Here is a 68917-nt window from a genome sequence, read left to right on the forward strand (position 1 = left end):
CCGATGTCGATGGTACTCTTGATCTGGATCTAAAGATTTTGAGATTTTCTCATCAAGTGACTATGGAACATGCTCCAAAATTCTATTGGGGAAATATTTATAATTTTTTATAATTTTGTCAAAATTATTATTTAAAATTTATATTTATTGTATATTATTAATTTTTATTTTATAGTTCCATTTTTTTTTTTTTGCAACAATTATAACTTAAAAAGTTACAATACCTCGATCCCAAATACAACATATGCAAGGTGCTCTGAAATCCCATTAAGGAAGTATTTAAATTAATTTTTGAAACATCAATTTTAATGGATAATAGTGAATGAGAAATGACATTAAGATGGGAAAAGGAGCATAATCCCTGCAAAACTTCTTTCATGTTTTAAGATAAGTCTACACCCTGCGGTTATAAGTTATAATCGTGTTAATTTTATTTTTTTTGAGCATTTTACTATTTACCCTGATTAAATTAAAATATAAGTTATAAAAGAAAAAGTTACAATTGGGGAAAATTTCCTAAATATTGCATGCAAAATATTCGTTAAAAACTCCAATATGTCACATTTGGTCACATTTGACTATGGGAGCACCAGCATAAATTCTAGCACTAGACAAGAGAGAGGCAAATGCATGTTCGTATTAAAAATTGTCACATTTTCTCTGTACAAATACAAACAAAGCAATGAATTTTTTTTTTTAATTTTATCATGAGTATTATATTATCTTCAGATCTATTTTAATGCTTTGCAAAAAAATTTCATAATTTACGATTTATTATCACATAAATTAATTCTTGAGGCTGCATAAGTTATTTACTTCATTTAGTTTCCAAACAAGACGGTAGATTGGGCCAGGTTAAGTTTGAGGACCGAGCCCACGGATTAGAAAGCAAACCCAAAGGATTGAGTTCAGTTACGTTACTTGTCAGTCTCAGTCCAATTTGACCCAATTAAAAGTGTTCACGTCTCTTCTCTGTTGGCTTCACCACATCCTCGATCGTGAATTCTGAAGTTTTCATCATTGTAATTAAAATTAAACTCCGTCGGTTCATGAGTTTTAATCGGGTGGGTGATGATGGAGGTCAATTAGTGATACTTTTTGTCTATTCATTAAATCATTAAGACACTTGGTGGGTCCATATTATTAGCACAAGAGTGCCAAATCCCAACCACAAGTAGCTGCCCGTAGTGGGTCTAACGTATGCCATTCAATTATTCTAATTATCCTAAAAATAATTCAATAACACCCTTTTAAGTTTAGATTCGGTATTGATTCTAATTCTGTAATTGTGTTGTTCTTTTATTAATTTTATACAAGGTAGGTATTTATATCTATGTCTAATGATTAAGATATAGTTATTTGAATATATTCTTCTCCGATGACTATGTTGTCTTGAAAGAGATCATTACGAAAATTATAGCAATACTCAATCTAAATCCACATATATATTCGGGTAAATACAAAGTTTTCTTCCAGTAACACTGCATGTCACCGCGCCTATGTGTGATGCATAATTTTCTAGGCGGCATATCATCTGGCAAAGAAAAATAATACACAAAGTTATTTCTGTAGGGCACCTGCCGCCACTTCTACTTTCATGGAAATAACAGAGAATGAAAACCAATTGACCGAAATTATCCGCATCCAGATTCGCTTCATTGAATCTTTTTGTTTGGGGTCAACTCCAATATCCAGGTTCAATTAAGCATTCATAGATGACGACCAATTTGAATATTTTATTAGTTGCCTTTTAAATGTGCCAAAAAGTGAACAAGCCCCGCTCTTTCGCTAATTGGAATGGTTCGTCCGTAAAACCATCTAATCCTAGCAATCCACAAATGGCTGCAATAATTTAGTCAAGTGGGGTTCTTCACATAAAAGATTTTATAAAAAATTGTGTGAGCATGATTGGTGGATCAAAATCTATTAAGTGGACCCAAATCCTCACATTGTTGCATCATCGCAGATATGGGGCCCGATTGGGAAATCTGATCAAATCTGAACCGAAACTCAACCCAATATAAAAATGCAGCCGAAAGCCTGCAGAGAATCGGTTTGTATTGTAGCAAATGTGAAATCAACGAAGGCCAGTTCATGAGGGGTCAAAAATCAAATATGGCTGGCAAGTGGTACTGGGTCACCACTTAGAACCTCTGAAGCTCACATGAGCCGATGCGTAAGCCATTTTTCGGGGCGGGACCCCCAAAAGAAATGGCTGCGTGCGGGTTTAATTCCTTCGTGCGGTGGGTTTCATTTGGACTTTGATGGCTTGCTGCTACTGCTAGCCAGTAGCCACTACTTTGATTTTGAACCGTCAAGCAATTGACCACACACGGTGCTTCACCCCTGGCCTTACCCGAAAGGCTTCTCTGTTCACTCTTCAGTGCGTAGTCTAATGCATGAACCGACACCTCCTTTTTCTTTTTTTTCTCTCCCTATAATTTGGGTGACAAATTGACGATTTGACGGCAAGTTACCAGATTTTTTGGTTCCTAACGTATGCATGATTTGCCGTCTCCAAGCATCTTATCATACTCATACTTTAATATTTTAAGCAAATTAAGGCCAAACTTGAATCTTATCTCTACCAGTACTAGTAGTTCTCCCTTCTCTTCATACCTACCTTCAGAGAAATTCCAAGATGCGATTAATTAGCGATATATGTTATTTAAAATAGAAAAAAAAAAGTGATATATTTTAAGTCATACCACTAATTAAGATAAACAGGACGAAAATCTCTTTATACCCACGTGTAAAATCATAATTTAAATGGCTTGTAATAAATAATAGTGGCTGCTATAAATTATATATATAATAGAGATGGGGTTAACAGAAAGTGCTAAATTCTATCAACGTCAAACGAATTAAACACTTACATATGTTACAGACGAGACCCGAAATCTAATTCCACGTGACCCATGTTTGGAGGAGTGCAGCATATTCCTTACAGATCCAGCCACCCCTAAATCAACAAGCTAACCTAACACTTCTACGAAAAGAAATTGCAAAAAATAATTGAAAGGGCTTGATTATTACACTACTCCACGATGTCTTTTCTTGATCAACTGGTGCTATTTACAAGTTGCTGTGCGGCTAGACTTTTCAGGGACGCAATTTGCTCTGCCTCTTACATTACATCAACTGAAAAGTTAGTGAATAAGTAAAGATAGTGAGAAATAACTACCCTTAGCACGTGAATCAAGCTTTTTTGGTACTTGGAATTCAACTCCCCTAACGTCCTCAAGTATGAGATTTTTGTCGCCCATAATATAAATTTTGTTGTCTAGTAAGCCCTTGTAGCCCCGCTTCACTTGTACGTATCTTATTTTCTTTAATTTGCTCACTCACAGATATTTTACAGCATAAAATACTAAAATTTATTATTTATGGGTTAAATTTTGAAATCCAAAGCATAAAATTTGTGATGAAAACGTCTTCATACGCAGACCAATTAAATTAATGTCATGTGACATGCACTAGAGCGAACTAAGTCAATGCGAATGTCCAAATTTTAGTTTGGAACATTTGAACATAATTATTAACTTCTAATATGTGAACTTAATTGTTTAAATGATGAGTTTTACTTTGACTACAAAAATCTCATACCCTATTGTTGATGCGAGATTCCGGTTCTCCTCGTTCTACGACCAGGATCCCTGCTCGATCAACTCTACCACGACCAGGAGGTCTCCTAGTAATGCTTCTTCTCCGGATGTCCCTGCACACACAGACAAGTCAGAGTACGCCGGTTGTTCTCCCGGCGCAAACCCTCCGACGCTCAAGTCAGATATGAAGGTTCGGGGAACGCTTGCCACAGGTCTTATGGCTTTTTTGTGGTTTTCTCTTTTATCTTAAAAATGCTAACCCTTTTACCTTCGTTGGCTACCTTTTTATAGGCTTCCTCTGAATCTCAGTCTTCCGCTCTTTTCGAGACGGTATGGGACTCCAACTGCTGCGTTATGGGCAAAACATGGGATCTAGCGTGTTACGCCACGGTTCAGGGGAAAGCGTGGCTGCCACGGCTCTGTGAGACCTTGCGTGTTACGCCACGGTTCTGGGGAAAGTGTGGCTGTCATGGCTCCGTGAGATCTTGCGTGTTACGTCGCGGTTCTGGGGAAAGCGTGGCTGTTGTGCCTAGGTTCTCGTGCTGGAGAGCGCGTCTTGCCAACTGCCGTCGACCGGGTCTCCTCGCCTCTCGGTCTCTAGCCGGAATGGCCTCATGCCTTTTATAGGAATTGGCCTCGCGGACGACAACATCGTGGACGAGCAGGATGTTTCTGCTCCTGTTCTTCCACGCGCCAGGCTTTAACGGAAAACACCGGTGCGCAGAACTCCGCCATCAGATGTCTGCTCGTCATTCCTGGTCCCTTCGACGCATTTGTCCCAAACAGTATCCCTCCCAAACACCGGTCCCCCAGTTTCTGGTGTTGGGTAATGTAGTGGACCAGCAGTAGAAACTCGATAGTACTCGCTCGCGTGGGTTTGGAAAAGGCTGCCAGGAGTCATGTCGCATTTAATTGCGGACGAGGTGACGTGGCAGAAATCCCCCCCTCCATTTGAATTTCAAACCGACGGTTACGGGATTCTCGGAATATGCGTCATTAAATGCTGGCAGCCCAAGAGTTTGCTTCTCAGTAAGGAAACCCAAAATCTTCAAACACGAACTCGTCATTTTCTCCATTCTTGTCTCTCCGGCGAATGAACCTCGGCGCCAAAGCTGTCATCCCTGTCTCTCTCTGACCGAGTCCCTGCTTCAGGTATTTTTTCTATTTTTTTTTTTTTTTTGGTATCGGTTAGTTGTAGGTAATCTCCTTTCTCTCTGCTTTGCTTGAGGTTGTAGTTGGCGGTGGTGTTTTGGTTAGAACTTAGGATATGTCGAAGGGTAAGGAGAAGGTCGTTGAGGTTGGTGACGACGAACTAGGTTTTTTGCCTAGTCTGCCCGCTGATTTTGCTTTTGATCCCGGGATCCCCTTAGAGCCCATTAGGTCTAGTGTTGGTACTAGCGCTAGGAGGATGTCTCCCCAAACAACCTCCTCGAGCGACAGTAGCGATGAAGAAGGGTCTTTTGGATCGGAGAACACTTTGAGTGAGGGTCAAGGGGATGATTCTAGTGAGGCGTCCCCATCAGGAGCATCACGGCCAGAAGAACGGGGTACAGTAGGGGGTAGAGCCTTGTCGCGTGATTATGCCATTGACTACATGTCGTGTACGACCACGTTTGACGAGCTCAATGACCTCCGACTTAGGTATAGTATTCCTGGTGAGATACCTCTTAGGATCCCAGGAAAAAAGGATACACCTAGCCGGCCTCCCAGGGGATACGTTACCCTGTATCTGGAGAGCTTTAAGTATGGGCTGAGGTGTCCTTTGCAGCCTTACTTTGCCCGGATACTTAACGGGCTAAATCTGGCTCCTGGTCAGCTGAACCCCAACGGGTGGAGAGTGCTCTCTGGTCTGTTCATATTGTGGGACAGATGTTGCCAAAGCGAGCCCACGGTTGATGAGGTGAAGCATCTGTACCAGCTGAAGAGCAGCCCTAAAGATGCCGGCTGGTACTACTTCCAATCTGGTACCAAGAGCAGGAAACCCATAACTGATCTTCCAACTGGTGGTGGTGGGACTTGGAAGAGGAAATTCTTTTTTGCTGGGGGTCCCTGGGGTCAAGTTGCACAAATAGACGGGAAGGATTGTCGCGTCCCACCCCGTTTCACGGTCCCAGGTTGCCTGCTCGCTTTAGATGTCTTGTATCCATAATTGTTCCTGCTGTATTGGTTTGTCTCTAACCAAGTGTCTGTTTGTGCTGTAGTTTCCTGGGGTGTTCACTTCCCGCTCCGACCTGGTCTGCTTAAACGGGTCGAGGCTGTATTGGCCAATTCCTGCTCGAGCCGAGAACTGCTATCTACATACAACTTCCTCGAGTCTCGGTTGATACTTCCTGGCCATAAGATGGAGGACGCAGTGATTGGAGCTCTGACCAGGAAACGCTCTCGGCCTCCAACAACCGATAGGGACCAGGACAAAGATGCTCCCGCTGCGAAGCGAAAGAACATCGTGCAGCAGGTTCCTCCCTTGCAGGCTCTCCCTCTTGCCTCTGCTAGAGTCGGGGAATCCAGTAGAGCGGCCACTGATCCTGCTTCCTCTTCTCCACCTGTTGTGCCTCGGTCCCGCTTACCCGACAGCCGACCAGAACACTTGGTTCCCTATCTCAATGAGTTGTCTAAACTCGTGAGCAAGAAGGACCTGGAGGGCTTTGACGGTTGTACCCTGGGCGAGCTGGTGGGAGCCATGCAGTACAGTGCTTTCCATCTCAGCTGCATGGCCACCTACTATAAGGCCAAGGTTGGCCGTTACGACAGGAAGATGAAGGAGGACATTCAATCGGCGACGACCAGAGCTGACGTTGCCGAGAAAAAGGCGGGGGAGCTAAACGTTGAGAACCTCAAGCTGATAGAGCAAGAGTCCCTTGCTCAAGCAAAAGCCATTACACTCGAGGAGGAGCTGACCAAGGTTAAGGAGGACCTCCAAGGGCAGAGGGCTATGTATGAGGCTCAGCTCGAATCTCTCCGCGATTCCCACCGAGCTCATGTAGAGAACTTGGAGAGGGAGGCCGACAACCAGTACGACCAGGGACTTCGGCATTCGTATCGTTGTATCATGGCCGTCCTCGGGAAGCAACACCCTGATCTGAAGATGGATGACCTTGCAGCTGGTGTTGCTCAACATATGGACGAGGAGGCGGCCAAGGAAGATGCCGAGGGGTTAGAGCCGATCGTGATTGAGGAGGGTAACTCTCCTCCTCGTGCAGTCCCTGCTGATGTTGGCGAGGCGAGCACCCCCCCGGACGCAACTGGTGATACCCCTCCCGCACCCGAGGAGGTCCAGCCAACCGATGCTGCTCGGCTCACTGACCCACCATCTTTTTGATATATTTCTTCTTGTATTGTAATGAACAACGTTTATGAAATTTATCCCCTCTGTTAGCCATTAATAAAAATGTTGTTGATTACTATCTCGTGTCGTACTCATGAATTAATTTTCGTCTGAAACGCTGATCGCTTCTGTCTCGCCGTAAGACAGGCTTTGAGACTTGGTGAGGCCTTTGCGTGCCGTAGAAAACTTTCCAAATGCTTTGGAGCCTGCTCGCCTTCTCGCGAGCGAGCAGATCCTTGCATGCTGGGCTTTTGTCTGGCCCTAAGACAGGCTTTGAGACTTTGTCGAGCCTTCGCATGCCTTAGGATTTTCTTCAAACGATTTGGATTCTGCTGCCTTCTCGTGGCCGAGCAGATCCTGGCATGCTTGGCTTCTGTCTCGCCATAAGACAGGCTCTGAGACTTGGCGAGCCTTTGCATGCCTTAGGATTTTCTTCAAACGATTTGGATTCTGCTGCCTTCTCGTGGCCGAGCAGATCCTGGCATGCTTGGCTTCTGTCTCGCCATAAGACAGGCTCCGAGACTTGGCGAGCCTTTGCATGCCTCAGGATTTTCTTCAAACGATTTGGATTCTGCTGCCTTCTCGTGGCCGAGCAGATCCTGGCATGCTTGGCTTCTGTCTCGCCGTAAGACAGGCTCTGAGACTTGGCGAGCCTTTGCATGCCTTAGGATTTTCTTCAAACGATTTGGATTCTGCTGCCTTCTCGTGGCCGAGCAGATCCTGGCATGCTTGGCTTCTGTCTCGCCGTAAGACAGGCTCTGAGACTTGGCGAGCCTTTGCATGCCTTAGGATTTTCTTCAAACGATTTGGATTCTGCTGCCTTCTCGTGGCCGAGCAGATCCTGGCATGCTTGGCTTCTGTCTCGCCGTAAGACAGGCTCTGAGACTTGGCGAGCCTTTGCATGCCTTAGGATTTTCTTCAAACGATTTGGATTCTGCTGCCTTCTCGTGGCCGAGCAGATCCTGGCATGCTTGGCTTCTGTCTCGCCGTAAGACAGGCTCTGAGACTTGGCGAGCCTTTGCATGCCTTAGGATTTTCTTCAAACGATTTGGATTCTGCTGCCTTCTCGTGGCCGAGCAGATCCTGGCATGCTTGGCTTCTGTCTCGCCATAAGACAGGCTCTGAGACTTGGCGAGCCTTTGCATGCCTCAGGATTTTTTTTTTTTTTTTTTTTTCAAGCGAAATAAATTCGTCGACGTTACATTAATGGCAGGATTTGACTTACATGAAATTGTTCGGACATAAAACATAAAAATAAAAGATAGACAGCATGAGCAGAAATTGCTTTAAAATGTGAGCAAGTCTTACTGGAAGTATTTTCGGAGGTGTGCTGCGTTCCATGGGCGTTTCACTTCGTGGCCGTCCGCGCGAACCAGCTTGTAAGCTCCGGGCCCCGCTATCTGCTTGACTCTATACGGCCCTTCCCAATTCGGTCCCAGCACTCCTTGAGTCGAATCTTTGGTGCTCTGATTCACTCTTCTCAGTACCCAGTCTCCGACCCTGAATTGCCGTATGTTCACCTTCTGGTTATAATACCGAGCAACCCTCTGTTGGTAAGTGACTGATCGCTCGGCTGCTTGTTCCCTCCTCTCCATTAGCAGATCAAGATTCAAACATATCTGCTCGTCGTTCTCCTGCTCATTGAAATGGTCTGTCCGGTGTGTGGTCGTTCCTACCTCAGCCGGCACGACCGCTTCATGTCCGAAAGCCAAAGCGAACGGTGTCTCCCCCGTTGCGGTTTTGTGGGTTGTTCTGTATGCCCATAGCACACCTGACAGCTCGTCAACCCACGCACCCTTTTTTGCTCCGAGCCTGGTTTTCAGAAGCCTCTTGACTGTCTTGTTGGCTGCTTCTACTTGTCCATTCGATTGGGGGTGAGCAGGCGAGCAATACTTCAGCTCTATCCCGAGGTTCTGGCAGAAATCCCTGAAGCTGTGATTATCGAACTGCCTGCCATTATCCGTTACCAAGGCATATGGGATCCCGTATCGACAGACCAGGTTTCTCCACACGAAGTCTGTTGTTTTCTTCTCTGTGATCCTGCTAAGGGCTTCTACCTCTATCCACTTCGTGAAGTAATCTATAGCGACTATCGCATGTGTTGCTGCTCCTCGTCCCTTTGGCAATGGGCCGATCAGATCAATTCCCCATTGAGCGAATGGCCAAGGGGAGGCCATGGAGGTGAGCTTCTCTGGTGGTTGGTTAGAAAAATTTGCAAAACTCTGGCAGCTTGCACAGCTCCTGGTCTTCCTTTGCGCATCCTGGTGCATCGTCGGCCAGAAATATCCCTGCCTTAAGACCTTGTGGGCCAGGGACCTCCCGCCAGAATGATTTCCGCAAATTCCTTCATGCACTTCCCTCAGCACGTAATCCGCGTCGTCATCGTCCAAACACCGAAGGAACGGTAATGTATATCCTCGTCGATACAGTACCCCATCGATCATCGTGTATCTCGAGGCCTGAGCTCTAATCTTCCGAGCCCGTAGCTTATCTGGTGGTAAGACCCCGTCTCTAAGGTACGAAACTATCGGGTCCCTCCACGAGCTTTTTTGTTCTATCCGCAACACCCCCAAATTTTGCTCGATACTCGGGCGAGACTTTACTTCTAGGGGGACCGACTTTGGCATTTTTGGGTCGGCGACGGCTGCCATCCTAGCCAAAATGTCTGCTCGACTATTCTGCTCCCTGGGGATTTGTATCACCTCCACTGCTTCGAACTTCCCCATCATCTGCCTGACTATCCTTAGGTACTGTTCCATCTTCTCCTCTCTTGGTTGGAATCTTTCACTGACATGATTCGCAACCAGCTGGGAATCGGTTCTGATCTTAACTCTGTCCGCTTTCACGGCCCTAGCCAATTCCAGCCCTGCTATCAAGGCTTCATATTCTGCCTGGTTATTTGTGGCTGCAAATTCCAACTTTACAGCATAAGAGATCTCCTCCCCCTCTGGGCCTTCCAGGACAATCCCTGCTCCTGAACCCCGCTCTCCTGATGACCCATCCACAGATATCTGCCATACTTGAGTTTCGTCGTTGCCTATATCTGCATCTTGCTGATCCAAGCATACTTCAGGCTCCGCGAACTCAGCTACGAAATCGGCCATTGCCTGGGCCTTTATCGCCGCGCGGGGTTTATAGTCTAAGTCGAATTCGCTCAGTTCTACAGCCCATTTGACGAGCCGACCAGAGGCATCCGGCTTGTGCAGAATTTGACGCAATGGCTGGTTGGTGATTACCGAGACCGGGAATGCTTGAAAGTACGGCCTCAACTTCCGAGCAGCAACCACAAGGGCCAGTGCCCATTTCTCCATCGTTGGGTATCTGGTCTCAGCGTCGAGCAGGGCCTTGCTGGTGTAGTATATCGGATACTGAATTCCTTCTTCCTCTCTCACCAGAACGGAACTGGCGGCCCGATCAGATACCGCCAAATACAGATTCAACTTGTCCCCATCCCTCGGTGTGGACAGTAGCGGAGCTTGCTGCAAGTAATGCTTCAAGTTCCGGAAGGCTTCCTCGCATTCTGGGGTCCATTCCGTTTTCTTTCCCCTCCTTATCACTTGAAAGAATGGCTGACACTTATCTGTAGCCTTGGATATGAATCTGCTCAACGCCGCCAACCTCCCCGTGAGGCTCTGCATCTCCTTCAGGTTTCGAGGAGACGTCATTTGCACAATCGCCTGGATCTTCTCGGGATTTGCTTCAATCCCCCTATGGCTCACCATGAATCCCAGGAATTTCCCGGACTCGACCCCGAAAGCACACTTCTCCGGGTTGAGCTTCATCTTATACTTCCTCAAAAGCTCGAACGTCTCCTCGAGATGTCTGACATGTTCCTTCGGGACTTTGGACTTGGTGATCATGTCGTCCACGTACACCTCCATGGTTTTCCCGATCAAGGGCTTAAAGACTTTATTCACCAGCCTTTGATAGGTGGCCCCAGCATTCTTGAGACCGAATGGCATCACCCTGTAACAGAACAGACCTTGGTTAGTGATGAAAGCCGTGCTCTCCTCATCCGGCTCGTACATGGGGATCTGGTTGTATCCCGAGAATGCGTCCATGAAGCTAAGCAGACCATGTCCAGCCGTTGAATCTACTAGCTGATCGATCTTTGGTAAAGGGAAGCTGTCTTTTGGGCACGCCTTATTGAGGTCTGTGAAATCCACACACATCCTCCAACCAGGGGCTCTGTTCCTCCCTTGCATGTCATCAATTATTTGCGCTAGCCTTCGCACTTCCTCCTCCAGCTGTCCTGCGCGACCAGGGTCGCGCGCTGCAGCTTGATCCCGCTCTCGCTCTGCATCATGTAAGTGTTGCCTCAGTTCTGTTTCCTCTGCGTTCACCACCCCGTCGCCCCCGTCACAAGTCTGTCTTACCGGGGACTGCTCTCTTTCTCTATGAAATTCTCCCCGCAGAGGTACGTTACCTCTCTCACCGCCAAATCTCCCAGCGGTTCGACTTCTCTCCGCACTATCGGTACCTGGTGCCGCTCCACCGCCTCTCACCCTTCCCTCTTGGGTTACCCTTCGCTCGTTCCGCAGCTCATGCAGGATGGTTGTCAAGGTTTCCATCTGCTTTTCCATTCGCTCCATCCGGTCGAACATGACTTTTTCCCGTGCTTCGCTGATCACCTCCCTCAGCGTCACGGAATCGTTAAGCCTTATGTCACCCCCTTGTGCGCTACTTCCTCCTATCTCCATTGACTTTCGCTTACTCCACCCCTCTTCTTGCTACCGACAGAAGCTTTTTGCTCTGGATCCCCACAGACGGCGCCAAAATGTTGATGCGAGATTCCGGTTCTCCTCGTTCTACGACCAGGATCCCTGCTCGATCAACTCTACCACGACCAGGAGGTCTCCTAGTAATGCTTCTTCTCCGGATGTCCCTGCACACACAGACAAGTCAGAGTACGCCGGTTGTTCTCCCGGCGCAAACCCTCCGACGCTCAAGTCAGATATGAAGGTTCGGGGAACGCTTGCCACAGGTCTTATGGCTTTTTTGTGGTTTTCTCTTTTATCTTAAAAATGCTAACCCTTTTACCTTCGTTGGCTACCTTTTTATAGGCTTCCTCTGAATCTCAGTCTTCCGCTCTTTTCGAGACGGTATGGGACTCCAACTGCTGCGTTATGGGCAAAACATGGGATCTAGCGTGTTACGCCACGGTTCAGGGGAAAGCGTGGCTGCCACGGCTCTGTGAGACCTTGCGTGTTACGCCACGGTTCTGGGGAAAGTGTGGCTGTCATGGCTCCGTGAGATCTTGCGTGTTACGTCGCGGTTCTGGGGAAAGCGTGGCTGTTGTGCCTAGGTTCTCGTGCTGGAGAGCGCGTCTTGCCAACTGCCGTCGACCGGGTCTCCTCGCCTCTCGGTCTCTAGCCGGAATGGCCTCATGCCTTTTATAGGAATTGGCCTCGCGGACGACAACATCGTGGACGAGCAGGATGTTTCTGCTCCTGTTCTTCCACGCGCCAGGCTTTAACGGAAAACACCGGTGCGCAGAACTCCGCCATCAGATGTCTGCTCGTCATTCCTGGTCCCTTCGACGCATTTGTCCCAAACAGTATCCCTCCCAAACACCTGATGGTTCCCCAAATGTATGATAACAAAATCAAATAATCGAATAAAACTGGGATAGGGAGAGAGAGATGATGAGATAACGTAGTGAGTGGTAAACATGGTTGGGTCCCAAGGCTGAAAATATGGTGCCAGCAACACAACAGATAATTAAATAAATAAATAAATAAATTATACGATCTCTCTGACTCTAGTGGAAAACGTGCAAGAGGCTGGGGGCAGCAGAGCCAGAAAAATTATGTACTTATCTTTGATTCGTATGTACAGAGTGATTGCTGGTGGATTGATGACCGCAATTTTGCAAGTTGAGGTACTCTGATTACTGAATGAATTATAGAAAGTTGCAAAGCCATGCTGAATAAAATTTGCAGCAGAGGATGAACTGAACCAACTCCCACCACGCCCACTTTATTTGCTCACGACAGTTACAAGCATTAACACCAGTTCAATGATTCTGCTTCCTGCATGTGCTGCCGTCTTTTTGCTTTATCCACCCACATATATATATATATATATATTTTTTTTTTAATTTTTGATCCTGTTCAGTATTAAAGTTCTGTAATTTAAAAAAAGTTATAACTGTTTAAAAAATATATAATTATTAAATAAAAATTAATAATTTGTAATATATATAAATTTTAAATAATAATTTTGATAATATTATTAAAGTATAATAAATTTTACATGATATAAGTAAAAAAATTATATAAATATAATTTTTAAATTATAACAATTAATGTTTACCAAATATTTTACAGTTATAATTTTTAAGTTATAACTATCCCAATATAAATTTCAAACACACCCTCCTTATACACGATAAACAATTATTATCAAACAAAATTCTTTATTCTTTTCCCATTCATTAAGTTTTAGGTTCTGACCTGCAAAGCCTATTGACGGGGGGATTCTTCTTTCTTTAACGTAACAAACCGAAAAAAAAAAAAACAAACGGCCTGCATAAAGAAAAGAAAGAAAGAAAGAAGGGAAAAGATTTTTTATGCATAGCCACATTGGTCACTGTTTGCTAAAAGTTTGGGGGCATGTAATTTTCCTAGCCGATAAAACGTAAGATCGATTTCGATTTACATGCACACCACTAAACGTAAATTCGGATTTCTGTGGGATATGCATATCTTTTCAGCCCTTTTTTTTTTTTTGCCTCTCTATATTCTTCCACGATAGGGCCGGCAATGTTATACAGATAGATTAATTATTTGAATATTATATATATATAATTCACATAATCTGCCTAATACGTGGTAAAGGAGATTGTCTAATCATATATATTTAAACGAAAATAAAATCTAAGAGGGCCGTTTCAAAAAAACAAAAAAAATCTAAGAGGCAGAACTTTCGAAGTGATGGGTCACTGTAATGCGCACATGAGACACGATTGCAGGGATTTGGTGTCTAAAGACAGCTGCATGGATTTGCGTTTATTGAAAGAAACAAAAGCATAAGAAAAAGAGAATCATATGCTAAAAGTTTCCACGGACACGGCCTCTGATGTTGTTATTCTAAAGAGTTGGCGAAGAAATATTTACTGGATCTCTTTTTCTTCAAGTGACAATCAAAAAGGTGTCAAACTCGTTGGAAAATGATAAAAGATTAAAGAAAGAGAGAGAGGGAGGTGGCCATGTAATTAAAAAGGTGTACATATTATTGCACATATTTTTGTTCACATATCAATTATCGTGCAAAATGCAAGATTTTGGGGTGTCGGTGGGCATTTTGTGAATTCACTTGCAAATATGTGTGTCTGATTTTTTTATGTCTCGAGTAGAAGTTAATGTGAATTTACCATTTTTTTCTTTTGCCTTTTTTTTTTTCCCTTGCAGCACTAAGTGGAAAAAGATATTACAGAGTTATAGATTGAAAGCTATAAAACTAAGGGTCTATTTGAAATTAAGCTTAGGTAGCTGTAATTTAAAAATTACAACACTAAACTAATTATTATAGTTTGAAAGTTATGTTAATATGATTTTTTATTTATATAATAAATAATCTATTACTTTTTTAATAATTTTATCAAAATTATTATTTAAAATTTATATTTACTACATACTATTAACTTTTTATTTCATGGTTACAATTTTTGTTTTACAACACTTTAATCCCAAACAAGATATAAAGTGTTTAGTAAACATTTATTTATGCGATTTATAAATTAGGTTGATTTTATACTATACTGATATAACAAAAAATCTATGACATATTTATTATTTTTTTTCAAAATTATTTTTATAATAGCTACAACTTTTTCCATAGCAACTGCAATTAAGCAGCCACTACACCATAATACGAACTAGGCCTATAATTATTTACTATAATTTCATGAATTCATTTAGACTTTTGTAGGGTATGTTTGGCAACTTTTAAAGATTTAATTAAAATACAGTTTTAAAAGATTAGAAAAATGAGAAACTGAATAATAATTTTTTTTAAAAAAAAAAACTTTGTCGCTACTAGGTACAGTCAATTGTGGAAAACCGCTCCTTCAAGCTAATTTGTGAAAAAGTAATTCTAAAAGCAAATCAATTGAAAATATATGTACACCATAATGCTAGCATTTTTCAAAACGACATAGAGGAGGTTCACCGTTCATGTATGGTGTCGGTCTTATTTTTTAAAATGGGGAAATAATAAGAAGTATCTTCGTCATCTATGAAACATTTTCTTTAACGTGAATTTATATGAGTAAGTATTAAATAAAATTTCATGTTATCTCTTGAGAGTTAGCGAGTAATTTTTAAGTAGGTTTATTTAACTAGTTACAAGTAATATTTTAGTAGATGCAAGGTAGAAAATAAAAATATATAAATTTATATTATTTAAAGTTTATCATAGTTTAGTGAGTTTGGTATTTTTAGTGCGAATAAAAAAGGTCTTCACCCAATGATGAAAGAGAAATTTCTTTAATTTGTGATTGTTATGAAGTGCAGGATGAATAAACTGTGCAATAAATAAATAAAATTAGTGAGTTTAGTATTTTTCGTAAGAACAAAAAAGTGTTGACCCAATGTTGAAAGGGAAATTTCTTTATTTTGTGCTTGTTCATGAAGTGCAGGCTGAATAAAGTGTGTGCAATAAATAAATAAATAAATAACGATGAGTTTTTTCATGTGACATATTACCTATAACCAATTAAAGAATAAAATTAAGTTTAAAGGCTGAACTAGTCAATTTAGTTCAACTAATTTTAGATGAACCTTTCCACGAAAAATGAAATTCGCAACAATCATCGAATGTTGACAAAGGGTGCGTTTGGGATTGAGGTGCTGTAGCTTTTAAACTACAGCTGTTGTGAAAAAAAACTGTAATTATGAAACAAAAGTTAATAATATATAGTAAATATAAATTTTAAATAATAATTTTGATAAAATTATTAAAGATATAATAAATTTTATATTATACAAGTGAAAAATCATATCAACATAACTTAAAAGCTACAACAGTTAGTGTTTACCAAACACTTTAGTGCTGTAGCTTTTAAACTACAGCTGCTCAACCTCAATCTCAAACGCACCCAAAGGAACACAAATCAAATTATTTCTCCTCGTTATAAGATTAAGAGGAAATGTAAGCCACTTCGGCCTTGGCCGAAGTGGTGGGCTGCTGCCCTCACAAGCATTGTGAGGGCAGCGGTTCTAGCCCCCACAAAAGCATTGTGGGGGCTAAATGTTCTTTATATCCTTCTCCCTTGCGAAATGCAAGTGGAGTATGGACATCCTCTCCTGTGAGGGGTTATTTGTATTGGACATGTACTTCATAGAATTCATTGTAATAATGTAAGTCTCAATCATGTATATCCGATTGTAAATATCAGTGTAATACCTCTGCTACAATAAGCAGTTGTTGTAAATATCTGTGTAATGCAGTAATCTGATGATTAATCAGTCTCAAAAAAAAAAAAAAAGAGGAAATGTAATTTTTTTAAAAATTCTTATTTCATGCTCATTTCTAATTTTATTATGCAATGTATATTTAAATGTATAATTATTTATTAATACTTACACACAAGAGGAATATTATTAAAAGAGTAAAAGAAATCTTAGACACCTTAGAAGACCGAGTAATAGAAGTTTGAAACAACTACAACTGCAACGACCTTATCCATATAAATACGAAATGTCAGCCTGTGCCAAGAGAAAATGACCAAAACACGTCAAATTTTGCAATTTGACCACAAATTGCATTAGCCGTAAAGACAAATATAATTATCTTTTACCCCCACATCGGAGAAAAAATTAGCTTCATTTAATAATAATAATCTCATTTTACCCCATATCGGAGAAAAATTAGCTTCCTCAATTTTAACGACCTTCATTAAAAAAAGAAGAAGAAGAGAAAATATCGTAATACAATCTTAGCATCATAATAATAATAATAATAATAATCTCATTTTACTCATATCCGAATATTCTCAAAATAATAAACAAAAGGCATGGTTTATTTAAAAAAAAGAAAAAAAAAATATCTGCAGGGATCCACTCCACCTAACAATATCAAAGGAAGGAAGGAAGGAAGGAATGAACCACGTTTCATGTAACTGGGATCCCCCCAGTTTCCGTCCAAAGTCTGAAAACGAGTCCTAAGCAGGAAAATACCCTCGCCTTTCACGTGCATTAACTGTAGAGAGCTAGCAAATATTGAATCAAATACCAAAATTAAAAAAACTACTAATAAGTAGTAACTTTATTAAAAAAATATTAAATATTTTTTAATATATTAAATAAAATAAAAAACAAGGAATCTCGTTTAGTAATAACAGTTAGTATAAATACTTAAGAAGACTTGTTATTGTTGCCAACAGTTTTTGTGTTGCGTACGTTCTTTCGCTCGCTGGTGTCCTCTGTTTTCTTTCTTCTTTTTAATCCCTCAAACTCAGGCTCGAGATAAAAAATTAGCTTTACAAAAATAAAAAAACCCTCCCTGACGGCAATGGAGTGGCTTCGAGGAGACGTAATTGGTCATGGAAGTTTTGGGAGTGTGAATCTTGCAAAGGCCTCAAAGGTTTCTTCTGAGTTTCCATCTTTAATGGCAGTGAAATCTTGTTCTGATTGTCCGTCCAGTAGTGTTACTTTGAAGAACGAAAAGGAGGCGCTTGATCAGATTGGTATTTGCCCGCAAATCGTGAGATGCTTTGGCGATGATTACAGTTTTGAGAAGGGCGAAAGATTTTATAATCTGTTGTTAGAGTACGCTTCCAGAGGGAGTTTGGCTGATCGCGTGAAGAAGCAAAATAACGGTCGTTTACAAGAATCAGATGTCAAGAGATACACAAGGTCGATGCTCAAAGGCCTGCGACATATTCATTCAAAAGGGTTTGTTCACTGCGATATCAAGCTTCAAAACGTGTTGGTTTTTGACAACGACGAGGCCAAGATTGCTGATTTTGGGCTGGCCAAGAAATCTTCGTGTGATGGAGAACGGTCAGAGAGTTTTGAGTGCAGGGGCACGCCTCTGTACATGTCACCGGAGTCAGTGAACGAGAATGAGTATGAGGCTCCTTGTGACATATGGGCTCTTGGTTGCGCTGTTGTCGAGATGGCTTCCGGGAAACCCGCCTGGAATCACAAGCAAGATTCCAATGTCTTTTCTTTATTGATTAGAATTGGGGTTGGTGATGAATTGCCCAACATTCCTGGGGATTTGTCCGAGCAAGGTAAAGACTTTTTGATCAAGTGTTTTCTTAAGGATCCCAAGAGGAGATGGACGGCGGAGATGCTCCTGAATCATCCATTCGTTTGCGCTGATGATCAGACCGGTGATGATGGCGGTATTCATATTCATTCATCATCGTCACCATCATTAAAGGGCATCAAAGATGAAAAGTTTTCGCAATCGCCGAGGAGTCCTTTTGGGTTTCCAGAATGGGTTTCAGTTCAATCATCATCATCAGTAACAAGTTCGCTCAATTCTCCCTCGTTTGATTCATTTTTATCTTCTCGAGATTGCTTGCTGGATCGGATTAGAGTTCTGGCGGGTGATGACGAGAGGCCCAATTGGTCAGATTCAGAGTGTTGGGTCACAGTGAGATGAATTGAATTCCCACTTAAAAGCGGCACGATTCAAGCAACTTGGAGATTCTTTTTTAGTGACATCAAGGGTTTCTTGTAATTGTTGCTCAATTTGTTCATTTATTTGTAACCGTAAATGAGTAGGAGAAACAGAGAGATGGTTAGTTTAACCAGCGACTGACGTTAGAGTTTATAGAGTGGTTCTGACTGGGCAATCAAGTGGCTGAGTGTACAGTGAAGATTTTTTTTTTTATTGAATTATATATATCATTTGAATTTACAGGACATAATTATACCAGATTTTTTTTTTCCTTTGATCTGCTTACAATGTGTTATCAGTTATGATAGCAGTCCTGTCCCACGAGTGCATTCAAATTTGATTCAAAATCTCAAGCTATCATATCATATAATCTGATCATGAATAAAAAATGAGAAATACAGTAACATACCGGAAGATTTCAATCTTTAGAAGGGTTCGATTATATTAAAACCGCTCTAAAATAGAATACGCGTTTATAACCACACGATCAAAATTATAATGAATTTTTACTACTTATTACTTTACATGTGTAATTGAAATTCGTGCTCTATCATAAATTAATTTCAACATAGCCATAGCCTCTTTCAAATTATGCTTTCTGGTGTTATATTCTCAAATTGTATGATCTAATTGCAGGAATCAGTAGCATCCCACTTGTATCTATTTCCAATTTTATTAGTACCAGTTAGTACCAGCCGGCAGCAGTAGCAGATAATATAACAGACGAAACAGTCCCATCAAATACAGCTCAGTGCATATTTATTAAATTTTTTTTTTTCAAGAAATTAGTTTCTGGTATCTGTTACTTTGAGTCTTTAAAGAAGTGATTGAATATAAATGGCGTGAGGCATGTTATATACGTGCTATCAAATAATTGATACAATAGTTAAATCTTAAAAGCAGCCAAAGATAGACCGTACCTTTCACTCGAAAACCAGTCGGGAATTGGCGAGCCATTTTTCGATTTTTTTAATGTACATAATTATTAATAATCAGTTTGAGACACGAATAACCAATGGATTAAACTGCGTCCCATGCGGTGCACATTTGTTGATTACCCTTCAAAAATTGTGAAACATGAGATTCTCGTAGTCTTACTTCTTAAATTATGTTAATGTTGCTAATTGACAAAGGCGTGCGATTAGATTAACAATTAAGATTAGTGGTAGGGTATGAAGAGAGAGAAGCACACACGTAAGAAAGAGAGACGAGAGAAAGAACATTCAATCTGGGTTGTTGAAAGTTTTATATTTATATTAGTTAGAGAAATTTAACTTCTATAAGTTGTCCAAACATAATTCTTTTAGAAAAATATGTTTCAATATGATAGTTCATTCCCATTAGTGATTATTAGGCTTTTGTTAAAGTTTCAAATAAAATGGTGATATTTGACTTCTTAATATATCTCTTCGGTACTCATTTCTCAATTCATATTTTTTATTTCCATAATTGCCGTTATTAAAGAATAGATATTTTTCTTCTCTCACAAGCTCTCAATTGATTAACTTCTCATCTCTCTCATTTTTTAAAATTGATTTACCATTTGAATTAAACTGTAACTTTAAATAACATCTTAAATTGAAATTAAACAAAATTTCATGTTATCACAAAAAATCAAAACCAATATCATCAACAACAATAAACCCGCCGCTTGTTCATCAAATTTAATAAAATTCAATATTAAAATTTACTATATATTGGTGGAGATGACCCATCAATGGATTGATGGTGAAAAAGATAAGTAGTGGCGGTGAAAAACTTGTTATTGATAGAAATAGGCAGTGGGATAATAGTCATGCTAGAGAGAAGGGAGGCGGGGGGGGGGGGGGGAAGGACAGAGAATGAAATAAAATAATATTTTTTAATGTTAAATAAGTACAATTTTAAAAGGTAATAAGATAAATTAAAAGGTGAGAGTTGATGAGATAATTTGAGGTGTGAAATATCATTATCCTTTGAAATATGTTTGGTTGCTTTTTGACTGTGAACATATTCTCTCTCTCGTAAAATAATGCTTCCGGACATTCTTCTTTAAAATTTTCTTCTAATAAAAATGGCTTCAATATTAAAATCAATCGCTTACCTTTGTAAATGAAAATTTGGTAGTTCGAACGCCAAGTGCTCTAAGCTTTCAGTTAAACCAAAGTTCATTTCAAGGAATCAAATTTAAGATTATGGACCCAACACCACCAGTCTAGGCTTATTTTAGCTGATCCAATAGGCCCAAGTTAGTCCAAAATGCAAGACCAATAGTCTATCTACTCTACAACAAAACTAGGCTTATGTTAGCTGATCCAATTGGGGTCTGCATGACATGAAGTTTGATACATATCAAAATCGAGATGCCATATTGCTTGCTAGTAATTCTCAACATAGGGTGTATCATAAAATCTCTTAAAACTCAAATAAGCACAAAGCCCAAGTAAAAATAGTATCCAAACTATTAGTATAGAAGAAATAGAACGCGTCTAACTTCACTTCTCACCGGGTAGAGAAATTCACAAACCATTGCCAAATGCCAATCATCAACTTTTAGCCTTATGTTTCGTGTAAATCACATGAAAATAAAATCGATATTATTTAATTTTAAGTGTCAGAAACACATTAAAATAACTATATATAAAATATACAATATTATTATTATAACCACCGACTGCTCCTAGATTTCAACCCCTGTCCAGTGCCTGCAATTTCTACTGGCCCAACAAAATCCTGAATCCTCGATTCCCCATGGTTGGGTCAGCTCTGGCACAGTTAGCCCAAACTCTGCAATTGCCATTCACTAGCTCTTGCAGTGTATCAACTTCTTCTGATTTTCAGTGGTAAGTGCACTTGTTTTTCAATGAAATGCCCACGTTCATCTTCTTGGGGTCCATAATGACCGAGCATTCAATTCTCTTATAGAACTTGGGCTTGACTAATCTGCCCAAAACATAAGCTCTTGCACGAACCATGAAGTTCAGTGTCAGTGCCACTGGCTCAACCAGTGCACCATTTAAACTGCTCAGGCTAGCTCCCCCTCCATACAAAGGAATGTGACTTCCCTTCATCATGACTGTAACTGATCTCTGGCTCTTCCTTGATTGATAAAATTTAGGTATCTGTAAGCACCAATTAGATAAATCATATGAACATAAAGTTAATAATAATAATAAAATAAAATAAGTTCTAGTATAGAGGTAACTAAGCGTAGTAATTGCATCTATACCGTCCCAGTGGCTACAGTGAGCTGAGAATAGTATAGATCTAGAGGCGTTGACGTAACATGGACACCAAAAAATGTAGCAGTGTTGCGAAATGTGAATTTGACAGTGCAATTCACCGTCACCATTTGAGTTGCTACTCCAGAGAAATCCGCACCAGCTTGGACGACGAATTGATTAAATGAAATGCTCTGCAACCAAAATAACAGATATGATGTTCCCTTTTCACTCAAATTAATGAAAGAAAAAAAAAGGGGAATTAGGTTAATATAAGACGTGAATTATTAATGAATGCAAGAAATATATATAAATGAATCTGACCTTCATTCTGATGGTGGGCTTTTGAGGCTTACTGGCACCCCACAAGATCAAAGAAAACATAGAGAAAAGTACTATGAATCCCACAACAAAAGTGAGAAGATAGCAACGTCGAGAAAGGGCTCTGTGTATGGTTTCTCCGTCGAGAAGCCCCTCCTCTTCAATGGCGTCAAATTCCTTCCAGGGCTTCCGGGACTTGCGTTCATTCTTGCGTTGGTGTTGGGGCTTGAGGGAAGCAGAGAGGCGAGTGGAGGATGACTCGCGGGATGAGTGAGGACCAAGCGAAGAGTTGGAGTGAGAGTGAGGGGGTGACCCCATGGGGCTGAGCACTGGAGTTGAATGGAAAGAGTTCGTGGTTTTCTCGCCATCGTGGGAATCTCTTGACGGGCTCTGCACGTAGTAGACTGGTCGACGAGGGGATCTTATGGGTGAGGATTGACTCAGGCTGCTCGCCTCCGAGTCTGTTTTTGAGAGCTGAGCTGACATTATTGACGTTGTTCGATCTATCAGTATTGGTGTTACTGCAACTGCAGGCGCCGCTTACGGTTTTGCAGAAAATGAACAAGCTTGTTCTAGAGAAGAGTACTTCTGAAGATTGTGTTACTAATATTGAAAAGCGATCTGTATATTATTGTATTATATTTACTGGTTACTGTGTAAGATCTCAGATTCTCAAATAATAAATAACGTATATAAATACGTATATGCTTCAGTGGCGCACGTTGTGGTGTGTATTATTTAATGTTATCAAAGTCTTGTTTCTTAAGTTTGTAATGAATGATAGAAGGTGGACTTTTACAGAGAGTGACGGCACCTGCCTGGTTGATGCTCTTTGTATTGATTTAGTGTCAACTTTCATCATTTTTTTTCTCCATGGAATGGTGAATATTGAAGAAGCTAGCTACCTAGTGGCCATCTTCATTTATTGCCCCAACGTGATTTGCATACTTTCTTCCGGGTTCGATGAGATTTGGGGTTTTGTTTTGCTCAGTAAATTGTCTAATTTTTAATAACTCCACCGAAACGGAAAAAACGTTAACCAGATCACGTGCCTTACTCGCAACAATTAGGTTGACCTATTGGCTTATGATAAATGGCATATTATCTGCATAAGTTGATAACCTCAAAGGTTAAGATCTAACAACATTGCTTCTAGGTCGAAGATCTACCTTCAATTTTTTGGCCAAGCTAGATGGCTTTGCCTTGTACGAGACTGAGGCCATGCTACATTACTCATGGGTTTGCGGGTCTTAGGCCGTGGGATCATGGTGAGAGCCAACCACCCAATTTTGATTACAGCAGCTACAAAATCCCCGGATGAAACGTGTAAAAACACATTTTATTAGTTTTGAGAGTCAAACGGAGATGTGGATGAAGAGGACTATTTGGTCACGTCTTGTAAAGCTGAACTTATTGTAGGACACGACTGCATGAATAGTTTCATGAGCATACAATTTTAATCCTAATTATGCACAAGAATCTTTATCCCAACAAATAACCCTTATTCATAGAGAAAATCTCAAACATATTGTTTAAATTTTTACTAAATGGTCGAGCACATTGAGAAAACTTGATTGATCTTTCTTTGGGTTAGGAATTTCACCAGACCACGTGTAGTAAGGATTGACTCCTTCTCAGTTGAAATAAGGTCAGACCTAATTGAAAATTCAAATTTAGTAGTTCACAATCTGCCTAATTCTATTGTGTGATATGAAGAGTAAGGTTTAAAAAGCATTCAGGCGTTAAAAAGCACTCAGGCGTTAGTATGGCCTAAATATTACAACTTTAACTATGGTTATTATTTAGTTGAGCAGACGATTTAGACCAAAACAATAATAGCATCTGTTGCGAATAGTAGTGTGGTAGTAGAGTTTAAGAGTGAATAATAGAGAACCAATAATTTAATATTAATGTTCTGTGATTGTTGTAACATGGAAATTGTGATTAAGAAAAATGTTAGAAAATAATGTTTTTGGAAAATCAATATAGAAAATGTGTTCGGAAACTGTATTCAGAAATACTTCTTTAAACGAATTTGAAATTTTTTATTTTTTATTTAGAAGAATTCTAAAAATATTTTCTTGAAAATTGATTGTTTGAAAATGCCCACTGAAATGATGGCTTCAATTTCAACCATCTTCATTGACCAAAAAACTAAGTGAAGAAGCAATTCATTACATGCATGTTTGAATTTAATTTTATACGTGATTTGTTAATGCATTAAATTTACAAATTCATTATGTGCATTTAGTTTGGTGCATGCTTGCATTTAAATTTATGCATGCTTTGCCTATGTATTAAATTCTCTGGTGAACATACTTTCCACATTGTCAACAATATGCATTCAATTACTAACAAGCGGGTAGATCAGCTGGCATTGAGTTGTTCTATCTTAACCAATGTCCTCGGCTCGAGGGTTGGGAATGTAGCTCTGTTAAAATACTTGTTGGGAGAGCTTTGCCGCCCTAGTAGTTTTACCTGGCTCGAATTTGAATTATTCGGGACTTAATGTGGTCTTCAGATACCAGATGGTTTAATGCGCCGAAAACAATATACATTCAGTTGTGATGCATGTTCCTCGTAGTGAAACTCTTGGGCTATTAACTATTTACTTTTAGCTCTTAACTCATTGAATTTTAATTCGAAATAAAAATAAATAAATAAATAATTGACACATGTGAATAACCAATGTACGTATGTAATTTAGGATTTAGTTTTTTTTTAACTATATCTATTTTTTAGAATGATTAGCTTTCTACTAGCTTGTTTCACAAGGTAGCATCTTATGAGTGAAGGTTGCCTAATGGGCTTAATTAAGATTTCAATGCGAATTAAACCTCCCTCTAGTATATCGGTATCTTCCAAATCACAATTCACAATGGTCACACTAGCACAATAACTTGGGTCCATCATAAAATACGTATTTTATAAGTCAAACTAAGTCTTTGGGCGATTTTTAGCGATCTTCAGCAATCATACATGTGTAATACTTAGATTATTAATTGTCACTATATTAACAGTTAGTGACAGAATATTCTGAGATTGCTACATTATAATAATTGCTTTAGCTGAATCCACAGTTTATTGGAGATTATTTGTGTTTTAGACTGTAGTTACAAATGGACTTCTGACTTCATGCTTGCCTTCAGCATCTACCCAATTAACTCAGAGAACCAAGAACTACTAATTTTTCATCACTTTTGGGCGCTGTAAAATCAACTTTAGCTTCTCTTCTCACACTTGTGTTTGAAAATCAACTTCGCCGGCAGAACCTTCTACTTAAAGCCTCTCATTGGCATCACCTTAACTGAATAATCTGCATCTGCATCTCCGAAAATTTTCAATGTTCTCTGAAAAGGTTGCACAAGTTTTCTGCCGCGAGATGTACTATTTCTATTGGAAAAGCCAATAAAAGATGGGTAATTCAAGTCTAAAGATGAGTTTGAACAGTTGTAGTAGGTAGATGATTTAGTAATCATCTGAATTTGTTTCGCAGTGTAGTTCATCCCACTTAGAAGCTTTACACAATCCTTTGCCGTTCCATCATAAATGAGGACAGGGTACAATGCCTTGTTAGGATGGATGTATGACCAGCACCCACTGCAAAAGGACTTGTTGGTTCATTATACTCCCCACGATCTTTTATTGTGCCAATTGCATTATCAAATGGATCAGCTGTGGTGATCATGGCAGATCGATCGGATGGCTCTGTACGAGTTGCTTTGCCATTGTTGAGATAAATATGATATAATTAATCATCAGCTAGCTCAGCAGCATTTGATCCTTTCCCTTCCAGGTAGTGAACGCTGGATTTTCTTGTGTAACTTCAGCAGCAGAGTTGTTTGCGTCATCAGAAAGAAATTGATCTGGACACTGCTTGGAGCTATCAAGAAGATCTTCAAGTCCATTGATCGATCGAGATTGACTGGTGAGGTAAAAGTAAATGAAGAAACAGAGGATACTGTGCTTGGATTAGAGCTTGAAGCAGCCATAATAGCTTGTAGATCGAGCTCTGATACCAAGTTAAAGTTCGAGAGCTTGTTTGATCAATGAGAAAATGAAAGAAAAATTCAGAGAGTTGAGAATCATTTCAATATGGTTTATTAACTGAATTTGTTTAGCTGCATGAGTATATAATATATACAGCAGTCTCTAATCTTCTACAGTCCCAAATGTATGCTGCTATTGTTAAAATGGCTTGCAACTAACTCTAGCCAGGTCAGCTTCCACGTCATTATTGATAACAAACTCAACTTAACTAACTAAACCAAAGATAACGAACTTAGCTTAGCTATTTAAGCTGGCTGGATGAGCTGATGATTAATTATATCATATTTATCTTAACAGCCATTAAGATGTTTGTGTAATCACAATTCCTGCTCATGACACGTGGTTGCATTTCTTTAACTTTCCTAAAGAATATATCTGTGGCAACTAGGAAGCCCATTTATCTGAGATTCCAAGCTGTTGACAGCAGATTTACTCTGTTTTTTTAATGGATTTCAAGCTGATTCTAAGTAACTGTCAAGAAACGGATTAATGGGAGAATTCCTAATTTATTTACCAACTTCAAATTCATATACCCTACATTTTTCATCCTAAATAAATTGAACCCTTAAATATTTTCATGGTTCTGATATCATCTCTCCATATTATGAATGTTCATATTTTTATTATTAGCCTTAAACTAATTACCGACTATACTTACTCTTAGTTTATAGTTTTTAGGTGTCTAAGGGCGAAGAAAGCGCAACTTGAGCTCTTTCAGGCGTTCTTCCCTAGCGAAGATAGTTCAAGCCACAGGCACAAAACCTTGATAGATCTATTTTCAATATCCCGGCCACATCGACTACGATAAGGAAAAAGGCAACGAGTAATTTAGTATAAAAAACGTAGCTTTCCCATTGCAACTTATGCCTCTCTCGGCCTTATGGCTTAAGATCAAGTGTAATATTTGTTCTTATCAGTATGATTTCCCACATAATATTAAATTGATTTTTGTAGGAAGGGCCGGCCATTGTAGCTTGCTTATTGGGTCTGACGAGCGTTGCCCGCGCGCTGCACTACTGCAAGGGCCCGGTGCACCCCGGCCAAAACAAATGTCAAACGTTTTTAAAGATGATTTATTTTAAAACCTGAACTATAACATGAATGCAAATTGTAGAACAATACAGTAGATTCTAGAGTATTTTTATTATATTGTGTGTATTTATCTAAAAAAGTATGAGATATGTATATTTATTTTATAATTTATAATTATATGAATGTAGTATAATACTGGTACTCTAAAATCTCTCCTAATGCAGAATGGGTAAGGAACAGTACATAATCCGGGTTCCCTGGAGATGCAGCAACCATAAGTCCATAATGACATTATTGAAGTAATAAACAAGTGATGAATAAAGCGAGAGAAAGGAAAAATTAGGAAAAAAAAAAAAGTGGATTCTCAGGAGAATGAGAAAGTAGAGAAATTTTTAAACATATCAACTTACTCTATGCATTACAACCATGAGAGGACAAGGAATTTTCTTTTTTTTAGAAAGAAGACAAGGAATACTTCAAGCTATGCCTTTCAAGGAGACTGTGGCACGAGGTTTGTAGCCACTATTGGGCTTCTCACCTCATACCTACCGTCATCATCCACCCAACTTATAGAACCATAAACAACGTCCTTTTCCAACAATTTGGGCCCCTCCAAAGTAAGTTTATAGCTTTGTTTCTCATACTTTTGCTTGAATACCAGTCTCCGTGGCTCCACGTACACCTTTAAACCATCGATTCCTGTTAACTTTGCAGTGTAAGCTGTCCCTACTTCTTCAGCATTAGTAACTGTTCTCCAAAATTCTTTCACAACTTTTTCATCTGAACTGGAATCGTAATCATTAAAGAAAGTAATGAAAGAAGGGTAATTAAGATCCAAAGAACGGTTATTGCATTTCTGAGACGACTTTGTAAAGATTCGGATTTGTTCTGGTTTGTAATTCATTGCACATAGTAGTTTTATGTAATCCTCAGCTGTTGCATCATAGACAAGGCCAGGATCCAGAGCTTTGTTGGGATTAATATGACCAGCTCCCATGTCTAGTGGACTTGCTGGAAAGTTATTGTTTGAAGCATCTTTTATATGACTTAATGTGTTGTCTAATGGACTGGCTGTGGTCACAAGTGCTGACCGAATGGCTGCAGGGCTCCAATCAGGGTGCGCTGCCTTTAACAGCCCGGCCACACCTGCTACATGCGGCGTAGCCATTGATGTGCCTGACATGAGATTGAAATTGCTATACAAGAGACCTGACTGATCCTCGGCAACTGAACTGATTGGAGACCAAGATGCTAAGACCAATGAACCAGGGGCCAAAATATCTGGCTTCAGGATATTTGGACAGCTGAGAAATGGACCTCTGGAGCTATAGCTATCTACCATTGGTGCTGGCTTTGAACCAATAACTGTCTTTCGGAATTGAAGGCTTCCTGTTGGGTTATCACATTTCTTTATGTAGTCTATTATGGTTTGGCCATCATTCACATTAATAAATGCTGCTGGAAATGAGCTTCTAATGTAGACTTCCAATAAAGCAGAGTTAGAAATGAAAACAGCTCCCAAAACTCCTGCAGCCACTGCATTGTCAATTTGACTGCTTATACTTGAATCTTCCCTACACACAACAATGCTGTTTATCACTTTCTTCAGTTCTGTCACACTATCACACGCATCCATGAACGCGAGGGACACCTGACTTGGGGAAGAATTCCCAGGATACAAGGACTTGAAATTGATTTGAACGCCATTACCCAGAGTTAAACTTCCCTCAAATTCGCGATCTATAGTGCCTGCACCAACTGTCAGCAGCCACGGCGCACCATTGATTAAGGTCCAATACGACGGGCCATCATTTCCGGCAGATGCTACTACAAGCACTCCCTTTTCCATGGCCGCAAAAGTGGCTACTGCAATTGCATCATCTTCCAAGAAAATACCATTCAAGCTTAGGCCCAACGACAGAGACAAAACATCAACCCCATCTTGCAATGCTTGGTCTATTGCAGCAACAACATCAGATGAATAGACCCCGTGCCTCCAGATTGCTTTGTACATTGCCACGCAAGCCCGCGGTGCTATGCCTCTAGCTATGCCAGTAGCATAACCAAAATAAGATGAGCCTTTCACATAATTACCAGCAGCTATAGATGAAGTATGTGTTCCATGTCCACTACCATCCCGCGGAGAATTCATCCGAACTTTCAACTTGGGATTGTTAGCAATCAGACCCTTGTTAAAAAACCGAGCCCCAATGAGTTTCTTGTTACATAAAGAAGAGTTGAATTGGACGCCGGACATGCATTCTCCTTTCCATCTAGGTGGAACTTTTGCCATCCCTTCATCACTAAAGCTCTGACTCTCCGGCCAAATTCCCGTATCTACTAAACCGATAATAACACCTTTACCATAATTTGAAGCCGGCCATGCGCCGGATAAGGAACTCAAGCCAAGAAACTGAGAAGTGTGAGTTGTGTGAACTGTAAGAGGACGATCTGGAGTTGAAGAAATATAGCCTGGAAGTTTTTTCAGGGTTTCAAGCTCAGAAACAGTAAGAGTTGCACTAAATCCATGGATGGAATTGGCATACGTATAAATAAGTTTAGAAGAAATGGTGGTGCTAGTTGCAGTTGCTTTAGAAGATTCTGATACTGAACAAAGCATGAACAAATACCAAGTGTAGAGGCTAGAATAGGCTTTGGGCATAGCTGATGTGTCCATATGAATGATATATGTGTCAGATTTTGCCAAAGTGGAGCTAAGATGGAAGGCTGTTAACAGAAGAAACTTAAGAGTAATTAGAGTAGCCATGGATAAACAATATCTCCCTTTGTTTGACACTAAATTGGATGATACACAGGTTTGATTTCTTCTATCTATATTGCTATCGATCATCAATGTGCACTTTTTTTTTCCCCGATTGCGCCGTGTTTCTTGGCCATAATTTCCCGTTTCACTTTTACCGTCTTTCTAAAAAGGCAGCAGCCCCCATCATCTTTTGCCCCGAAGGAATCATCTCTTCTCGGTTTTTCTGTGTGGGTTGCGAGTTGAAAATTAAAATTGACTACTAAAAGCACAAGTATGTATTATGTCAAGTGCTTTGATCCGTGGTGAATCATACACGTAAACTCTGTATCACTATTAATTCAGAAAGTGAAAATGTTTATTGCTTAATGAAGGCCCAGAGAGTCCCATTTCTCTCGAGAAGTAAAGGAAACAAAACCATACAAGCAGATTCTGGATACGAGTCTAATGGTTTTGTACAATAAGTGATTAATGTGTAAATTATTGACCTCTGTTGAGGCAGGGTTTAATTATAGGCATATTCTGGTATGAAAAATAATTAGCGACCTAAAGAAATTGTATGGTGATTAGCAGAGGTGAACCAGATTTTAGAGAAATCAATAATTTTCTTCTAGATGATTAAAAGATACGAATTACAATAATATTCATTGAAGCACCCACTTTCGCAGAAGTCAAATTAAGAACTTTCACGATATGAAATGAAAATAGCCTAACCCTTTTTCATATTGAACTTCAAAGTATAAAGATAATTCTTAAAAAGAGGTTTTCTTTTTTCTTTTTTTTTTTAATTTCCCTTTGTTTGGTCACTGACCATATCCAAACACCGATCTTGACATTCTAATATTACACGACAGCTGAATAAAAGCATGACATCTGGCTTTCATGCTGAAATTACCATGAATAAATTAATGGATTGCGTTAATTTCAATATTTTAATAACTGAGTAGTTGAGTAATTAAAATTTCCATGCAATGCTATAATAATATATTTCTATCAGTTCAATCTGGGCAGAGTATACCATAATGGACGGTGGATGACGTCATCATCGGACTCCCAAACCCAGACGTGCACTTTAAAAAAAATAAAAATGAACAGAAAAAGAAAGGAAAAAAAATGAAGCATTCAAAGTTACGATGCAAAAAATTTATATAATTAAACTCAGACAACTTAGTCATAGAAGCCTGCAGAAACAAGCAATTTTAAAAGTCTATTCATTTGCACCAACTGTCATCTAGAATAAAAGAATTTGATTCAATTTTTTTTTTAGGGAGTTGTTGAATGATTAAAAATCTCATTAAGTGGAGTTGGCTTTTGCCAAGCGAATTTTTAAAGGATTATTCTTCTATTTTTTTCATTAAAAAGAGTTAAAGATTAATTTAAGCTTAAAAATGAAAAAAGTAGTTTCACTATACAAAATCATATTTAATATAAACTAAAGTTGGTTGGTGTGAGTGATTCGACACTCTCACTTCTTAAGAGCGATCAAGGGTTCAAGTTCCGCTCTCGTATAAAGTCACCACTTTGACCAGTACTTTACCTTTTATGGGCAGACCCGATGCGAGCGAAAATTAGTCTGAATTGTGGTACGAACTTAAAAGCGTCTCACATAGTTAGGGTCCACTCAGGACCACCTCGTGGTTAAAAAAAATCATATTTAACATGCACTTTACTTCTTATGGGCTGACCCGGTGCGAGCAAAAATTAGTCTGAATTGTGGTACGGACTTAAAAACGTCTCACATAATTATGATCCACTCAGGACCACTTCGTGATTAAAAACAAATCATATTTAACATGACAGAAAAATATGTATATTTTTTTCAAGATACGACCAATGTCAAATAGTGGGTTTTCTAATTTTTTTTTCTCTCTCTTTCTCTCTTCTCTAATGCATACACGTCAAAATTGAGTATTAAAATATTTGTTAACCCATCACATTATAAGTTGTTATTTTCCTTTCATTCACTCGAAATTCGAAAATAACTTTTTAAACCAAATCACGAACGACCCACCATCTCAATGCCATATGTATAACTTATATTTTGTTATTTAGGGAAAAGCGCCGTCTCAAGTCTCAACAAATGTGTTCGCTTGCTTCCTTAATCCTTATTAATTATTATTCTCTCTTCCTTTTTTTAATAATATAATATTAGGCTTTTTTGTTGTCGGACACAAATCATTAAAAAAAAATATACAATTTACGAGATTTCTAAAACCAGAAAGAAAATAAAATAAAAATAAAAAGGTAATTTTGTAAATGGACAAAACCAAAAAACGACAAAAGAAAAAACAATGCAAGCGAAACTCATAATTTATCGATCTCTCTTCAGTTCTCTTCAACAGAACTCAAGTTAGTGTTCGAACTTCAAGTTCCAAACTTCTCTTCTTAAGTTCTGTCTCGCTCTCTTCGTCGATCCTGACATGAAGGCATGCAATTGCAAATCCGTTTTACAACTTTTTGTTAATTTTAGTTTTATGTGCAAACAGTTTTGACTGTTTCTGTTTGTGTGTTGCAGGGAACAACAAAATGCCCCATAAATCTCCAAATCCAACTTCTCCTAATCACAGTATCTCTTTTTGCATGTTCCTCCAGTCTCAAGGTTCGTGTGTTTTGTTTATTTTTAGAAAAAGAAAAACCATCCTCGGATGATTCGATACAGCATACATTTGACATAACCGTAATTACTGTTTCTCCTTACTGATACAGATCGGAGAGACATGTTCCGGTTCTTCTAACAGTGCATGCGACGCCGGATTGACGTGTCAGACTTGTCCTGTTAGTGGCAACACCAGACCCAGATGTGCCAGGATCCAACCCCTTAATCCCACTTCCAAGGTAGTTTTTGTTTTTTTTTGTTTTTTAATTATAATTTTGCAAATTAAAATTTTCTTTTTTCGCTATAAAGTAAATATTGACATTGAGTTCTTGTTGTGTTCGTGCATGTGGGTTTGGTTTTGGTTAGGTGAAAGGATTGCCATTTAGCAAGTACTCATGGTTAACAACACACAATTCTTATTCTCTTCTGGGAGCCAGGCCTGCGATTGGACCGATTCTTGTATCTCCCAGGAACCAGGAAGATACCGTCACCAATCAACTTAATGTAAGTAATACACTTGTTTTAGAAACAGGCATTTTGAAGTCACGCGTTGCGGGTTCCAGTGATAATTGTTTCATCTTGTCCTTTAATTGAAAATTAAGCATCCTTCTGACTTGATTCATTACATATTTCTCAATGCAGTCTGCTTCTGATATTGGTGTGCACTTTGCTTTTGAAATTTCATTTTAAGTTTTTCATGTTCAATGATTTTGTTCAAATCTATGCCTGATGGGTGTGAATTTCTATGTTTCTTGCTATGACCAATACGTATGGATTTCTCTGTTTCTTAGTACACCATTTCCTTTCTAGAGAGATATTTTATCTAAGCTAGTGCATTTTAAATTACATTTAAGTAGAATGCAGGCTTGAGTGAGTTTTAGTTAATTTCTCTGATTTAGATTAAACTCAACTCGTCAGAAATCTTCTGCTTAGACACGTATTTTTTATGTAGAATGGAGTTAGAGGATTTATGCTGGATATGTATGATTTCAACAATGACATTTGGCTATGTCACTCCACTGGTGGCCGATGTTTCAACTTCACAGCATTTGTAAGTACTTTACTTATGTTCCCTCAGTTCAATTGTGATTGATTGTACCTTCATTCGTATATACTTCAAAGTCGACTTCCTCATTTTAATATAATGATGAAACATTTTTAATTTCTCCCAGCAACCTGCAATTAACGTGCTGAGAGAGATCCAAACGTTTCTGCAAGCAAACCCATCTGAGATTGTCACCATATTTATCGAGGATTATGTGACATCCTCACAAGGCCTCACAAAGGTTTTTAAAGCATCTGGTTTAAGCAATTACATGTTTCCTGTGTCAAAGATGCCCAAGAATGGCGGAGATTGGCCAATTGTGGATGATATGGTTAAGCAGAATCAGCGTTTGGTGGTTTTCACCTCTAAATCTAGCAAGGAAGCGTCTGAGGGGATTGCCTACCAGTGGAGATATGTGGTAGAAAATCAGTGTGAGTTTTATTTTCATAAACTATCAAATATCTGTTGACATATATGCACAGGAGGTAGCAAATGTAACCACTGATTTCCCATTGCAATCACTGATTTTTGACATTTTTGAGGCATTACAAAATGACTAAGCAGTACTAGAGCAGGCCTAAATGTTAGATGCATCTCTTACTTTACATCGTCTCATAATTATCATTTTGTTAATCTTTATCTGGCATATCCACGAGATTGAAGATTGTACTGACATCTGTACAGCTTTTTTTTCTTTAAAAAAAAAAAGGAAAAAAGGTAAATTTACGAGAATTAATGAATTGCAGATGGAAATGAGGGGATGAATGATGGTTCATGCCAAAACAGGGCTGAATCTTCTCCTCTGAACACAAAAACAAGGTCACTGGTTCTCCAGAACTACTTTCCTACTAATCCCAATGCAACAGAAGCATGCTTGGACAATTCAGCTCCACTAACTAAGATGATGAACACTTGCTATGATGCGGCTGGTAAACGGTGGCCAAACTTCATTGCTGTTGATTTTTATCAGGTTCTCAGGCTGTTCTGAATTTTGTAGACCTTATTATTAGAATTTCTCTAGCCTAGAAAAAGAAAATAAAACATGAGAAAAAAAATGGATCAAAGATCTTTTAGTAAGTTATTTGAATTGTCATTGCAGAGGAGTGACGGCGGAGGAACACCAGAAGCCATTGATGAGGCGAATGGTCGTCTTACTTGTGGATGTGTCAATATAGCTTATTGCAAGGTTTGTTATTAAAACTATCTATTGAATTGTTATCATCTAATCGACCTTGTTATGAATCATCACACCACCCTCCTAATTGCACAAGTCTGCAAATTTTGAGACCTGTTTAAAGAGTTTTTACATGCTGGTTGGCTGGTTACTATTGTATCAAGCTGTCAACAAGATAGAGCTTCCAATTCCTAGTCAGGGATAGCCATTTACTTGTTATTGCATGCAATCTTCTCACATTGCTTTGGCATTACATTAATATTGCCTTAACAAGATTAGTTTATTCTGTAGATAAATACAACAATCAATTGCTGGTATTGTTGGTGCATGAAAAAAAAAAAAAAAGAATTACAAATATTAATAACAACAGTTCAAAGTTCTCCTGTAGTTTTGACCAGGCTTCTCAAATATGTGCAGGCAAATGCCACCTTTGGTACATGTGACATTCCCCCAATAGCCCCCCCTCCTCCTGCTGCTGCAGGAACGACAGAAGATTCCCCGCAAAATCCCTCACAAGATAATACCAACAGTGCTCATAGGAATGACAGACCTCTTTTATTATGGTTCGTTGGGACAATTTTGCCCATAGCTCTGGTATTATGGTGAAATTCTTGAGAATTGCTTGGTTCTCTTTAGTTTTGATTTATGAACCACACGTGTATATTGTTTTGGACTAAGTCAACGGTTCATTTGTATCTTCTTTTATATCATTGAGGCATGAGAGCCCTTTCACGGCCGTATAGATAACATTTTCAATCTTGAGCTAGCCTACTTATCAGAAATCTCCTGCTTTTCAGCCGAAAAAGTTCTTTTGTGACTCTAGTTACATCTTCATATGCTAGCATTCAACCTGAAAGTCATTGTTGATTAATCATGGATGAGATTGAAGAAGATGAACATCTGAATCTAGTAAAATAACAATAAGTTCACCTAGGCATAATGCCGGTCCATGACTCTCCAAATATATTTAGCTGTGAGTGTGTAATCAAAGTATGAAAATAGCACATATTGAAAATGATTCCTGCTCCTTGAAGCCCCCCCTCAGAGATAGTGATCCGCCCGTATAGTTAGATAGACCAGACGCTGGGAAAAGAAAGGCTCTCCTTCAAAAATAGCACATATTGAAAATAGCAATTTGGTCAATGCCACTCCATGACTCTCCAAATATATGTAATCAATGTATGAAAATAGATAGCACACATTGAAAATGATTCCCGCTCCTTGAAGCCCCCCTCAGAGACAGTGATCGGCCCGTATGGTTAGATAGACCAGACGCTGGGAAAAGAAAGGCTCTCCTTCTGTCCATGCACATTCTCAGAAAAGACACTGGATCTTTTAAGGGAAACATTGGGGCCTCCTATTGTCACAGAGGTTAAGGGCCTCAGTTTCAATTAAGATCATATGCATGTGGTCTTAATTCAGAGGAATTCGGAGTTATAAGCATGAAGGCTGTCTGAATATCCCCCGTTTACTTTTCTATCCGCTTTTGCTATTGCCCTTGACCTTGAGCTGCCAGAAAAAATACAGTTGCTGAATAAACTTTTTTGAGGCAGCCCGTGTTCTAAAGCATAAAGGCTTGGACCATTTTTTTCTGTCGGGGGGCACTTTCAAATTTTACCAGAGAATGATAAATGGAGAAGATGAGCCCTGGCTTACACGGGATCGTGGCTTCGATGATTGAAGTAGGGTAGAATGTCACATCTTTCAACGTCAATGAGTGAAGTTTATGTCCTTGTGGCTTGTGACTACATCTTTAGTTGCTGGGTCCTCACTGTGAGTCTCTGATGCAGGACCCATCACCTGTTCATTACTATTATTTATTTGCATGTTGTTTTACTAATTGCACTTCTTAGGTTCTAACTTTGACATCAAGAGGGGTTATGAAATTTGTTTACAATTGCCAATCAGACTGAATTTTAAATGATTGCAAGTATAATGCATCTAAGAATCTGCATGGCAAGGCTGACCGCTTTCTATAATTAATCAACTTCTAGTGGGGAACATCCAAACGTATCAATAGGGTAATTGTCTTGTAGCAAATGATAGAACCGAAATGGTCCACTTAAACTTAGCAATAGGCTTAACCAGCTAACCATCATCAATGGAGAGGACCAAAGTTTTGGAGCAAGGAAACATCCCCAGTTATTTTATGTTTGGAGATTGGACTGCCGACTGATAAGCCATGTTGCGAAAGCAAGAAAGTTTTCGAAATGATCGACTCCCGCCAACTAAGCTTAAGCAGCACTTCTTACAAAACTGAATGAGTTTGACATGAAGTTTCATTAAACATGTTGGTTGCCTGTTGAATGTGATCAAATTGTAGTACTTCCACCTATATATCTTTATAGTAATAAATTGGCATTCTTAAAACACCAGGTGAAATATTCTGCTCGAAAGCAATTTAACACTGCAGAATAGGTCAATCTAACAAACACATTCAAAAACCTTTTATTTTGCAAACGATGGGACTCTGAATACACAGGATACCCAGCTTGTCTAAGAAAATACATTGATTGAGACCTCTGTATTGAATTGTTTGAGAAGATATATCAGGGGAGGCCATGGATGCCACAAATAATATAGAGCAGCAGATGTGAAAACCAGAGACATATATCATGTAATTGGCCTGTGTATTTACCAGCTTCTAAGTGGAGGGGCAGGCAATGCATAATGTTGGATCCACTTCAAAGGATGTTGGTAAGTTCTCAATGCTTTTCCTTTTGGAATTCTTGATGCTGCCATCTTGTCTCATTGGTGTGTACCCCAGTTTCATTTGTACTGTTATCACCTGACTCTGTCACCTGCTTTTCTATCAATTCATTCTTTGGACTGGCGCGATAACGATCCTGGAAGGAGTTGCTTGGCTAGAGCATCAAAGGGTGAAAAAGTTTATCAGTATAATTTGTAGCTATCAAGAAAAGATTTAATTGATGTTCCGTTTCATCTACTGTGGGGATTGTGATTCCAACCAATCGCATTAAGAAATCAGGAAAAAGAGAGAGGAAAAGGCCTGGAATTTCTTGAATTCAAACAACATAAATGCATTGGATACAGAAAGAAATGATAAAACTACCTATAGCATCCATCGTATTTAGCAACAAAATTGGGTTATTAGTAATGATCTCAATTCCTCTAAACAGCTAATTAATTATCTTTAAAAAATACACCACCCGTTTGGATGCTTCAAAATTTTGCAAAGGCTTTTAAAATAATTCTATATGATCTTGTAGATTGAAAGAAAGAAACATTGTGATGCTACATATCATAACCTATTGATATGTCAAGTTCTACACAGGCTGAGGTTATTTTAAGTATGCTTTGCACATTCCTTACGTGAAGAAAATGCAGGAACAGACTTGAATCTAGCTTCTAAGAAGAATTAGGTTATATACCTCTTTGGATGGAGACTCTTGAGCTTCAAGCATATGGACAACATGACCCATTTTTGGCCTCTTCTGTGCATTTGGGTCCACACAACGTAAAGCTACAAGAAGAATCCGCTTCAACAACCTTGATGTAGGCTTTTCAGGTAACTTCGGATCGAGCACTCCCTCAGGATTCCTGTTAGTAACCATCTTTTTAAGCCACTCAATTAAGTTTACCTGCAAAATTCTCAACTATCATGGAAGAGCCAAAAACGAAGGAAGCAAACCTTGAGGATAATTCAAAAATGTCATCCTGAAAAAGGATGTATATATTAGTAATTAGTGCGAACCTCTTCAGGAGGCCTGCTATAATCAACTGGGATCCTTCCAGAAATTACTTCCATTATAAGAATTCCAAAACTATACACATCACTTCTTTCATTTAACATACCCGTACTTGCATATTCAGGAGCTACATAGCTGTAAGAGCAGATAGTTACCAGTTACCATCCCTTACTGCAGACACAAAACGAAACAATGACACGCACGAGAAAATGAAAAATAAAGACAGATATCCTACAGACCCAAATGTTCCCATCACACGGGTTGTAATGTAGCTGCTCTCTGATCCAAGGAGCTTGGCAAGGCCAAAGTCTGAAACCTTGGGGTTCCAATGCTTATCAATTAAAATGTTGCTTGATTTTATATCACGGTGAACAACTTTGGGTTCAAGTCCCTCATGCAAATAACTCAATCTGCACGAACAGTTCAGTTAGGACCATAGAACAATGACATAGATGAAAAGCGGGGGAAAGAAAATGAAATTTGAACTAAATTTAACTTTATTTTTCATAATACCCCTTTGCTGTCCCTAAGATAATATTCATTCGAATCTCCCATGTAAGAGGACTGCAAGGCCCTACATCCCCATGAAGCCATTGTTCCAAGTTTCCATTATTCACATACTCATATACAAGCATCCTGCGTCATAAGAAATAAGTAATCATCAGAACATTCTTACATGTGTACAACTCTTGGAACAAAGCTTATCCACCTGAAATTTTTCTCAGCAGAGCCTTTAGTAACCATAATCTGCAGAAACGTAAGACCAATATAGAGAGGTAAATAAGGTAAAAGTAGAGTACCTATGAGCTCCCTCAGCACAATAGCCAAGCAATCTCACTAAATTCTTGTGTCGAACACGCCCAATTGCTTCCACTTCAACCTTAAACTCCCTTTCAGCTTGTCCCCTGTTACTTGGAAAACATTTTATTAAGCACTTAATCGATAGAGCAAGTAAATCACACTCAAAATGACACACCACAAAATGAAAAAGATGATGACTTTTCAAAATAACACACTCCATTACCTACAAATCACTGCTCTTGCAAGAACAGTGATGATGATGATGATAAAGGTAGCAATAAACAAATGAAGTTGCAATGAAAGTACCTGTTATTGAGCAAGTTTTTGACAGCAACCTTAGAGTTATCCTCCAAAAGACCATAATAAACAATCCCATACCCGCCTTCACCAATCACCTTGTCATCAGAAAACCCATTTGTTGAAACTTCAAGCTCTCTCAAAGTATACCAATGACCCCACCCCAAATGGGACACTTCAGGAACCACAGCAGCCACCTGATCACCACTGCCGCCGCCGCTCCCATTCCCAGGATAACATATTCTATTATCTTTACCAATATGAACGTGAATCTTGTTATACCCAGTTGGGCTCTCTTCTTCTAAAGGCAAAAGCAGCGCTTGCCTTTCTATCACAGACCCAGTGACGGCCATGGGATCCGCCGGCTCTGGGTTCGAGGCTGGATGAATTCTGACTTCTGGAATGTCTTTAGAGATTACTGGTATTATTGCATGATGATTATTATTATCATCATTAATTGCCGCGTCGTTTAAAGATGGTTTTTTGTGTTTGGTTTTGGAACGTTTTGTTTTTGAAGTGAACCAGAGTGAGATGATGAAGAGAAGCAGCACAAAGGCTGCCCCTACACAGACACCAACAACTACCCACAAACGTAGACCAAAGATTGAGGTTGGCTTTGAGAGTCGGTCACTCATCGATGCCTGGTGTTTTTGTGAATTGAATTGTGATGATCAAATTAAATAATTAATTAACAGAGACTGAGCAAAGAAGTAATTGTGACGGCATTTCTCTTTCTTTTCTTTTTCCCCTTTTTGAAAGAATCAACGTGGAATTGATATAGGCATGTTGCTGGGAGATAGAGTAAAGGATGCGAGAGAATGGCGAAGAGAATAGCAGCTGGCACTGGCACTGGCAATGGCATGATGAGACTCTATTTATTTAAGATCTTTCTTTGCCAATGTAATCGTTCCATTTAATAAAAAATTAAAACTAAAAATAAAATTGCGCGGGTAGCAGTTGAGTTTACTTTTGAGTCGGTGAACTTGGGAAACAACATCTCACTCACCCCCTTTTTTTGGACAAAATTACAGTTAAAGATAATAATTTTCGTAGTCTATCAATGAGTCCGTTCTCTTTTTCATTTTTGTTCGATAAGAATCAATGGACCAAATATAAATTTTTTGCCTTGGATTTTTAACCTGAATTTTCATTCTTGTTTTGATTTGGTTCTTTTAGCAACTATCATGATAATGGGAATCATTTAATGCCTTCTTAGTAAATATAAGACCTATTTCAATATAGAGAAAACGTAGGAGGTCCTAATTTTTTTAATTATAAATACTAAAATAATAATCTTCATCCCAAAAATACTTAACTAGTAATTTTAAAAAAATTAACTACCTTCATATTATGATAATTAGAAAGGTACATGATTTGATCTACATCTATTAATAATTTAATATGACATTAAGATTATATAGAAGAGATTCACATTAAAAAAAAAAAAGTCTAAACCATATTCTTCAAAAATTTATAGTAATGAAGATTCACATCGTATTATCTCAAGTTATTGTCATCGTTAGTATTTTTAATTTTTTAATAAAAAAGTAACTAATACAAAATAATTGAAAACATGACTTAATAACCAAACTTATCATTTGAAGTCATTAACTCAAATTATTAAAAATAAAATTTATGCCATTCAATGCATTTTTGTTAACATTAAATTTGTCTTGTATGAAAATGATTTATGTCGGTCATTACATATTTCTTAGCATTAATTTTATCTTTATAGAAAAGTGTTACATAGCCTCAATCTAATGATTGCGAGTCAATCTTTTTGTTAAGTATATTTGCAAGTTGCATTGTGTAATTTGGTGTATTATATTATAAAATCCGACATTTAATAAATTTTCAGTTAAAGGACATAGTTTGTCCATTATCATAGAAGATGACCTTGACCTCTATAAAATGACCAAAGTACCCCATTATAACCCAAAAGTTTCCCTTGAGTGTATATGGATTTGAGAGGGAACTTAATTATTAGATTTCCTATAGTTTCCCAAGAAAGGAACAAGATTAGGTTAAAGACATAAAGAGAATATCTTTGGAAATTTTTCTTCAACCTTGGATTCCACCAACCAGTGAGGGCCGACATAAGTATTGATAATTAAAAATTTTAATAAATAAATAATGAAAATAATATAAACAAGTAGATAATAGAACATATTGTAATTAGAAGTGTTGGTACTTGGGATTCCATTTCCATATTTCCATTATCATATGATTAGGCGATGATACAAATCCCATGAGTCCAAAATCTAACCACCCCACCGCTATTTTAAATACCACTTGCTTGACAACAACCCCAAGTACCATTAATGCTTGAAAGTTTCAACAACTGCCTTCAAATGTTGAAGAATCAATTTTGAATCCCAAAATAAGGAGAATATGTTAAAGGTTCTATAGCCAACTAATGCATATACGTCATATGTGATTAAATTTAATATAATCATAACTTATATAATAGTTTTTTTTTTTATAATAAATGTATATTTATATAACATCATTTTTTTATTATATAACTGATATAATATTTTATATGTATTTTAGAATGTTGCCAAAAGAAGATCCGCTGACATCACATGTACATATGAACAATCTCTATTTTTTAATTAAATATCGAAGTAATATATTGGCACCTGAAAAGAAAAAGAAAAAAAAATAAAGTAAGCGTCGAAGATAATGCTTAAATATTTATTCTTCAAGTGGTCCAATTTAGTTGTTGTCAATTAAATAGGTAGTTAGAGTGTTTTTTGACTTGAGAATTAATAATTTTCTCAATACTTAGTCTGCTATAACGTTAGTTGATTTATGAAGTTTTTGATTCAATTCTATCCAATTGAAATTGGCACCAAACTTGAAATAACAATAATTTTTAATTAATTACTGAATCTAAATTTGGGAGATAAAATGCAGGGCATCTATTCAAATTTGGCTTATTTGAAGGAGGATTTTTAAAATATGTCAAAGGTAATACAATTAATTAATCCATATATGACATGTGTAATTGAATTTAATATAATTACCACTTATATGATGATTTTTCAAAATAAGTGTATATATATTATAACATCATTTTCTTTGTGTACGATTGACGTAATATCTCTGATGTATTATAGAGTTTTTCTATATAGAGACATTGTTCACTTATATAATAAACCATTAATCTTTAATCTTTATCGACATCTTAGTCAAATTCTTATTATGGAATCTTTAATTTGGCTGTCTATAGAACAAAATAAACTTGATAATTAATTACATAGAATTCTACATTGTGAAACCAATATATTGATTAATGAGTGAGTTTAAACTGTAAATTAATATAATAAATTCAACAAAATAAGAATAGGTAGAAATATTTTGAACTTTAGATAATTTATTTTCATATGCAATATTCTTAAATATATTTTCATACTTTGAAGATGTTTGTGTTGAATCCTTAATTCAATGTCGGGCTTACATATGAATAATTACGTGTTACAAACTATCATATAAAGTTAAACCCACTTAAAAGTGATCTATTAATGTTTTCGATAATTTGTGTTTTAATATATCTAATATGATGTGAGCTTTTAATATGTATAGACTTAAGGGTAATTTTTATTCTTATAATAGACTAAAATAGGAATACTGAAAGATGACATAGAAGTTATCTGTATGCAGTGGTTATAGTCGATATATTGCACGTAACATTTTATTCTTTTTTGACATCCCATAATTAAAGAGAGTGCACGAAAGTTATAGATTCGGTGTCTTGATTTGGAAAGTAAACCCCATGGTTCTATAGAATAATTAAGAATTATGGATTTGGTGTGTTTTCGCATATTTGTCTATTGATTTTTAATAATACAACACGAATATTCCTAAAATTTAGGTGACAGTTTTCACTAACGGTTAATTATTTTCTAACATTTTGAATAATTTTGTTATTACTTTTGTTTGATAAATTATAATTAAATTATCATTCAATTGTTAATAGATGGGATAAATCCAACAACAACGTTTTTTAGTAGAGAAGTTGTTATATATCTGTTTTGTGCAAATAAAACACATAAATTATGTATAATTGTAAGTTGAAAAGAACATTCACCACTTTTAGAGGCTTTGATAAAGAGTAATAAAAAAAATGAGAAAAGAAACTTGAATGAAAACTAGTTATACCATTGTTGAACGAAAGATAAATCAATTTTACCATTTTATTTGAACGCCTCATTTTATTTTACTATCTCAATTTTACCATTTATTTTTTAATATTAATAAAGCCATAAACAATATTGTATAAGTTAACGTGTACAAACTAATATGACATGAAGATATTAATCAAAAGGGGATAACAATTATTTATAGTATCATTATTCTTTATTTTTTGGATTACCCCTCCTTTTAGAATAAGAGTTAATTTGAACTTGAACCTATAAAAAAAAGGATATTCATCAAATTGAACCATGAATTCCAACCTTAATCAGATTCAACCTATTCCATTAAAATTGAATTGCTGATGAAGTTAACTTGGTCATTATAAAAGCCTTGTTTCACAACTTTTGATTGTTCACAAACACCTTTGAATCTCTTCACTTTGATCTTGCCTTTTGGCTTCCCAAACTCATGCATGTCAGTCAACGCAATCGGCACCGTAGCTTCACAAAATCAAATCACGAGGCTCGCTGCAACATATCCAAAAAAACAAAGCAAAAATTATCACTTTAAAGCAACAAGCCAAAAATAAAATTTAGAGAGAAAACAAAACGAGGGCGCAGTAGTCGTTTTACGATACCGATCTACTTTCAAAAACAAAAAATGCTACTGTCTACAGGCTACAGCTCATGCGGGTCTCGCCTTCTTGGAAAATTCGCCATCAATGGTCCTTTTGAAGCTCCGCAATTTTTAAACTTCATTGTTATCTAATAAACGTATATTATTTAATTTGATTCTATGTATTATCTTCTTTAAATATTCATATATTAGTTGGTGGGGCCAAAATCATCATTTCACATGCTAATGAGGTGTTAACGGAATGGAAAGGTTGAAATTCATGGGTTGATTTTGATGAACCTCATTTTTTATGAGGTACGAGATGAAAATACCCCTATATTTTTTAAAGAAACGTAATTCTAAAATTTGTTATAATTCATTGAGAAGTAGGGGTAATCAAATCAGTTGGGGTCACTGCTTACAAACATATTCCTCATGTACGGTAACGACAGTTTCTTTTCAAGATTATTGCTCAATTGAAAACCATTAAAAAAAAAAAAAAAATTGCCGCCTAAATTAATACAATTTTCCCGCCATTTACAACACCCAGCATCATTTTGCCCTCTTGTCTTTCTTATCAAAACCCTAGAGAGAGAAAAGCAGGAAGCAAGAGACGAAAATCAGCAGCGAGCAATAGACAAAAAACTAAATCTCGGGAGAACAGTCTGATGAAGGACGAGCAGCCAGTAGTAGCTGGCCGGCGCCGTAGCCGAGGAGCGGAGGCGTCCGCGCGAGCCGAAGCCTTGGAAAGGCTCAAAGCGCTGCGCCGCGGCGGACGGAGATCCGGAGATTCCGTAGGATACAATATCAAATTAGAGAATCCGATATACGACACCGTAGCGGAGGACGAGTATGACGCCCTGGTGGCGCGTCGGCGTGAAGAGGCGCGTGGATTCATCGTGGACGATGATGGTCTCGGATACGGCGACGAGGGACAAGAAGAAGATTGGTCGGTGGCTGGCCTCCCTTCGTCGTCCGATGACGAATCATTGGATGGCCAAAGATCGATTAAGAAGCAGAGAATTGAAAAAAGGGGAAAGAAAGAAAATAATCAAAACGTCAGGAAGCCGAATCCATCGCTGACTGCTGCGGCGGCCATGATGGGGAAACAGAGATTGTCGGCTATGTTAACATCGACAGCGATGTTTAAAAAATCCAAAGATGAGAAAGTTAAAGAAAGTGAGAGTGTTATTGATGAAGTTTTAGCAGAATTTGCGCCGGATGAAGCAGATCGAGAGCGGCGTAGAAGGTCCGTTTCAAGTAATATTAAGAGTTTCGTTTCTGTTAATTCTGTAAAGACCAACAGTCAATTAGTTACAAACTCAACGAATTCAGTAAAAGAAAATTCTGATTTGATAAATAATTTTGTACAAATTCAGAATTGTGATGTGGTTGAGGAATCAAAAGAATTGAAATGGGAATCTGATAATAGTACTGAACTGACTAAGAGAGATAACATTGTTGAAGTGAAAGATGAAGTAAATGAGGACGTGAAGGAATGTAAAAAACTAAATGCTAAGATTAGTACTGAGAAGGATCCATTGTTGAGTGCAACTGCAGGGTGGAAGGAGGTTAGCGGAGGTAATATGGTATTGGATGAGGGGAAAAGTGGTTTGAGTTGTCAGGAGTCGGAATTTGAGGTGGATGACGATGGATCATTGCCTTTTTACATTCTTGATGCTCATGAACAGCTTTCTGGGGCTAATATGGGAACCCTCTACCTCTTTGGGAAGGTAATGTGACAAATTCATTTCATTTTGTGATCAATTTACATGATTTTGCAGAATCTGAATTAGGAAATTTGAAGCACACCTCTGATTTATGGATTGGATTTTTTGGCTGAGTTTGGTATTGTTAATGTTTGGAAAGTGATATTATATAGCCAGTCAAATGGGTAGTTTGGCTGGAGAGTCCATGCATTTTCATTCTCTAATTTTTGCTACTTGTCAATATCTTAAACCGAGTTATATCTTTGACCATATCAGCGAGCTAGTGACATATAAAGATGAGACTAAACCAATCTAGAGCTTGAGTTGGCTTGGTTTCATTAAAAATCTTTAGATAGATAACCTGGAAACTTTATATTCTTCCGCTCTGCTCAGGCTATAATCTATTCAATTTCGCTTAGATTTTTAGGTTGTCAGTTTGTGCTGTTACAACTCACAACCATCTGATAATAAGGTACTTTCATTACTCTTGTTGTGCATTCTTTCGCATTTCTTTAATGTTAAATCATTTCTTTAATGCTGAAATCTGACCTCAGTAGCTGCATATTTATATCCATTAATGGAAATGGTCTTTTGTTTGCCTTAACATTCCTATTTTACTGCTTGGCTTCTATTAGTGGCATCTTTTCCCCAATGATTTGGATGGTAATTATGAATGACACAGATACTCTACTGAGCACCAACTCTCTCTTAATTCCTTTCAATAGTTTCTACTCTCTAGAGATATTTTGTCCAAGACTCTAGAAAATTATTGCTTTTGGGGCATCTTATATAATTTTTATCCCTTTCTTTTTTCTAGATAAGTTCTGTTAATTTTCGCTATGAATTTTCTATTGTGATGTGTCTTTGCATGTGTATAATTGTTTTATTGCTTGTTTTACATCTATATACAAATAACAACCTTAACAACTGTTATCTGTCATTGCTGTTAAGGTCAAAGCAGGAAGCACACATCATAGTTGCTGTGTTGTTGTTAAGAACATGCAGAGATGTGTATATGCTATTCCAAATGGTCCTCTGTTTCAGACTGATGAGATTATGAAGCTTGAGAAAGATGCCGAAGAGTCTCGTATTTCTCCCATGGCTTTCCGGAAAAAGTTGCAAGTATGAGTATTTACATATTCATGCAGCAATGCAGTATGAGTATTTACATATTCATGCAGCAATGCAGTCAAATATATTCACTCTTTCCCCCTCCTCCCTGTTCTGCTGTATATGTTATTGATGCATTTTTGTTGTTTTATTTTGTAGGATGTGGCTTTAGGATTAAAAACTGAAATCGCAAATCAGTTGCTAAATCTCAATGTTTCAAATTATATTGTGTCACCGGTTAAGGTTTGCAGACTCAATCTTTATGCTTCAAAGAAATGCATTGATAAATTTGCATACTACTCGATGCTGTTGTAACTTAGTTAATAATTCTTCATTTTGTTCCTTTGATTCACTTTGGTGCTCGTTCCTGGCTTATACAGAGGAGATATGCATTTGGGCAAGCTGAAATACCTGCTGGGGAGAATTATGTTCTCAAGATCAATTATCCATTCAAGGTATATCCCTAAACCTAAATGTGTGAATCAGATCAGGAAAGCAGTTTAAGCCATCACATTATTTGTTCAATCTTTTTATTGCCAACCATTCACCTGTTTGTTTTCCTGCTACTGTAATTTGAATAAGGTTAAATTCTGAAAAGTTAATTGTGAACCTTGACTCACATACTGCTGTTTTCATGATTGTCAAGATATGACTCTTCCATTAGGGATGAATGCTTGCATTTTGTTATTGCAGGACCCACCACTTCCAGCAGATCTAAAAGGAGAAAACTTCTGCTCTCTTCTTGGAACTCATAGCAGGTAAAAGTAGTTAGCATGGGTTTTTAACTTTGTTTGTCTTCTCTGTCTTCTGATTAGGGGAATTAGTGAGTTGACATGCTTTAGGAATTGAATGGATTGCTTGATACAAACTGGGTGGATCAACTAGTTATAATCTCTTGTGTTCTTCCATATGACTTGTTGATATATTATAAATTCTTGAAGCTCACTAGTTGATAGGATGAAAGTCCATGAGATTCATTGGACTATTTCTTATGCCATGCCTTCCGCAAATGCTAATAATCAATGCATTTTTGTTTTTGGATGAAAGAAAGGAACACTGACTGGTGTAGTCACATGCAGTGCCTTGGAACTTTTTCTTGTTAAAAGGAAGGTAAAAGGACCATCTTGGCTATCAATTTCAAAGTTTTCTAGCTGTCCTGCTCCTCAAAGGGTGAGTCTCCGAAATATGGGCATCTTATATTGCTTAATTATGAATGCTTGTAGTTTCAACTGCAACTGCTTGGTGTACTCTTTGACAGGTGAGCTGGTGCAAATATGAGATCACTGTGGACTCTCCAAAAGATATACGAGTTTCATCATCCTCAAAGCATGTAGCAGAGGTTCCTCCAGTGACTGTCACTGCTATAAACTTGAAAACTGTTTTCAACAAAAGGCAGGATGTGAATGAAATTGTATCTGCATCGGTTGTCTGCTGTCACAAGGCAAAGGTTAGTTTTGCAGTCTTTGTTAGCTATCCTACTTTGACATTAGTACATGGATTCTTCCTTCTTGGTGATTGTGAGAAATGGGTTTGCTATTATTCGTTTTGGTTGGAATATTGTAAATTGAGTTACACTTCAATTTGCAAAATATGTCTCATAGCAATTTTGCTAGTGATGTAACCTGGGAAGATGGCATTAAACTTGATTTTGCAACTAGTTGGATTTCTGTTTTTAATGGTGTTGTACCTAAACTTGTTAGAACTAGTACAATTTCAAGCTGGTCTACGCTGTGTGATTAGTTTTTATAGGTTATATGATTTATTATTGGCTCATGTACTCCAATTGCTGTTATTCTGGCTTAGAAAATTGTTATTTCTACTAAAATAAGTACTGCTTTTGTTGTATTTTTCTTTAAGATTGACACTCCCATGTTGGCATCGGAATGGAAGAAACCGGGAATGCTGAGTCATTTTACTGTAGTTCGCAAGCTTGATGGAGGCATATTTCCAATGGGTTTTAACAAAGAGGCAACAGATAGAAATTCAAAAGCTGGATCAAATGTTTTATGCTCTGAAAGCAGGTACATTGTAATTATAAATCTTGCTGTCTTTCAAAATTCCTGTTTCTTCTGATTGGCTGCCAACTTTCCATGATTGTGTTTTTGGTTGCTTCTGTTGAGTATTTTTTGACATTATGTTGCAGTGAGAGAGCCTTGTTAAACCGTTTGATGATTGAATTATACAAGTTGGACAGTGATGTTCTTGTTGGACACAATATATCTGGGTTTGACCTTGATGTTCTCCTTCACAGAGCCCAGGTGAGAATATCTTTCTTTTGCTTTCCATATGGTAGTTTGTAAATGCTCTATCATAGATAGTAAATTGTTGGCTCATTGGTGTTCCTTTCTTATATGCATGAATGCAGTCTAATAGGTAACTGTGGGTTAATATCAAACCAAATGCAAATTTATACATTTTCATTGCTTTTATATAGACATTCAACCTTTAGAATTGGCATTTCCATAACATTAAAGTGGGATAGGAATGAACACATGTAATTATTTTCTCAGTCTCTTCCCTTGTATTGTTTAAAATGCTTGTTTTTCTGCTGCGCTCATCTGATGTAGTTGTATTGAATTTCCATCTCGCCTGTAATGTGCTTGTACTATTCTCATGCAGGTTTGTAGAGTGCCTAGCAGCATGTGGTCAAAGATTGGCCGTCTCAAGCGTTCTGAAATGCCAAAGCTTAGAAAAGGAAGAACCATTTTTGGATCTGGAGCAAGTCCAGGGATCATGTCTTGCATTGCTGGTCGGCTCTTATGTGACACATTTTTGTGTTCACGTGACCTATTAAGAGAGGTATATCATTTGGCTGGTTTATTACACCCTGAATGCACTTATTATTTGTTTTATTCAATTTCGTTTGCTTCTTGTCTTCTTACAGGTCAGTTATTCTTTGACACAACTTGCAAAAACTCAGTTGAACAAAGACCGGAAGGAGGTTGGCCCACATGATGTTCTGAAAATGTTCCAAACGTTGGAATCTCTTATGGAACTTGTAAGTTCTGATGCTTGCTTTGACCAGTTCTGCGCACCATGTTTGATATTGAGATAAGGAACTGCAGTTTGAATATCAAAGAATTATTTTAACTCCCCAAGGGAACAACCTAATAGGTTTCATTGCTTGTGATAAAAGCAAGAGCTCGAGGTTTTAAATCTCCTTTCACCAAAATAGCATGTCCGAATTCCAATATAAAGTTAATTTTCATTCCATTACCATTGATTCTTACAATGTTTTCATTATATATATATATATTTGAGTAAATACAATGTTTGTCCATTATCATAAATCAAAGCATTCTTTTCACTTTTTAATGTTATCCTGTGCTTTGGTTCCTATTTTCTGTAACTAAGCATTAAGTTATTTTAAGTTCTGAACTGAGGATTATTTTAAAACCCTGAAATTCATAGGGTGAGTTACTGCTGAATGTTTAAGGCCCATTTTATGATGCCGACTTCAAAATTGGGTGCTCAATGTTATTGCATATTATGTGTGGACGAAAAGCCCATTTTGCATGATGGTCGGTCAATGTGTTCTCCAATGGATACAATTCACAGTTGTTGAAAACTTGAAATGAATGGATAACTTTATGTCAGCTAATATCTAAAGCCTTTGAGACACCATTGATCATTATGATGGTTGTTCGAAAATGATATTATTTTCATGTTCTCTTCTCCAGTTGAATACAGTGGTTCAGTTGATATTACCTATGTGATGTAGTACATAATAAAGGTGCTCAATAGCTTGAGCACTTGTTAGTAGAGGTGATTTTTGAGCCTACTTTGACAAGTTTGGTTTTTTCTAAAACATGGATAGCGGTTCAATGGGTGTATTTTGTTATTCAAGACTGGAAAACTAGATGCTACTGTGTGCCAGGAGAGTATGATTCTCATCGTGTTTGTAATGGTTTCAGATTGAATATGGTGAAACAGATGCATGGTTATCTATGGAGCTCATGTTCCATTTGAGTGTTCTTCCCCTCACTCGACAACTGACAAACATCAGTGGTAATCTTTGGGGGAAAACCCTTCAAGTAAGTTATTGCTGTAATTTTCCTTTTCTGCTTTTGTTTTCTGATAAAACCTGTTCACCAACTTGACATGGAAAATCCTTCAGGGTGCTAGGGCACAGAGAGTGGAGTATCTTCTATTACATGCATTCCGTGCAAAGAAATATATTGTCCCAGACAAGTTTACATATGTTAAGGAAACAAAAATGGCAAAGCAGAGAAGCAATCATGGCGTTGAGGATAGAAATGTTGAAGAGTTAACTAATGAAGATGCAAACTTTGACAATGATACTTCACACAATGACCACAGAAAAGGAAAAAGAGGTCCTGCCTATGCAGGAGGATTGGTTTTGGAGCCAAAAAAGGGTTTATATGATAAATATATATTGCTTCTCGACTTCAATAGTCTTTACCCTTCTATTATTCAGGTAAAATAACATTTTAATCCCCATCCTCACTCTCCCTATGCATGTGTGTGCACACTTACACTTACATGTCCTTATGTTGCTACGCTGGTTTCTGTTGTTTAATAAGCTTAAATAGGTAATATATTTTACAGGAATACAATATCTGCTTCACGACAGTTGAAAGATCTCCAGATGGATTAGTTCCTCACTTACCGTCTAGTAAAACAACTGGAGTTCTACCGGAGGTATTCTTTATTGCATTTGAATCATATTGCGATATTTTTTAGAATACTAGAATCTGAAAACTTGTTTTAAAATTGTAATTTTATGTTCTGATAATTTAGCTCTAAAAGGATAGCTTTTGAACTGTGAACAAAATCACAGAAACTCAAGAAAAGTAGGAAAAAGTTGCTTAATCTGTTCTTGTTCTAATTTTGCAACTTCTTAAGCTCTTTCATGTTTTGAATTTGAGATTCTTAGGATACTGGTTGGACAAGACACGTTTGGTGTTATTATTTGAATAAAATTAAATATAATCCAAGATTGTTAAGTGAAACTTCTACATGTTTTGTGTGCTTACTGATTGCGGCGATGTTCTGCTTCTAAGACTGTCCTATGCATTAATCATGGATTTCCAGTTACAAACTCATAATCTTTCTCTACTTCAATTTCCAAAGCGTGATTGTGCGCTTTAAATTTATGTGTTCTTTCTCTCCGTTTGTAGTTGCTTAAAAATTTGGTTCAGAGAAGAAGAATGGTTAAGACATGGATGAAGACTGCATCTGGTCTCAAGATCCAGCAGCTTGACATTCAGCAGCAAGCATTAAAGCTTACTGCAAATAGGTTTGTTCTTAGATTTGTTTTCTGTGGGTTATGAATGTGCACTTTAACTTCTGTGATTGCTGTTTCATTCCAACTTAATTTTATTCCATCTCACTTTACATGGCTGATATGTTCAATGTTGCAGTATGTATGGATGCCTTGGGTTTTCCAATTCAAGATTTTATGCAAAGCCTCTTGCAGAGCTTATAACGCAACAAGTAAGAGAAACATATATACTTAGCAAGGCAATGCCATTTATAATGAGATGTTCTAATCATTGAGCAAGTCACATGATTATGCAGGGAAGGGAGATTCTACGGAGCACTGTTGATCTTGTTCAGAATAATTTGAACCTAGAGGTCATTTCTTGTACATTCATATCCATAACTTGTGAATGTTTTCTTAGTGACCATGTCAGAATTATCTCATTTGTGTAGATATATGTAGTTGTTGAAGGATGCATTTACCTTGTCTCTTGCAGGTAATCTATGGTGATACAGATTCAATTATGATACATAGCGGAATAGATGATATTGCAAAAGCAAAAGCTATTGCTGGGAAAGTCATCCAGGAGGTGAGATTATAACTGTCTTCCTGTACTTGATGAATGTTGACATAAATATTGTATTGCAAAAGATTCAATTTGTGCCTTCTTGATGTATTTCTAAAGAGATTAAATCTATCTGGTGCTTCAAATTAGATTGGGGTGAGAGATCCATAGATTTATTCATTTTCTGGGAATTTGCACTTTGTTAAATTTTGACTTGAATGAACAAAAATTATAATTAAGCTCGTGTATCCTAGACAGTTTGAGAATAAGATAGCAAATTATTAACTCCAAAAAAAGAAAAAAATAAATAACAATGTGGAGCTATATGAGTGACTTCTATGTTATCTTGATTTTAGGTTAACAAGAAGTACAAGTGTCTAGAAATTGATCTTGATGGATTGTACAAGAGAATGCTGCTGCTTAAGAAGAAGAAATATGCAGCTGTCAAGGTGCAGTTCAAGGATGGAATGCCGTATGAGGTACATTTATTTTTTATTACTCTTGGACATTTCTAACTATTGGACAAGTAACGTCACTTGTCAATACAAGTGTTTGACACTCTTATGGTCAATTGTAGAAGAATGCACTTTGTTACCATGGTTGTAATATAACTTCACATGGTTGCAAGCTTGATAAGTGTTGGATTCTCTATGGTACTGTATGGAAATGCAAAACAGTTTTTTGTTTTTACATGCACAAACGTACACAGTTTATTGTCTGTCTAGATTGTCCAGAATTCTAGTGGTAGATTCTTTAACTTGCCCAGCTTTTGAATCAATATGATAACTTTGTGAATGCAGGTTATTGAACGTAAAGGTCTTGATATGGTTCGTCGTGATTGGAGCTTGCTTTCAAAGGAAGTGGGGGATTTCTGTCTAAGTCAAATACTGTCAGAAAGGTACGTGATGTCATTCCTACCCCAAGAACAATGATGGCACATTTGTTTGTGCTAAGTTGGAAATTTGAGTAGAATGATTGAATTACTGATCTGTTTAAAATGTTTGGCTCTTGGGCTCTCAGGTCATGTGAGGATGTTGTTGAATCAATTCACAACTCTCTTATGAAGGTGAAGTTATACTAACTTTGTAATTCATACTTATTCAGTTTTGCTGACTAACGTGTTCATGCTTCAAACCCCATAGATATATCACTGAGAAATTTAACTGACTGTCAGTCATGTATGCATATCTAACAGGTCCAGGAGGACATGAGAAGTGGACAAGTGGCACTTGAGAAATATGTCATTACAAAGACACTGACTAAACCACCTGAAGCGTACCCTGATGCCAAAAACCAACCACATGTTCAAGTGAGCTTGATAATTCTTCATTTCCTTAATTAGAAGTATCTATAATCCCAAGTAATTTCTTCCTCCATTTATTTAATCCAATGCATGAGGTTTACATTTGCCTGCCACGTTCCAGGTGGCACTGAGATTGAAGCAAAGTGGTTATTCTACCGGTTGCTCTGCTGGTGATACTGTACCATATATAATTTGTTGTGAGCAGGTTTGAGATGTAGTGATTTGTTTTCATCAAGTTAGTAGCCTTTGAGCATAGATTTCTTTGATGCTAAGATGTTATATTAATTGTAGATTTCTCCTTCCTTTTCTGGGCAGGGTACAAGTTCAGGTAGTTCAGTAGGGATTGCTCAGCGTGCTAGACATCCTGATGAATTGAAAAAAGGTGATGGGAAATGGATGATTGACATTGATTACTATGCGTCTCAGCAGATTCATCCCGTAGTATCACGTCTATGTGCTTCAATTGAGGGTACGAGCCCAGAGCGCTTAGCTGATTGTTTAGGGCTTGATCCATCCAAGGTAAGAGCATCTCTCTAGGCCAGACCGATTTTCAGTGAATTAATGCTTCCTTCTTTATTCATGCCTAAGTATTGATTTATGGTTTTTTCAGTTCCAAAGTAAACCAAGTGAAACTATGAGCAGTGATCCTTCCAGCTCTCTGTTGTTTGCTGTAGGAGATGAGGAGAGGTAATGATTACATTTTTTTAATCTTTTTTAATAAAAAAGAAAGATTATCAAAAAGATAAAAAGAGTATATATGAGTGATAAATGTTACATAAAATGAATTAAGAACACCACCCCAAGAATTTAGGAGAAGTTTCTGAATGATTACTTGTTTTCACCGTTCATGTGCATATTTGGTCACACTTTTAGCTATATTTTTGTGTCGTGCAGTATTTAGAGAATAACGTACACGCTATTTACATGTGCCAAAATTATGTAATTATATGTTGAATCACTTATTACACTCTATGATATCCAAGCACATGTATTCTTTTTCATCACTGTGGTTCATTTCCTTGTAAAAGTTTTTCTAAATTTTAACTGTCCCCCTATGATCTTGTAGATATATACATATCAGCAACACTTTCTTTGTTAATTAGGATAATGAAATTAGTATATTGGACGTTCTGGGTAGCTTTCACAACAAATAAAAGTAATGCATTAATGCAAGTTATAAATTGGATTGCAGATATCGGGGTTGTGAGCCATTGATCTTGTCATGTCCCAGCTGTTCTAGTACTTTTGATTGTCCAGCTGTCTGCAGTTCCATTTGCATGTCAGTCAGTGAGAAGCCAAGTAAGCCAGAAACAGAGTATAACTTTTGGCGTACATTGCGTTGTCCTAAATGCCCCGAGGAAGTTGAAGCGGGTAGAATATCCCCTGGAATGATAGCCAACCAGGTAATTATACTGAAAATTGTGCTCCACGAAAATATTGTTGAATTCGAGACGTTAGACCTTTCACTAAACTTGTCTATTGCACTCGTACTGTGTCACTCAATAAAGCCCTTGCAGTCCAAATTGTCATCTAGAATTAAGTTGTTAGCTAGGTGGTGTAGGAACATTAGTTTGAAAGATGCTTTTCCATCTTCAACCTTCAATGTCCAGCAGAATTTGGATAAATTAATATTTGATGAATTAGTAATCCTAATTAAATAATAATTTTTATTATTTTTAACTTGGGACCAATATGGTAAATTAAAAGTTCAAAAAATTTATAAGATAATAAATTTTTTAAATTTCTATTTTCTTATTGGACCCATCCCCCTGTACAAATTAGTAATCACCTATTTTGAAATTAAATCCGTATGTTATGTCTAAGTAACTTTTGTTTCTCGATGTTGTTTGTTTCTTCTTGAAATTATTTTTGACTTAGATCTCATCTCTAATTTTTTGTAATGAGAAAAGAGATCCTAATTAGTATTGTTGTTTTGCAATAAGAAATTAATCAATATCAGCATAAAATTATCATTTTTAAAATGTAAAAATAAAATTTGTACCACAATCTTATTACTACCAATGTGATGCAACTAACTATTATTTAAGTAAAGCATAATAAATGCAAAATCTAGGTAAATCAATACTATAAACGTGATCAAATTTTTTTAAAATAAAAAATATCTTCATAAATTTATAATTTATTGATTAATTGATATTTGTTAAATTAATAGAGTTCTAAAACCGTGCTTTGTCTGTCAGGTCAAGAGGCAAGCGGATGGGTTTGTCTCGATGTATTACAAGGGCTTAATGATGGTAATCTACCTCTTGTAGAATATAGTATTCGGTTACAAATAAATAACTTGTCTACCTATTATTTGATTTTAATCATCAGTGATTATTGAATTTTATCATTGATTTATTTTGCTCTCAGTGTGACGATGAAACTTGCAAATACACCACCTGTAGTTTGAACCTTCGGCTGATTGGTGATGCTGAGAGAGGGACGGTTTGTCCAAACTATCCTCGCTGCAATGGGCGTCTTGTACGAAAGGTTTTCACCCCAATTTCATATAATTAATAATTTCTCAAGATATATTTATCATATAACTAAAGAATTTATGGGTGTAATTTGTGCCTTCTTTCACCAGTACACAGAAGCAGATTTGTATAAGCAGCTTACTTATTTTTGCCATCTGTTGGACACTCAACGCGGCATAGAAAAGGTTAATTTCATTTTTCTTAAATGTTTTGCCATTTTTTGTTTGTTCAGCATACTATTTAATACAATGGCATTGTGTATTGATCTTTTTTCTTTTGTTATTGGGAGGAGCAGATGGAGATTAGTGCTAAAATACCACTAGAAAAAGAGTTGAACAAGATTCGACCTGTGGTTGCTTTGGCGGCATCAACAGTTCAAAGGATTCGCGAGCGCTGTGCCTACGGCTGGGTAAAGCTGAACGACATTGCCATCTCGGTATGAATTAACCAACAAATTCAATTCAATCTGTATTTTTAAAATCTCTGTTGTAAATATTAGCGCGCGCGCTTGTATTCGCTAGTAAAGTTTTGTTTTGCTGACTGATTCAACATTTATCTCAGAAATGCTTCATAATTTCATTTGATTTGCTCTAGTCCTATTGCAAATTTTCGAAGCCAAAAGAGATCCAGACTGAAGATGACATTCATTGAACTGTTGAAATGATTGTTTATGCTAATTTTTTTTTTAAAAATATTATAGTGATAATGACTACAAATTGGACATCTCAATAGTCAATAGCACGATAATTTTTTAGATGGCGTCAACACAACCTGTCAACCTCATTATCACACGTTCAAGCCCCCCAAAATTGCCACCACAATCCAACGCCGCATTTGGTCAACTTTGATATATTTAGGTCATGGGACCTTCCTATCTGGAAAAGAAAAAGGAGGAAGCGTGCTGGGATTTCCGCCTGGTTTGGCCTCAATTTGTAAAGTTTCGGGTTTATATCGCAAGCTAGGCTCAGCACTTGTGTTAAGGCAAACGCTTTACTCCCCAACTCTCAATTGAAAAAAAATATTCTTTTTCTCTCTCAAGTTTTTGTTTCTAACTTGTAAAATATTATGATAGAAAATTTTAGTGTGTAACGAAAAACTTGGGTCGCTGATCAGTAAAGCGGAAAAGTAAAACGTTGTACCATACAGTGTAGATACTCTTACAACCGTTGAATATCCAAACAGCATTAAAAATCAATAATAGTTGTCAGGACAAGGACAAGAAATGGAGCGGATGGGGGAAAAAAACAATTGAATTATAATAGTAAAGAAATCAAAATCATGGTTCCTGTAACTTTCAAATTACATTATTATTATATGAAGTGAACTTATGTATGCCTTTGACTATTTGAAGAAGCTCCTCCAATTCTGATGGAATCATTACTTGCAAATTTGTACATCATTCAATGCAATTTATCTTCATTCCTACCTTATTGCAACTCCCCAACAGGTGCCTCGTTGAGCCAGAGGAAATGAATGAAGTCATACAATTTGGCACTTACACTAACCTGCATAACATAAAGTAACCTTTTTCTCATTTCCAAGTAATGCATTGGATGGAGCATATTAAGCAAGATATATTTAGAGTACCTTGTAAGGTGTTGGGTTCAGTCTCCTCATGTGATCAGGCCGCATTTGCTCTAACTGTTTGATACAGCGCTCTCTTGTGTCCTTGAGAGTTGGTAAATCTTCTCTTCTCTTATCTGCAAGGAACAGAAACCGGTTTAGACATGGGTCTGACTAGAAACAAACTGCTTATAAAAGGACCATTCAAAGTACTTAAAAATTGTACGTCTCCGAAGACCATCGGATAGTCCCCACCTGAGCTCCCTGGCCAGTAACACTTCAGGAGCTCTTCGACTTTCTGTGGCACCACATATGCTCTCTTTGATTCATTGAAAGGGTGACGACACAAAATTCGTTCTCCCACCTGCAAATTTACAATGTGATGAAAATGAGGTCTTTCTCCGTACATCATTACAATCATCATATAAATGATAATGCATGTAGACATGGAATATATTGACAACGGCTAATTACCACAAAGCAAGACTAGCCTATCTAGTGGTCAATTAGTGACTCACACTCTTTCCTATTTCTGGATTCAAAGCAGTGAGCATCGAAGGAAAGCAGAACTGAACGCCACATGCAGTACAATTATAGTGAATAACACAAGTTGACTTTTACCTTTGGAGGTGGTTCATTTTCTCCAGTCATTATGTCCACAAGGGGGTAACCTTCTTTGCCATACAATCTGTAAGACCGTTTCTTACATGGTATAGAGACCTAGTCACCAGAAAAGGAATAATAATTACAGAACGATCAGAGATGCTGCTATAAGTTTATAGGAAGCATGTTCAAACCTTTGAAACATCTTCAGAGAGTTTGATGCGAGGCTGCTTATTTATCTCCACAAGCTTGAAAACACAGCCTAAAGCAGCCTGAGCATAGCAAGTGACCAGATAGGTTCCTATTCCAAATGCATCTACCTCATGACCCTTCATTTCAAAAAAAGAAAAGGCTGAAACATTTAAAACATCCAAGTGTAATATGATGTTTCTAACATCATAAAAATGCACAAATTGACGTATATCATCCTGCATCCATATTATATAAAAGGGTGAAAGAATAATGTATAGTAGTGCCAATCCTTGGTCAGCTTGATATCAATGAAACACAACATACTCATCAGAGAAGATGCTTCGAGGTGTATCTTATATCCATGGGAGCCTATGAATATTAATTGCAGTGTATGTCAAGGAAAACCTTTTTTAGAATCTTTTTAACACATTCGTGAAGTTCTGAAGCAATGTGGAAATATGCTTATTTGAAGCACCTTTGAATTTAGAGTTTACCTGTTTGTTTAAAGCATCTAAAGTTTCCTCATTTAAATCATTACTAGCAGTAATGCTCATCTTCTCAAAATCAGGCACTCCAAATTCTTTTTCAATGGTGCGAAAGAACTTGCGGGCCTCACAAGACAGATACGCTAAATCACCAGAGTCCAATCTAATGCCTACAGCTTTATACCTGCACAGCACCTCAACTAAACTCAGCCCAGAAATTATGTGATTAAATAATTAATTGGAATATAAGCAACATGGTGAATCTTAAAGATATTAAAATGAAAGGAGAATGATAAAATCACAAAATATGTTGATGGCACAGAAAGAGAAAACACAAGGACCAACAAAACAAAACATATGATCATGGATGATTCTCAATATGAGGAAAAATGATAAAGGGAGCAACAATATCACATTTTCACCTGTCTAATATAAGAGGGAATGAATAGATTTTATAAGTTTAAATGTCAGAACAATATTTGAATTCTAAAGTTCCAACAGATATATCTAAAGATATGTGCACGACTGCAGCCAGAGCACAAAGTAGTAGGATGTTTACAATTTAACTGAGAATACTTCGTGTCTACCCATCAAATAAAGTGGTGTCATCATCACCATCATTTCCATAATCAGCAACTCTTACTTTTTTGCTTGACAAATTAAATTCATGCTGTACAAAACTTAAAACATGAGGCAGAAACCGTACCACTCAAGGCTCAGGTGGAAAGGCATACCAGAAAAGGAAAATGGGAACTGTTTGTGTGCATGTTCGCATAAAAAGTAGCTCTCTTATTCGAGTAAAGAGGATAAAGGTATAAAGCTTTCAGACATACCCCAAATCATTGAGTGCTAGAGCAACCGCACAAAAGTTGGGAACCCCACTCCTCATAACCTAGTATTGAACCCCATTATTAACAAGTATGTATGATTAATGCAAAATGAAGATATTAGACTTAAATAAGTTAAAAAATGGCAACATATTTATTAAAAGTAGAAAATAGAACCATATAAAACAGCACATTGCCCATGTTTGCCAACTAAAATCTACTTCTGACAAATACCTACATGTCTTGCATGCTTATGTAAAATACATCACAAGATTTAGATGACATTCATAAATAGTTTTAGAAAAGAAAATCTGGTTAGTACACTAACTATTAAGTAGCAAGAGTGAGATAGATGACATTCATAAATAGTTTTAGCCAACTAAAAAGGGGAACAAAAATTCATTTTTTGCTTGTTTTTGAGAATTTGCAAATAAACCATATCAGATGTTTAATCAGGCAAATGACTCAAGCAACTACGCCACTTAAACCATCGGCAATTTAATGCTGAATATACATGCAGATGAGTAAGAGAGAGAGAGAGAGAGAGAGAGAGAGAGAGAGAGGATTCGGGAATTAAGCTAGAAGATGAAAATAAATTTCGTACAGTACTTAAAACTAAAGAGATCTGAGATCAAATGGTTAATGAAAAGCCCACTTGAAAATGTTCGCTTACATCATATGTGTCCACGAGAGCTAGGAAGTTATTGGGGAACGCTAAGGCATAGGAGATGAAAGCTGCTAACTCGCTTTGATTTGTCTCACCAAAAATGCCATGTAATGACTTTGACCACTGTAAAGAAAGGAGAAAAATTAGTAAATCATTAGATAAAGGGATAGGTAATGACTAGTAAAAGAAAAACAGACCATAAATAAAACAGGAAAACTACTTTCCAGAAGAAGTGATGGTTTCTACAATGTATCTGCAAAGGTACAAGTAAAATACAGATACAACAACGAGCATTTGCTGTATAGAAGTAAGTTGAAATTGAAGCCATTGGAAACAAGAACAAATTGAACTAATTGATCTCATCAAAATGCAATTTAACAGATGTGACAACTGCAAAGCAACCAGATCAACCAGTTGCAAACTAGGGAAGAGGGGAAAAGGAAATATTAGACACAATTAGCTGCAGTCGTACAGATAACAGGAACAGACAACATTTTCTATTTGTAAGGTATGGTTGAAATTCTCCTGCGGAGTCCACACTTCTGTTTCACTGCCACATGTGTTCTAGTGTGCCAAGATGTTTTTCTCAAAAGAATAGAACATTTGAATCTTGCAAAAGTTGCATGGAACACAATCTTTGTCAGTTTCATGGTAACTGCTGTTTCGAAAGTCAAACAAACAACCTTCCCGGATCATAAGTGTACAGTTACTAACATAAAATCAATGGATACTGATGAATCATGTAATTACAATGTAAAGAAAACAAAGGCACAAACTAAGTTGAAAAAAAAAAAAGGGAAAAAAAACCTGAATTTTGCTCAACCATGTCTGAACCAAACTGACAAAATCCTCACTAGTATGAGACCCATCCGAGCTTTTAAGTGATTTCTCTATAATCTCATCAGGGCTCTGCAAAGTCATAGTGGATCAATTAGATCAACAGAATAAAGGATGTTTTGGAGATTTTTTATCTGGAAACAAACAAACAGAGTCCCAAACACATCCTAAACTACTATCTTGGATCATGATATGTTTCCTTGGCTTGAATCCAGTCGCAATTGAGGATTTGTAGTGAAACTCAACCTATAACAGATTTTCTAAAACCAAAAACGTGGATTCCCTATTCAGATTCAGACAAACATCCCTCAGGCTCTTGCATAGGATCTCATTTCTCATCTTAAAAAATACGAAGTAACATTTCAAGGAAATAGCCTCACTCAATGGAAATGGTGAGTTTAAACTAAGAAAAAGCAAATATTATAAAGCCATCATCAATCATGATGGTACGGTTGAAACTAAATGGCATTATACAAATTCTTTTGCATTGTAAGGCACATCTACAACTACTAGTAATATAGGTATTAAATCTCTCTATCAAAATTACTAACCATAAATGAGCTAACAAAGGCATGTGAATGCGTTCCACGAAGAGGTATCCCAAATAACTTCCCAGCAGCAACATTGCTGTTAACAAAAAACCAAAAAGCAAACAAGAGATAAACCAAATATCAGCCAAGGTAAATAACCAAGTAGCTGAAGATAACTGAGGAGAATTCAAGCTTTAAGTGATCTGAAGGTCAATCAAAGTGGAGGACACTTGAGTCTTTGCCTTTTCTTCAATTCTCTGTGGAAATCTACACATGTTGAATCTATAAAAATAAAATGTCTCCTACTAACTAACTAGTATCTAACCAATGGATAGCTACAGCACAAGCCAATACAAGAAACACCATGCAATTGCTTACAAACAGCCAGAATTGATGTCTCCTTCAATGAATTCTGGTATCCTTCATATCAGCATGGGCAAGGAAACACAAAAAGCAAAACTTCGGGATATAGGGTCATTATCATTCCCTTTGAATCTCAGAAGTATATAAAATAATCTATCCTTTACTTTGTGGAGATTCAAACATAACTGAACCAAATTGATAAAAATGTATTTTATTTCATTCAAAGTGAACTTAGAACTTAACATGAATAACTTGAATAATACTACAAAAGATCACAGATGCTTAGAAATTAGAAGCTATATAGGATATGAACAAATGGATATGAGAAATGACTGTGGAGAATAAAATATTTTCACCTTGTGGCATCAAATCCTCCAATGTAGCAGTATTTTGATGCTCCTATTCCTCCATCAGGGCCCTAAATGTAGGATAAAGTAAGCTATTCTTATGAACAAACAAAAATCAGCAGTTCAAATAAAAGGTTAAAAATAATGTGAGCAACCTGAGCCCGTCGAAGGCCAAACTCGAGTAACATTTTTGACTTGCTAGCAACAAATCGATGTCTTGCAGCATTTGTAGTCACTAATGAGGCATAATTAATAAGATTCACAAATGGAGTTTCCAGCAATTGAACCACCTAAAGCAATAGAAGATAAGCATTAAGAAGAATTTAACGGTAAATATAAATAATTACATGCAAGAAAGACTCAATAAACACAAAATACATTTGGAAATAATATGTGGAGAAAAGCTAGTTTAATGGTACTCACAGCAACTGGCCCTTCAACTCGCAGCAGGGGTACCTTTGGGAAAACAACTGATCCCTCTGTAATAGCATGCACTTCAACATCAGAACAGTTGATTCCTCTAAGATAATCGAAGAAGCCATCCTATAGTTTTTAGGGGAAAAAAATTGATTAACTTATCAGTTAACAATCCAAATTGCAGGCAATATTAACAAATCACGTATTATATGGAAAGCAGCACCATATACCACAAATAAATTTTGCGGCAGAGCTAGAAAGAACATGAAACCTAAACTTTATTTTTAGAAGGTCGTTCATATCAGTACAGCCATTCAGGTGATTATCTATCAGAAAATGGAATTTATTTATGAGATGCAAAGATGATAGATAATAACAGCTAAACAATTAAGTAGGTAAACAAAAGCAACTAAGACAAAAAAATAAAAATTGCCAACATTGTATAAATCCGTGCATCTGTTGCTAACTTTCCCCCTGTCCCACATCAATAATGCCTGCAGCAGGTGTTTACATGCCTCAATACACCTACTAAGATAATTCACCAACAATTGGTGAGAACAAACTGTCTGCAACAGTCCTACAAGCTCATCAAAAACTGCACAAGCATGGTAGCAAAACCAAATTAAAGAAGCTTTTCCAACAGCCAAGTTTCAATTCTCATGTAATAAGACACATTTGCAACAAAATCCATGATCGTAGGAAACACATTGATTAACATTCAGGTCATTACGCACAAAAAGATTCAAATTCCAAGAAGAAAAAATTTCATGTATATCGACTGATGTGTAGAATTGTTAAAATATCAACCAAGCATCCAGAACAGGAAAGTGATAATCACATCACCCATTGCCGTCAAAAGCTTTAAAGCTAAAGACATGTATGAGAGCTAAGATTTAAATGTTAAAGGCCATCATAATCGATGTGAATGAAAGAAAAAGAGGATATCAGATCACTCCTATCAACGAAGCGCTCATGACCAAATCATGCAAATTGTTCACCTCGCAAGTTAAGGACGTAAATAAAAAAATACGGGCAAGCACATCACAGCAGTGCTGTGATATTTCAAACTGAACTTCATTAAATGATCTTATTCTAAAGAGAAAAAAGAAAGCAAAAGCAGCTTCTCATTACTACTATGACGGGTAAAGTGGTTTGCAATACCTCACATGAACCAGGCAGGCTATCACGGACAAAAGTGATCTCCTCCTCTGTCAATTTGAAGTTAGCAATGAACCTTATGCATTCTTCCAAACCAGCAAAGATAGTATATTCACCACCAAACGGATTCTTTCGAAAATATAAATCAAACCTGAAGCACACATAATCAAAGACACAATATCTCTTAGAAAGCCACTTACTAGTCAGTAGTCGCTACATCTCAACCTCTAAAAGGTATTGCTTTGCAGCACGAAAACAACGAGTAAGGCGGTCAGCTACAGGGTGCTAAAAATGCCAGCAGGACTTAATAGAATCGATGAATCCAAATCCCTAGATTTTTTTTCCTATCTTATTAACTTTCATTTTTATTTATTCATTTTTTTTTTATAACTTTGAAATAATTAGCGCTAAATCCAATTGCTAGCAAACTCGCATAATTCAGCAAAATTTTCCTTTAACGAAAACAAAACAAGTTCAGTTACACAGGAAACTAACTAATGACAAAATATCACAAAAGGCTTTGTTTGATATCGAGAAAAATGAATGACGAGTAACAGTACTTACACAGCACGTTCATCATGCTTGCCAGCTTTCCAATAAGCATAAGCCATGGTGAACTGATAAAGATCGTTTAACAGAGGCGTAACCATCGGGTTAGTCGGGCCAGAAACGGACCGACCCGCTTGGTTTTCACTCGGTCCATTCGCTTTGCCCTCCATTTTTCTTTCACAAATTTATTGTTTCTTTTTCAGTAAGTTTTTTGAATTGTATGTATGCTAGCGTTTGGGAGTACCCGTCTATCTATTTATAAAGAGTTGGTGGAAGGGAAAGGAGTCATGTAATTTACGGCTTTTCAATAACAGAAAGGGGGTCTGTTTGTTGAATTGAAGAAGACCGTTAAAAGCGCAGCAGTCCTTTTTAGAAAATTTGTTTGCAAATAAGAATAAAGAAATGCCAATGGCAGAGGTGAACCTCTCACAGTTAAGAAAGGTCGTGAGGGTAGGGATTTAAATTTTTATAAATTTAAAATTTTTTTAATTAAATATTATGTATGATTATTTTAATATAATAATATAAGTTGTAATTATATATATCGTAATAATAATTATAAATATTTATATAATATAATAATTTAATGTGTAATTAATATTGAAAAAATAAATAAATTCAAGGCAGGCGTGACCATATAAAATTTAATTTGTACGATTGCAGAATAGCACTATGAATTCAATGAATTTACAAGTATTACACATGGTCAGCACGCCATCTTGTTGTTGATTTCTTATTTTTCTCTGTGGTCAAAGAAAAATATTGTGTATTTTGTTTTATATGTTCATAAATTCATTTATGAATTTATGACCAGGAGAGTGTTGGCCAGGGATGGTAATAGATGAGGGTGCGAATGTTGCGGGTAAAGGAGCTAGGTCGTTTGTACAACTGAGAAGGGCTAATAAGAGAGTAGGAAGACTCACTGATTTGGGCTGAATCAGAGATATAGGAATATTCTACAAGGTTTTCAATTTTATTGGTGGTATGAGAAGTGCAAGATCTGGGCAAAGAAAGAGTAACAGGAGGTGAAGATGAAGTGGAAGCCGTGAATAAGAAGTTCTCTCTGCGCCTGAAATTCTAGAGAGCAAAATAGAAAAAGCCTTAAAGTATTACACATGGTCAACATGCCATGTTGTTGTTGATTTCTTCTTTTTCTGTGTGGTCAAAGAAAAATATTGTGTATTTTGTTTTATATGTTCAGAAATTCATTTATGATTAGGATCAGGCTACAGTGTAATTGTGGTACCGTACTACAGTTGTACTAGCCGCTGGATTTACTTAAATGAGTAGGATCCACTTGAATAGGTAGAAATCTAACGATTGGGTGTAACTGTGATATGGTACCACAGTTGCACCACAGTTTTATCGTTATGATTATGCCCATTTTAACGCTTATTTTTAACATTTTTAATTTTTTTATACTTTAGAAAAGTTATGGACCAGTTTGATTTGCTATTCATAAAACAATTTTTAGAATCTAAAATATAATTTAGAAATTGTAGTTCGATTCTGATCATTTTTAACATTAAACAATTTGTTTGATATAAAATCCAAATAAATAAATAAAAGCATCTTCATTAACAAAGAAATAAGGGTTGGGTTAAGGGAAAATTGAAATTACGGCATAATTTTTTTTTTCAAATTACAAATTTAATAATGTCCTAAAATGCAATATAAGATTAATCTTTTCATATCCCGCAAGGTAAATGTTTTTCTTTAGCGTTTGGCAATTTTTTTTAATTGATAAAATAAAACAACGTTATTTAATTCATATATTAAACATTTTGCAAATCAGGTGAAAGGACGCGAAAAAATAGTGAAATGATTAAGGTAACCAGATAAGGATGAGAAAAAAGGACCACGCATAAAATCCAACTCAAGTCAAACACAAGGCAAGTCAATTAAATTAATAGATCTGCCAATCTTCTTTTTCTCTTTTTTCTATTTATGAAATTATTTGTCGATTTTCAAGAATAATAAAGTTATTTGAACTCATTAGCCTACTCCATATACTTATTTATTAAATAAATTCATTCTTATATTTTGAAATTTTAAATTTAACTCAATAAATTCACTTAAGTACCCAATATACACTTACTAAACCCAATTTGTCTAATAATAGTTTGTTTACTCATTAAACCCATTAAATTCATTATAAATCCTTCCTAAATGTTTCATTGAATTTCTTATATAGTTACTCAAAATCCAAAAAATATATACAGCAACTCATCAGCCACCGAACATAAAACTCATGTTGGCGACATTGCCAGGTAAAAAGACAATCAAAATATCAGCTCTCAAGTAAGCCAAATGATTGACGTTAAAGAAAAAAGATCATCCACACAACAAAGAAAAGAGCAATGACTTTCAGCTTCAGCTAAGTAAAAAACGAAAAGAGTTGAAGGCAAAAGGCACTTAGACAACAATAAATGAGATTTTCTCTACTGTATAGTATAAGTGGTTTAGAGGACGAATCACGTTTTTAGTCGATTAGATTTAACAAAAATACGTTGAATGTAAAGATGGATTTAAAAGAGTAAATTTTGCTTTTTCTGTATTTTATTGTAACTTAATTTAAAAGTTTTTTTTTTGTCTTAATCATCCCGTATTCGGCGACTACATTGGGTACTGACTACTCCGAATTCGGGTCGGGTGCTAATAAAGCCCTCTCAACGAGTGCGACTTCCAAGAAATTCGAACTAGGGAGCAAACTCAGTCAAGCCATCTAAGGGGTTCAACCGGTGCCAATTGAACCAACACCTCGTTGGTAATTTAAAAGTATTTTAATTATTAAAAATTAATTTCAAAGATAATTTTAATGAATAGTTTATTACGTTAAAATAACTTCACCCATTCAAGAATTGTTCATTGCATTACAAGAAATGCACCTCAGAGTCATATGCTGAGAAACGCATAACAAAGTAAAGAAGGAATTCCACGAAAATTGAATGGGATATTCGGTTATAAAGTAACATAATGGTATAATTTAGAATTTGGGGAGAAATTTTGAAAATTAGCGGCAACAACAATGAGAATATGCGCAGCACATGCAATAGTTTTGAGCTTCAAATGGATGAAACGGCGGCGGCATAACGATTAAAATTTAAAGCAGCAAATATATTAAACATTAGAATGGCATTTTGTATTAGGACAGGACATGTATTGACACAAAACCATGCTGTTGTCAAAATATGTCATAGTTAATATTTTTCGTTATATTCCTTTTCTTGTGTTAGCATATCTTCTTATTCTATGAAATTTGTAAGCAAAAGAAAATTTAATCCTAGTCATAGTTGGACTGACGTAAATGGAAGGCGTATAAACGTAATTGGGAAAATTGTTGTTTGTTTTGCTTTAGTTCCACGCGATCAAAAAGACTGGAAGTCTGGAATGATGGCCAAACTCATGCGATGCAAGGACTTCAATATGAACACCAAATTGTTCCCATTAACCCATTTGAAGGGCCACAGGAGACCGGACTTTGGAATATTATGACATTTCCTAAGAAATTAAATTCAAAACCGACAAACACTTTTGTCTTTCTGAAGTCTTGTGTTGAACTGAATTTAGACGTGAACCTCTCATAGGGCAAACAAGGGGTACCATGGAAAGCACCAGTAAAGAAAGTCTGTTCAAGACCGCTTACCCAAACAATCAAGACAAAGCTTTCCAGATAAATGGT

General features: G+C 37.1%; 9 protein-coding genes and 1 pseudogene across 13 annotated transcripts; 6 read left to right on the plus strand and 4 right to left on the minus strand.

The window, feature by feature from the left end:
- Positions 1-5147: 5147 nt before the first annotated feature.
- On the plus strand, positions 5148-7009 carry LOC127898953 (uncharacterized). The gene is made up of 2 exons (XM_052431620.1): positions 5148-5719; positions 5807-7009. The coding sequence occupies exons 1-2, from the start codon at positions 5200-5202 to the stop codon at positions 6922-6924; spliced, it is 1638 nt and encodes a 545-aa protein (XP_052287580.1). The 5' UTR covers positions 5148-5199; the 3' UTR covers positions 6925-7009.
- Positions 7010-10640: 3631 nt separating this feature from the next.
- Positions 10641-12329, plus strand: LOC127903735 (uncharacterized). Its single transcript, XM_052444412.1, has 4 exons — positions 10641-10782; positions 11157-11347; positions 11749-11892; positions 11994-12329. The coding sequence occupies exons 1-4, from the start codon at positions 10641-10643 to the stop codon at positions 12327-12329; spliced, it is 813 nt and encodes a 270-aa protein (XP_052300372.1).
- A 4969-nt stretch (positions 12330-17298) lies between these two features.
- Positions 17299-18822, plus strand: LOC102619746 (mitogen-activated protein kinase kinase kinase 20). The gene has a single exon (XM_006466532.4). The coding sequence runs from the start codon at positions 17446-17448 to the stop codon at positions 18544-18546; it is 1101 nt and encodes a 366-aa protein (XP_006466595.2). The 5' UTR covers positions 17299-17445; the 3' UTR covers positions 18547-18822.
- Positions 18823-21041: 2219 nt separating this feature from the next.
- Positions 21042-22711, minus strand: LOC102607882 (hypothetical protein). Its single transcript, XM_006466670.3, has 3 exons — positions 22089-22711; positions 21773-21958; positions 21042-21665 (listed from the first exon to the last, which is right to left on the minus strand). Exons 1-3 carry the CDS (start codon positions 22569-22571, stop codon positions 21381-21383), a joined length of 954 nt encoding a protein of 317 aa, XP_006466733.2. The 5' UTR covers positions 22572-22711; the 3' UTR covers positions 21042-21380.
- A 4287-nt stretch (positions 22712-26998) lies between these two features.
- On the plus strand, positions 26999-27175 carry LOC112496466 (U2 spliceosomal RNA; annotated as a pseudogene).
- Positions 27176-27418: 243 nt separating this feature from the next.
- LOC102619437 (subtilisin-like protease SBT1.9) lies at positions 27419-30369 on the minus strand. The gene has a single exon (XM_006466531.4). The coding sequence runs from the start codon at positions 30016-30018 to the stop codon at positions 27658-27660; it is 2361 nt and encodes a 786-aa protein (XP_006466594.2). The 5' UTR covers positions 30019-30369; the 3' UTR covers positions 27419-27657.
- A 1818-nt stretch (positions 30370-32187) lies between these two features.
- On the plus strand, positions 32188-35505 carry LOC102619150 (PI-PLC X domain-containing protein At5g67130). Its single transcript, XM_006466530.3, has 9 exons — positions 32188-32354; positions 32444-32527; positions 32635-32763; positions 32891-33028; positions 33477-33575; positions 33697-34000; positions 34316-34539; positions 34669-34755; positions 35161-35505. Exons 1-9 carry the CDS (start codon positions 32349-32351, stop codon positions 35347-35349), a joined length of 1260 nt encoding a protein of 419 aa, XP_006466593.2. The 5' UTR covers positions 32188-32348; the 3' UTR covers positions 35350-35505.
- A 1655-nt stretch (positions 35506-37160) lies between these two features.
- Positions 37161-40417, minus strand: LOC102618852 (probable serine/threonine-protein kinase At1g01540). Its single transcript, XM_006466529.3, has 7 exons — positions 39561-40417; positions 39254-39358; positions 38967-39089; positions 38693-38863; positions 38459-38588; positions 38136-38345; positions 37161-37607 (listed from the first exon to the last, which is right to left on the minus strand). Exons 1-7 carry the CDS (start codon positions 40184-40186, stop codon positions 37449-37451), a joined length of 1524 nt encoding a protein of 507 aa, XP_006466592.2. The 5' UTR covers positions 40187-40417; the 3' UTR covers positions 37161-37448.
- Positions 40418-44651: 4234 nt separating this feature from the next.
- LOC102618566 (DNA polymerase alpha catalytic subunit) lies at positions 44652-57281 on the plus strand. The gene is made up of 30 exons (XM_006466528.4): positions 44652-46039; positions 46967-47137; positions 47285-47368; positions 47506-47580; positions 47819-47883; positions 48205-48295; positions 48384-48572; positions 48983-49146; positions 49269-49383; positions 49745-49924; positions 50010-50123; positions 51040-51159; positions 51243-51563; positions 51695-51787; positions 52267-52385; positions 52510-52582; positions 52667-52723; positions 52846-52938; positions 53271-53393; positions 53715-53812; positions 53935-53980; positions 54110-54223; positions 54339-54422; positions 54533-54736; positions 54828-54904; positions 55410-55620; positions 56419-56472; positions 56591-56710; positions 56808-56882; positions 56993-57281. The coding sequence occupies exons 1-30, from the start codon at positions 44975-44977 to the stop codon at positions 57137-57139; spliced, it is 4542 nt and encodes a 1513-aa protein (XP_006466591.2). The 5' UTR covers positions 44652-44974; the 3' UTR covers positions 57140-57281.
- Positions 57282-57858: 577 nt separating this feature from the next.
- Positions 57859-65640, minus strand: LOC102617998 (nicotinate phosphoribosyltransferase 1). Of its 5 annotated transcripts, none has more exons than XM_052444435.1 (15): positions 65251-65399; positions 63966-64123; positions 63535-63654; positions 63267-63401; positions 63121-63182; positions 62423-62498; positions 61842-61943; positions 61041-61157; positions 60374-60432; positions 59550-59724; positions 59058-59192; positions 58882-58980; positions 58474-58624; positions 58285-58397; positions 57859-58202 (listed from the first exon to the last, which is right to left on the minus strand). In XM_052444435.1, the coding sequence occupies exons 1-15, from the start codon at positions 65288-65290 to the stop codon at positions 58125-58127; spliced, it is 1620 nt and encodes a 539-aa protein (XP_052300395.1). In that variant the 5' UTR covers positions 65291-65399; the 3' UTR covers positions 57859-58124. The 5 variants fall into 5 exon arrangements, 4 of the variants coding, with proteins under 4 accessions (XP_052300395.1, XP_006466589.2, XP_006466590.2 ...); XR_369408.3 differs by lacking the exon at positions 63966-64123 and adding an exon at positions 64690-64837 and having other exon boundaries at positions 57930-58202; positions 58487-58624; positions 65251-65640; XM_006466526.2 differs by lacking the exon at positions 63966-64123 and adding an exon at positions 64690-64837 and having other exon boundaries at positions 57930-58202; positions 65251-65640.
- Between the last annotated feature and the right edge of the window lie 3277 nt (positions 65641-68917).

The sequence above is a fragment of the Citrus sinensis genome, chromosome 7 (assembly GCF_022201045.2).
Source record: "Citrus sinensis cultivar Valencia sweet orange chromosome 7, DVS_A1.0, whole genome shotgun sequence".
Classification (NCBI taxonomy): Eukaryota; Viridiplantae; Streptophyta; class Magnoliopsida; order Sapindales; family Rutaceae; genus Citrus; species Citrus sinensis.

Coding starts and splice junctions, on each gene's coding strand:
- LOC127898953 (XM_052431620.1), top strand. CDS start 5,200: ATGTCGTGTACGACCACGTTTGACGAGCTCAATGACCTCCGACTTAGG. Junction 5,720..5,806: donor ACCCCGTTTCACGGTCCCAG/GTTGCCTGCTCG, acceptor TTTGTGCTGTAG/TTTCCTGGGGTGTTCACTTC.
- LOC127903735 (XM_052444412.1), top strand. CDS start 10,641: ATGGCTCACCATGAATCCCAGGAATTTCCCGGACTCGACCCCGAAAGC. Junction 10,783..11,156: donor CCTTCGGGACTTTGGACTTG/GTGATCATGTCG, acceptor TATTTGCGCTAG/CCTTCGCACTTCCTCCTCCA. Junction 11,348..11,748: donor ATGAAATTCTCCCCGCAGAG/GTACGTTACCTC, acceptor TTCTACGACCAG/GATCCCTGCTCGATCAACTC.
- LOC102619746 (XM_006466532.4), top strand. CDS start 17,446: ATGGAGTGGCTTCGAGGAGACGTAATTGGTCATGGAAGTTTTGGGAGT.
- LOC102607882 (XM_006466670.3), bottom strand. CDS start 22,571: ATGTCAGCTCAGCTCTCAAAAACAGACTCGGAGGCGAGCAGCCTGAGT. Junction 21,959..22,088: donor AGCCCACCATCAGAATGAAG/GTCAGATTCATT, acceptor TTTTGGTTGCAG/AGCATTTCATTTAATCAATT. Junction 21,666..21,772: donor TCACTGTAGCCACTGGGACG/GTATAGATGCAA, acceptor TGGTGCTTACAG/ATACCTAAATTTTATCAATC.
- LOC102619437 (XM_006466531.4), bottom strand. CDS start 30,018: ATGATCGATAGCAATATAGATAGAAGAAATCAAACCTGTGTATCATCC.
- LOC102619150 (XM_006466530.3), top strand. Junction 33,576..33,696: donor GTTTCAACTTCACAGCATTT/GTAAGTACTTTA, acceptor AATTTCTCCCAG/CAACCTGCAATTAACGTGCT. Junction 34,001..34,315: donor ATATGTGGTAGAAAATCAGT/GTGAGTTTTATT, acceptor AATGAATTGCAG/ATGGAAATGAGGGGATGAAT.
- LOC102618852 (XM_006466529.3), bottom strand. CDS start 40,186: ATGAGTGACCGACTCTCAAAGCCAACCTCAATCTTTGGTCTACGTTTG. Junction 39,359..39,560: donor AAAAACTTGCTCAATAACAG/GTACTTTCATTG, acceptor TCCAAGTAACAG/GGGACAAGCTGAAAGGGAGT. Junction 39,090..39,253: donor TGTGCTGAGGGAGCTCATAG/GTACTCTACTTT, acceptor CTTATGACGCAG/GATGCTTGTATATGAGTATG.
- LOC102618566 (XM_006466528.4), top strand. CDS start 44,975: ATGAAGGACGAGCAGCCAGTAGTAGCTGGCCGGCGCCGTAGCCGAGGA. Junction 49,925..50,009: donor CACGTGACCTATTAAGAGAG/GTATATCATTTG, acceptor GTCTTCTTACAG/GTCAGTTATTCTTTGACACA. Junction 54,224..54,338: donor AAAACCAACCACATGTTCAA/GTGAGCTTGATA, acceptor GCCACGTTCCAG/GTGGCACTGAGATTGAAGCA.
- LOC102617998 (XM_006466526.2), bottom strand. CDS start 65,405: ATGGAGGGCAAAGCGAATGGACCGAGTGAAAACCAAGCGGGTCGGTCC. Junction 61,944..62,422: donor CCTTTGTTAGCTCATTTATG/GTTAGTAATTTT, acceptor ATGACTTTGCAG/AGCCCTGATGAGATTATAGA. Junction 58,203..58,284: donor TGAACCCAACACCTTACAAG/GTACTCTAAATA, acceptor TATGTTATGCAG/GTTAGTGTAAGTGCCAAATT.